The sequence below is a fragment of the Scophthalmus maximus genome, chromosome 4 (genome assembly GCF_022379125.1).
Source record: "Scophthalmus maximus strain ysfricsl-2021 chromosome 4, ASM2237912v1, whole genome shotgun sequence".
Lineage (NCBI taxonomy): Eukaryota > Metazoa > Chordata > Actinopteri > Pleuronectiformes > Scophthalmidae > Scophthalmus > Scophthalmus maximus.
The window spans coordinates 29,038,179-29,093,177 of NC_061518.1; the positions used below are offsets into that span (position 1 = coordinate 29,038,179).

Genomic DNA, 54,999 nt, shown 5'->3' on the forward strand with positions numbered 1-54,999 from the left:
ATCCTACAGATGTGACATAACAGTGTTGTCAACATAAAAATTATGATTTACTGATGTACAGTATGTATAGAATATTTAATTGTTATCAAAGCGTACGGGCACCGTAGAATCATGTTCTGTTCTAATGCTTCACTTGGGACAGATGGGACCATTAAGTTATTCACAAACCATATGTGGACCTGTGGTCAGTGCTGAAGGGATGAATCAGTTCAGTTCTGCCTCATGTTGAGCTTCCACTGGTCCAGTTTGTCTGGATCATCTGGAGGAAAACTACACAGACAAACCTCGTCACATGCGATCACAAGTCTGTTTCTGCATCCTAAATATCTATCGTGTCAGTTTTAGTAAAACAAATGAATCAAACTTCTTGTGTTCTTCTGTTTCATTTTAAGTTACCGTATGGGTGCAATGAAAAAACTCCATCACAACCCAGAACACAGCGCATCCTCTACGTTAATGGTATCTTCTGATACAAGTCTGATATGTGACATGAACACTACATTACAAACACCTTAATATACCTTGACAGTTGCATTAATGTTCCGTTAACATTGCATTGCTTGTATTAAACGTGGTGGACCATATTTACCATTCACACGCAGACGCCTGTTAACCGGCTCATGTCGGCGTCATGTCGTGTTGGTTCCGCTCGCCTCGTCAGCAGAGACGGAGTCTCGCTCCAGGCTAACCCCAGGCTAGCTGGCTGAGAAGCGCTTTAGCGAGCTTAGCTAAAGAGCAGCTACCGAGCACAGACACCAACACCCGCTAATGACTGCAAACACAGAACAACACCATCATTTAACTTACCGAAACAACAGGAGCGCAAGCTTCCTGGACTTCTCTGTTGGGATGACTGACCGCAGAGCAGGCGGATTATTCATCCGGTAGTAGCTGGAAATGTTCTCCGCAAGGCTCCGACACCACGGTCAAGAAGTCCCGTTCAATGACCAATGATTTGCTCAGGTGACAGCAAGCGCTGCCAGCGGCTAGATACCACCGAGCGACGAGCAAACAGCGGCGTCACCTGTCAATCAAGTTTCCACGCCCCTAATTATGCAGAATTTCAAACCTTAATATAATATTTAAAAATTCACCCATTCACATAAATGGGTGTATCTGTGGAGCCTGCTGGCCCACAAACTGTGAGAAAACACCACCCTGTGGTGTGTTTGTGAGCTGGCTAAACCCTACAGCCTGACTCTGAGCGACCGGTAAAGATTTCTCTCCCACTGTGATGTAACAGTTGGACTCTTTTGATGTAACACCGCCTGCAATCTGAGAATCTTGACTTCTCTGGTGAAGGGGCGTGGCATTTTGAAACAACTTGACTGGGCCAGCTGGCCAATCAGACCAGACTGGGGTATATCGGGAGGCGGGGCTAAACAAAATCGATGTGTTTTAGACAGAGGGTGAAAAGAGGAGCTGCAAGAATGGGGAGTATGAGAACACTGATGCCTTTTCTGAACATTAGAGCATGTGAACCTTTTCAAGTGGTCACCCAAAATGAAAAGTATGAACCTGAATATGAGCATAATATGTCACCTTTAAATCACAGCTGTGGTGGCAGGAGACATGAAAGAAACAAGGTTACTGGGGAAGGTCACCAGCACTCAGGGTGGGGATCAAACAATCCAGTGATTCCATGATACCAAACCGTAGGCCTCCCACTGTTGTGTGATCAAGTATTATACTAGCATTATTATACACATTAGAATCAGTCTTTTGTTCCTTAGTGATACGAGGCAGCAGTAACAAGCAGATTTTATCATCTTTTTGAGACTTTGAGAATATTGTTCACATGTAGAGCACATAGTTCACAAGTCCACAGATGAGTCCCCGTCCTCTCACTGCTCATATGCCCATCGAGCTATGACCAGATGGTAAATTCTAATCTCATTCACTCATTTATTGACTATATCTTAATCCATCGGTCTCAGATGTACTTGCCTTTCTCATAATTATAAAATAACATGCTGCATCTTGATTCAATTCTTCATTGTGCTTAATGTTTATTTCACTTGCAAAAACCCATTTTATCGCGTGGACGTTGTATGCAGAAATCCCCTGATGCAGGAGCAAACGGAATGTCCACCGGAGTTTACGTCCGTGCATGGCGTGTCACGTTAAATATTGCTGACACAATGAATTGTGGGCGTTTATATCTCCTTACTCTCACAGAGGTAGGTCCAGGGTGAGGTTGAATTGTAAAATTGTCTTAGGAAGTTTCCTGAATCATGAAGTATTTGATCAGCACCATGATAAGAGCTGTTCAGATTATCTAAATGCATAGGGAAGTAGCTTCAATGCTTCCTTTCCTATCTCCTTTAGCATAGGGTACACTGGAGGACAATTCGACCGCACCCCGAACAGCTCTTATCATGGCTGCTGATGAAATACTTCCAGGTCACGTCAAGATTTAGGAAACTTCCTAAGACAATTGGACTATTCGACCTCACTCCTACACAGCAGCAGACGGGTGGTTTTGATACAGTATCAGGCTTGTATATCCTACACTCTACCTCAGAACCTGAACGCACCGTCAGATGTCAGCAGCTGAGAGGATGACGTCAGCTCCTCTACCTGTCGCCTCGGCGCTCACCTGTAAATATGCGGAAGTGGGCAGCGTGTTGGCTGAGCGGAGTGTGCGACAGGGAAACGGGACAGTCGTCGGAAGGGAACAGCGGAGGTGTGATGGAGCCCCGGCGTCGTTCATGACCCGGACACTGCCGCACGAAGGAGCTCGTATCTCAGCGGGCTTGGACAGAGTTCCCCCCCCCGAGCGAACCGAGGGACAACCTGCGACATGTTCTGCAGGAGCTCCGAGGTAAACATCTCTCATCATTCCGTCGACATCACGTGGAGTCCTTTCTAAGAACAGCTTCGATGGTTTCGGTTTGGTCCCTTGTTTTAGTACACACGTGCTTGATGTTTCTTACATGTTTCATGGGGAGATGACCAGTGGAGGTGTGGCTCTGTAAAATCAGGGTGTACCTGAAAACTTTCAACCAGTGATGTCCCCTTCGAGGGTTTTTTTGAAGAAACTTTAATTTATCAGGGGTGGATCTAGAAAAATATTCATGAGGGCAGGAGACTGTGAGGGGGGCCCCGTGGCAAAGTGTTTGTATGCGGATTGGATCGCTGTCATATCAATCAATATTTACTAGGAAAGGACCCAAATTAAGATATATATCCAATTTGAATCCATTTGACAGGACAGTATTCAGCGTGAAGGGACAGCGATTGAGGGAGGACATGCAGGGCCGTGGTCGGAGTCGAACCCAGGGTGACTGTGTTACGACCGGCCTAGGGGTAACCTGAGCGCAACATAAGAGTTTACTCTCTTTCCCCCCCAAATTCCAATGTCGACAGAATTTGCAGTCCAAACAAAAGATGCTTATGTCCAAAACTGGTATTTCGTCTTCAGGGTGAGCAGGGCCAAAACAACAAACAGAAGGTCTTTTTAATGGAACTAAATTACCTTTAAAAAGATATCACAAAAGAAAATACAGGATTCTTACCTGCCGACCTAACTTTCTCTTCCAACAAAGGCCTCCTGTTATGGACCATGGGCATAGAATCCCTGAGACAAACAAACAAACCTACATTTAGCTGTCGCCTATATGAAAATCAAAACAGCTTTCATTCAAAAAAACCTATAAAGAAGTTTGTACCAGCTCTCAGCTCTCTGTTATTTTGACAGCCCTAATATATATATATATTATATAAGGGGCTGCTCTCCACTGCTGGAGACATCTTCTTACTAATCTTACTAATAATGGAAGAAATCTGTGTGTCAGTCAGTCAGAATCCTTAATCTGATAAGTCTCACACTTGACATGTGGCTCCAGGAAAGCGCAGTGCTGAATTTTGACAATACATTTTGAATAAAATTAAACTCTGTTACATATATATATATATATGTTCATTTTGGAATTTCAACCTCAGCTGCTATAATGAGTCTAAAATACATTGTACACAAAATACTGTCACTGTCTCCCATCTATTCACACTCACAAATGTCCCATTGACTCCCATTAAAGAAACATATTCATTAGAATTAGGGCTGGTTTTATTGATCTTAATTTCAAACATCCAATATCGATTCATAAAATGCTTCATCTTTTAATGTATGCCAATTCCTGTATCATTTGCTTTAGTCTCGCGTGACAGCACAGCAAGATTTGTCCACATGAGAGACGGGTAAACCAAAACATGGCAGAAACTGCTCCACTGAAACACCTTCAGGCCTGGAGGCAGATAATGTTGATAATGTTACATATGTGGTAATAATATAACGCATGGCGCTGCTCTGCCGCTAGTGATTTTTTTTTTGCAATTAGTCGCTTTCATCTAGCCCTCCGCCTCACCCCTCCCCCTCAGTGCCAGAGGGAATGAGACACCGCGATCCCCACACGTGAACGCGCAAAACTGAGGGGTAGGGCCAAGGGGTGAAATGGGATTGAGCTGAAGTCAATCAAATGTCCCAACAAAGATAACTATGCAAACTTGCACGGGCAACTCCCCCAGGAGGATTCAAATTACTTTATTTCACTCCCTGTATTTGAGGCATTTAGGTGATCAGTTAACTGTAGCTACAAAAGTGCGCTGCTTTACACTCTCTCCCTCTAACCTGCATGAGTTTCTGTAGTAAGTCCACTATACCAGATTGTCAACAAGTAACAAGTAGGTGAAACCTGTTGATCCCTGGGAACAGTTGAGGTCACACCCACAGTAAAGGTTCACTGCAGTATACCAGTACTGTAGATACACTATATTTTCCTGCTCTTCCAGAATAGACTCTTATCTTATCTTACTCGTCTATCTTCAATCGGAACGTCAACAGTGTAAGAACGTTAAGACCTTTAGACCAGTAAGCAGCGGTTGGGAGCAGGGGAGAAGAAGAGAACCAAAGAGTTAAAGATCTGCGCTTGTTGGGCAGGTCTGGGCCTGCAGACTGTCGAGTGTCTGTTAGAGATGAAAACAAAGACTCTGACAGAAAGCTCCTGTCCATAAATACATTTGGGAGTTTGGAAAATGTGTGTTTAGATGAATCACAAAATGTGAACAACAATTTAAATGATCATTTAAGATTTTACAATTAGATTTCTAAGTAAAATTGTCAGTATGTTTATGTTGTTGTCTGGACCTTTTAGTAATCTTTTAAAATCAGTCCCTTCTCCTCAAATAATGGCATTTTCTCATGTGACCTAACTTTTGTGAATGGAGTACAATGTCCTCATAGCAGTCTCTCAGTCTTTTCCTGCAGGTATCGGACCACAGTGTTACTTCTCTGACAACACGCTCATACTGTTTAAAATGTAGTTGTTTACCTGCTGCCTAAATTCAGGACAGTAGCAATGTTTCTAGTGAAATGTGAAGTGAATTTTAAGCAAACTTAGCAAAGAAAAAAATGCAAATTACATGCTTTCAATCAACTGGTTTGGGGCCAATATACTAGACCAGTTTGGTCAGAAGATGGCTCTGTAGGCTACGTACGCATACCGTAACATGTTCATAACTGGTAGATATGAGCATTTATGGAGTGAACTGAAGATGTGAATCTGATCGCTGACTCTGTCAACCAGCCTTAATCACAATGTACATGCAAATAACACAAAACAACTTCTCTTTAAAGTATAACAGCATTTATTAACTTTAGCAATATCAATGTACAATCAATGTGTGTGTGTGTGTGTGTGTGTGTGTGTGCGTGTGCGTGTGTGCTGTTTTTCTATTAATTAACTCAGAAACAACAGCAAACATGATCATTGATCAACACACATGATACTTAACATCCTAAACATAACCAAAAACTAAAACTAATAATCGATTCTCTTACCATCAACACTGTGGATGACCAAACACACTTCTTTGTTACAAGTTCAGGAAAGACTTCTTCATCCACCTCTTTTCCCTGCTCATCTGTGATTTTCAGTATTGTCTCCACTGGTATGAGAAACTTCTGCTACACAACATAACATTATTCTTATACATTTTCTTTTCATGGCTACATTACTTACCTGCATTGATAAAGCCGAAGAAGCTCGCTTCTTCAAGCTTAACATATTTATTGGTTCCTCCTCTTTTTACTTTAACCAACATCATGACCACGGAAAAAAAAACATCATATAAGAAAACGGTTAGACGGTAATGTTGGAAAGGAGTCTAATGCATCTGTAATGAATGTTTGATTTACTCGATTACAGGTTAACAAAGAATACTTTAGACCGTGTAAAATCAAGTAAAATTTCTGTCGATACCCTGTTCCCCCACACATCTGTCCTCCAAGCCGTAACGACGCGACCGCGTTGAAAAATGAAACGTAACGTGAATGTTATGAGCCAAAGCATACAATGGAGGAGTCAGCAAAGTTTATTTGGCAGGTTCAACAAGTACAGAGCGGGCGTTAGCCGAACTTTTGCAACTTACAGTAAGTCGTCTCGTCCGGTTCGTAAAAAGAAAAGAAAAAGTGTTGTTGGGTTCGTCGTCGCACAAAATAATATACAAACGTAACATTGTGACACTGACGAAAAGCACCATAGGGCCTAATGTAGACAGCAAAATTATAGTTTAAGCAGCACAACGAAAGTCTTTCCTCTCAGACGAGGGAGTCCAGCTGCCAGACCAGGAAGTCTGTCACATATCTGAACAATATTCTCCGACCTTATTTCAGCATCATAATGTCACGGACATGCTCCGACCAGAAAGTCTTTACCCTTAGATTTTTTTCCAACGTGAGTTTTCTGTACAAGTTAAAACAGCCACTGATGATTTGTGTCTTTGTTTAACATGTGGAATCTGATTAAAACCATATGCCTCACCTATCTACTATATTCATATAATGAAATTTCAGTTGTGGCCACGTTATTTTTGTGCCCGTGGGATTGAAACCTAAAGTAATAGTAATTAAATATCACAGCACGTTTTTCAGATGTGAGCAACAAGAATCGAAAACCGGCCTCCTGCGCAGCGGACAGTGAGTGTTAGGGTTACTAATCATTATACCAGCATCTTAGACAACAAGGTAAAGGAGAAAATATCAGATGGTTTTAAATCATTTGATTAATTTATTCAGACTTACATGTCGACTCGAGCCGTTCCGTCTCCCACACCACCTGTCTCTCCTCACCAGCTGCAGCTGTGATGCTCCTCTTTCTAAGAACGTTGTCACCGATGTGCAGATGAGTTGCCCAGGAGAAGTGCAACTTCACTCTCATGTCTCAGAGTCAAACTGATGCAACATCTTCTTGTTGGCAACTCAAATTCAAAGCTATTGTAGCAGTAACAGTGAAGGGAGTCGGTGATGTGCTTTTTGCATCAGCATTTATCTAAACTAACCTCAGCAAGCATTAGCTAACAGGTCATAGATCATGTGAATCTTTAATTATGTACAGTTCTCTTATTATTTGACTTTTCATTAACGTGTTTCAGATATCTCTATTATATGACCACACAGGCAGTATGATACAATAAAATGCTTCTCCTGAGCAGTATGTATGGTTGTAACCAGTATGTATGGTTGTAACCTAACCTTGTTGTGTGTTAAAGGAAGGCTTTGAGCTATGGGACAGACAAAAAGACGGAACTGAGCATTTGCTTCCTCCAACGGTAAGAATCCACTGATTGTCTCTTTTCCCCTGTTTTCATACATTACCAAGATAATTAAAGACAGATAGTCAGCGACAGATACAGAGACTGAAGACATGAACAGACTGTATAGACACGGAAGTCAATCCTAGAAATAATTCTAGGATTGAATTAAAAATTATATGAAGTAAAAAATAAAAATATAATTAAATATAAATTTACAAAAACATTTTGTATAGCACTTCTTACACTTTGAGTGGTTTTATCGACCAAGTGCTTTACAGTACAAGCCTCATTCACCTGTTCACACGCACATTCACGGAACCACGGGCCTTCTACCTGTGAGCCACAGTCTTCATGGCTCCATCCACGACAACCTACAGACAGACTATTAAAAAACTGAAGATAAAGTGCAGACAAACAGTGGAGAAATGAGTTGATTGTGAATAGTGGACAGGTTGTAAATAGAGTGAAGATAAACTGATAATAAGATGTGGACATCTTCTTAACAGACTGACCACCTGTCCTCATCCAGAAAAAATGACTGCTGTTAATTTAGTTTCCTGAGATGTCAACATGTATGATTGTCAATATATATAATGTATATGAGCTCAGTATTTCCTGTTCTACATCCTGTCCTGTCTTTCCATGGGTCTGCCAGGTTTTCCGTCTTCTGTAACCCGTAACAACAGGCACTGATTTGAGCTTTTCTACTTTAGATAAACCTTAAAAACCCAAGTGTGAAACATGGACCTACACCTGAGTACTCCTCAATGTGTTGGTTTCATGTGATTTGAACGGGAGTAGTAACAATAGACACGGTTTTGGTCCTGACCTGTAAATGGACTGAAGACAGTTTTTTTGCTGTGTATGTGAAGGGATTAAAGTTCTCCGTCACTTTGACGGAATTCCGTCATTTAGGGGTTTCCCTTCCATCGTAACATCGCCGTTTAAGTGTTCTGCAGGAGTCTCTAAACCAAACGGACAGTGAGACTCTGATGAGCTCTGGGTTGAGCTATGGAGTGAGTAGATACCGTATTGACTCTGTCTTCTGATGTTTTCACTGCAGAAATCTTCCGGTGAGAAAATCTGTTAAACAGACAAAAACTACATCCGTCACAGATGATGAGCTCAACAAAACTGAAGTGTTACAAAATGTCTCACAGAAAATAATGATGAAAGTGAGAGGAACCGAGTTGCCACAATAACTCTGTCAGCTGACCAAAAGTGAAGGATTACATTTCGTGAACTCCATTGGGCCTCATTGGGTCTCCTGCAAGAACACTTTTATATTCTTATCTTAAATTTCTTCTACAATTGTTCATACCATCAGTTCTTACGACCGAGCCACGTCAGATTCAACAAACACTTCTATCTTCAGAAAAGTTTGTTCGTTACCTGTGTAAACATGACGAATGCCACCTCAGCTTATTGAGGGAGCGTGCATGAGGATAGCGAATTAGCATAATGAATGCCCCAATAATACTGTATAAGGCCTCGCTTCCTGCCCCATTTCAGGGAGTGTTCTGTCATGAAAACGGCACTAAAGAGTTAAGAGAAGAGGTTTACGAGATTGGACATTGAAGGCCTGCCTTTAGAGATGCAGAAATTAAAGTATATTTTATCAAGTACAGCAGGAGTTAAGTGACGGACTACGCAGAGCTGTTAACACTTTCACCTGAGTCACTGACACATGCCAAGTGCCAACTGAGATGTTGTTATAAATCACTCGTATGCACTATTTAGCCACAAATCTGTTCATACAAACGGTTCTTGCATGAGGCCCGATGTGTCCGGTTCTTACTCTTATGTATCATTCATATTTGTACAAAATCTCAGTTCATAATGGTGAACACTGAGAATAGAGATGAGAAAGGGTTCCAGAAGGAGCTGTAAGGACCTAGTGTGGGTCATAGTGTGTCCCAATGAGGTTTGTCGCAGAAAGTGGAAGGAATTGAATGAGCAAACTTTCGCGCAAGCACAGCAACGCGAAAATTTGCATCGCCTCTGGTGTGAATGCACCATTGTGGTCTGAAATGCTCCGCATAACTGTACAGGTGACCACAGGCAGCTAGGGTTGACTGAGATTCAGACCTGTCTCAGTTCTGTTCAAAAACATTGTGTTTTAGCTGGACAGATCTGTCAGGTTACTTCCGTTGAGCTGCTAAACAATGTAAATCTCAAAGGACAAGATTGTGTAGTCCAGACAGAAGTGAACATCTTCACTCGCAGTGTTTTGTGTTTGAACAGGCTACCCGAAGGACATTTGATTATGTACTAGTGGCCCACAAGGTGGACGATGACACCAACCAGAAAGCTCAAAGACAACGGGCCTTCATCCAGCAGCTTGAGAAGAAGAACATCATTGTTATTGTGAGTCTCTTCAAAATACTGTGACTTGACAGACTATGTAATGTAGTGGATGACTGCAATAATCAAATATAACCCCCCCCCCCCCCCTCTCTCTCTCTCTCTCTCTCTCTGTTTGTCTGTGGGCATTAGAGGATTGTCCATGATGACAAAGTGTTTTTTGGCTTGCGTGCTCCAAAAAAGATGTTTGAAGACTACCAGTATCTGCTTAAAGTCTCTGACTCTTGTAACTGGTGTGGAGATGTAAGGGGAGCTGTCACCCAGGCTACCAGGTAACAACCATCATGTATTTAAGTCTGACAATTTGGGCTTTTCTTATGGATATTAAAACTTAGTTTGTCAGTGGTATTCAGCACCACAGAAGCCCAACCCTAGACTATGTGATTGTAAGGGGAGCAAAGTAATACATAAAAAAGAATTAGGTGTATATACAGACATCAAGGCTTTTCACTTGAACCTTTTATTGTTTCTACAGGATCAGAATTGTCCATTTCGTTCTTCATCAGACCTTTATCAACACAGGGGGTGAGTGTGATAGAATCTGTGGATGTATTAACCATCAGCGAAAATGTGAAAACAGATTTGACGCATGTTGTCATGTGTTGAAGATTGGAAATGTTGTTTTTCTTCTCTCAGAGAACTTGAAGGAACTACTGATGAAAAATGTTTTTGAAACCATATTCTGCCTCCACGAGGTGAGTAAACATGCCCCCACCTGACTCCTTTATTGATCATCTGCTGGTATAGAGTTGAAAGTGCTGCTCAGTGTTCCACTACCAAATTTCAACTAAACATGAAACCAACTATAGAAGTTGCCCTCATCCTGTACCAAAGATGCTCGTATACATTAAATAATGATATAATCAACAGCAGAACATATGACATGATGATTCCATAATGTCACCTGCTAAATCTGACACAGAAGCTACTTCATCCAAATAACAAAAGTCCTGATTTAAGTTTAAATTGGTCCATAAACATTTCTCTCTGCCAATGAGTGTAAGAGCCATCAAAGTGAACACAGGAAAGGTTTAGACACACTGGGAAAAACATATGCGCCCAGATGTTGTGATGTTGATGTGAAACATCAGTGATTGTCAATGTTGTGTACAGTGTGTATGTTGATTTTCCTTTCCATTATTTTCAGAGAAAGGCGCAAAAAAAGCTGAAGTTGAAGTGGGCTCAATGGTCGAGTCTGTTTACAGGACAACCAGTTCAAGAAATCAAGTCAGTGAATCCATTAAACATAAAACTTCCTGTATTGACAGGGTGGGGGATGCAGTTGTCTTGACTTTGATGGGTCAGCCACAACGTCAGTGGGGAGACAAATGTATTTGGAAGTTTGGAAGAGTGGAATTGCACAGCCTTCCTCCCACCCTGAGGATACCATCCTTGTCAGGGTTAGGGATAATTTGTCATGCTAATGACTATAAAAGCTAATTAATATCATAGCTTCATTTGAATTCAAGAAAGATTATTTTGTTCCCAACAGAATCCTCGTCAGTGATATTTTTACTGTCTTATTTTATCACTGTAACGCAGAAAAACATGGGGAAACTGTGTGGTGATGAATGGAAATATAAGTAAGTAAATAAATAAGACTAAATACTTTTATTCGAAAAATTATCCACACACTGTTCAAAATTTCCTATTATTATTAATGAACAATTGAGTCTGATTGACATCACACATTAACTACTTTTCTGGAGGAGAATACTTAAAGACTGCGTGTGTTGTCTAGTAGTCTATTAGAAACAGTGTGACTGGCTGATTTCCCTTCAGCTCCTCAGAACCAGAGCTAAGGAGAGGACAACAGCTGGATCTGAGGACAGAGGCTGATGTGTGTTGATGTGTTTGTTTGTCTGTGTTTTCACCTGCAGATGCTACTTTGGAGAGAAGGTGGCTCTCTACTACCTTTGGCTAGGCTGGTACACAAAGCTGCTGGTTCCAGCTGCTGCTCTGGGTGTTGTAGTATTTCTGTATGGACTCGCCTTTTTCAACACCAGTCCTCTCATGTGAGTCAGCTACATAGAAATCCTCATATCTTGCAAAGGGTCCTTTAGCATTGAGATAACTGTATATATTGTAATTATTACAATAATATGACTGACCTTTTATGTCTATAAAACCTTTAATCTTTGTATCTGTTTGTGTCCTCAGTAAGGAAGTGTGTAACTCCAGCATCATCATGTGCCCGCGCTGTGATAACAGATGTACAGTGTGGCAGCTGTCAGACACCTGCGCCTATGCGAAGGTGAACTTTTCTTCTCTCTGACCCTCGAGTCTGGTCAGCTGATTGAAGAGAACAGCAGCTGTATACAGTCTACTGTGTCGATTTTATTCTCTTTAAACACATGTAGATGTTTTTAGGGTGGAGACTGTTATCATGCATGAGAAATTTGGTGAAGATATGACCACATGGAGTGGGTTAATGGCGGTCCACAACCATGGCGTGTGACATGATAAAAATATTTTGATAACTTTTCATCATAAATGTCTTTAGATGACAGCGACCAAATATGGAATCGCTGTGATTAATCCTCTATGAGGAGTTAGTATGATGTTTGAAAATGTCCAAAAATGCTGCAAATTCAAAATGGCTGACTTCCTGTTGGGTGGAGCTATTGGCTCCCAGGGGCTTTTAGATTAGATTAGATTCAACTTTATTATCATTGCACAGAGTACAGGTACTTAGACAAAGAAATGCTGTTTAGCATCTGACCAGAGGTGCAAAAAGGCAGTAAAGTGCAAAGTATGTGCGTATGTACAGGAATATATAAATTAATAAAATAGGTTTAGCAGCAGATAGAAGTAGGTAGTGCAAATAGATCAGTATAAATTAAGTGCAGTTGACATTATATGTGATGGAAACAATGAATACACTATGAACGAGAGGTATATATAGATATAAGATGAATACGCTATAAGGGATAAATGCAGTGCTAAACAGGTCAGTGCAGATGTTCAGATATTCAGTGGCTGGAGGGCAGATGTTCAAATGTTCAGTGGTTGGAGGGCAAATGTTCAGTGGCTGGAGGGGGTGTGTGTGCCAGTCCAGGTGGACGGGGAAGTACAGTCACTGGAGGGGGAATGTGGGGGGTGTCACCAAGATGCAGAGTTCAGCAGTTTGTAGGTCCTGACATGATACATGTGCCTACCAAATTTCGTTCATCTACATCAAATTTAAAGCTGGGGGCCTTGACTTTGACAAATTGTAGAGGGCACTATGAAGCCATTTTGACACAGTTAGAGTAAAGAGCCATTTCAGATATCAGCATTTGCCACCCTTGTCTGCCAAGTGTCGTGAGACTCAAACCAAGTCCCTCAAACACATATTCGTATTTCATGGCAAAAACTGCGTCACCATGGCAACAGTGTTTAATACATGGTCAAAGGTTTCACAGTATAACATCATCAACATCCCACAACTTAGCTGAACAAATTTTAGGTGGATCTGGTGAACCTGAAAGGCAGAGCCCATAAAAGTGCCAACATTTTCACCAACTTGGAAATGTCTCTGGACAGATTTCTTATCAAATTTCTTTTTTACTTTTTTACTGAGATACCAAAAGAGCGCTGCATTTGGTCTTGCAGGCTCTCCTTAAAAGAGCTCACATAGTCCAACACCACTAGCACTGGGTGGTGCTTGTGGTTTTGGACAGGTAACCTTCCCTGAACAACCGCAGAGGACCATGCACGCCAGCTGTGCAGGGCTGACTGAAGGAGAATGAGTGGTAAACCCTCATCCCACTCTTTTCCAACTTTCAAATCATGGAATTGATAGGTGCTGGATTTTTGGTGCGTAATGAACAGCGAAGCAACAACTTAAGCAAGGACTTTTGAGAAGGAAATTGGAACCTTGAGTGTGTGCAACAGGATTGCCTAGGGATAGTGGATGGCTACTTTCCTAGATGTTGTTTTATTTCCTTGCCATCATCTCATGAGCTTGACACATCCAGTCTCCAGTATTTCAACAAAGTTCCATTGTGTTTATATTTACACAGGTCAGTCATCTGTTTGACAATGAGGGCACTGTGGCTTTTGCTATGTTCATGGCAATCTGGGGTGAGTCATCTGCTCCAATTTGATTTGTTCTGATGTCATATATGATCTGTTGTCATGTCCAATCTAATGAGAACTGCACATTACAATATGATCTATTATTCCTCTTTAGCTGGCTGTCTGTGTGTTTTCAGCTACTCTGTTCCTGGAGCTGTGGAAGAGACATAGAGCCAGACATGTTTCTCAGTGGAAAGTCCATGACTGGTGTGAAGACGAGGTACCGTACTGCTGTTTGTTGTATCTGAGTATGAATACTGTGCATCTGTAGTGTTACCTGGGATCTAGTATGCTTCATCTTACAATATAATGACAGACTGTAACTGTGTTACATGAGGGCATCAAACTGCCTGTTCGGTTAAGTATGAATCGTGTCAAATGGCCAAAAAGAATACTTTAATACCCTATAACCAGTTGGTTATAGGGTATTAAAGTATTCTTTTTGGCCAGTTGGTTATAGGGTATGGCTCCCGGAAGTCTTTTTGTATGTCTAGACATGATACATCTGCCTCCAAAATTTCGTATATCTTGGATAATTGGAATTCTGGGACTGACACTGGGGGCAGTGTCGAGCCGTTTTGGCCCGCCCATTCGTGAACACGATAAAAGATGGAAATTTCCACTAGGCTGAATTTTGTGGAACTCCATAACAAAACTTTTGTATGAATGAAAGATTTGTTGTTATCTGAGGCCATGAGAGGGTCGCGGGTAACCTTCAGTAGTGCTGTTTCTGTACTATGATGTTTTCTAAACCCTCACTGAAAGTCTTCAAGCAGACTATTCCTGTGTAAATAGTCATATAACTGGTTAGCAACAGTTTTTTCAAGGATTTTAGAGACAAAGGGGAGGTTTGATATGGGTCTATAGTTAGCTAAGATATCTGGGTCTAGAGTCAGTTTTTTGAGCAGAGGTTTAACTACTGCCACCTTAAAGGCCTTTGGTACACAGCCTGTTAATATAGATAAATTGATCTGATCTAATATGGAACTATTATTTAAAGGTAATACATCCTTAAATAGCCTTGATGGAATAGGATCTAAAAGACAGGCTTGGATGAAGTGACAAGCGAAGTCAGCTCAGCCAGATCTATAGGGGAGAAGCATTCTAAATATAAATTAGGTGATACTGTTGGTTCAGAGGCTATTGTGTAGGACAGTGTGTCTGTGCTTTTAGAGGGACGAAGTTGATGAGTTTTTTCTCTGATGGTAATAATCTTATTAGTAAAGAAGCTCAAGAAATCATTGCTACTTAGAGTTGGAGGAATAGACTGTTCAGTAGAGCTTTTACTGTCTTTCAGCCTGGCTACAGTGCTGAAGAGGAACCTTGGGTTGTTTTTATTTTCCTCTATTAGTGAAGAATAATATGTGGTTCTGGCATTTCAAAGGGCTTTTTTAAACAATTTTCCAGTCCAGGTGCGAATCATCTAGATAAGTGGAACGCCACTTCCTTTCTAACCTATGTGACGTCTGTTTTAAAGCACGTGTTTGTGCATTAAACCATGGAGCTATCCTCCTCTGTTTGACTGTCTTCTTTTTCAGAGGGGCGACAGTGTCGAGTGTGGTATTCAATCAGGCTGCTGCACTATCAACAAGATCGTCAATTTGTGTGGGAGTCAAGTTTTGATAACTATCCTGCAATGTATCTACACATGGCAGTGGAGTAAATAACGATGGGGATTTCTGATAGACACTTGCTGTAATAGAACATTTCTTCACATTCAGTGTAGTCAATAATTGAGAATTCAAATGTGAGATTTGCAATTTTTATGCCAAATGTCAGAATGAGGTCGAGGGTGTGATTAAAACAGTGAGTGGGTTTGTTTACATGTTGAATAAAACCAATTGAGTCTGCCACTTGATTGTTATTTAAAACTACATTTTCAACTGAAATTGAAGGGGGTTGGTTAGAAAGAGGGAGGTAGCGGGGGGTTCTTACAAGCGGTACCTATGCCTACTGTCCTTAATTAGTCTCACAAACATTGCACTTTTTTTTTTCATTCATTAGTCAAATGTATGTGTTGGTTCGGTATTAGATCCACTCCACCATCACTACAGCGCAGATTCTCGCTCCAAATGATGTCACCAAGATGGAAGCACCTGTATCTAGGATAATTTTCTACTTTATATCTTTCTATATATTTTTCTCTGTATTTTATATATAGTCAGTGGTTGAATCTTGTTTGTGTGTGTTGACAGGATGAACTTATTCTGGAGATAGTCAACGATCCAAACTGTGCACCCAAACAGTTCCGACACTCTTACCTGCGCAGCACTGTGGTCCTCATCCTGGTAACACTTATGGTAAGACACACACACACACACACACACACACACACACACACACACACACACACACACACACACACACACACACACACACACACACACACACACACACACACACACACACACACACACACACACACACACACACACACACACACACACACACACACACACACACACACACACACACACACACACACACACACACACACACACACACTGTCGTCACAGCCGTCAGAGGCTATTTGGAATTATGGGTCTTGCCCAAGGACATTTTGTGGACTGGGGAACGTTGGGATTGAACCGACGGCCTTCTGGTTAGTGGACGACCCTCTCTACATCCTGAGCCACAGCTGCCCATTACGTGGCACACATGCTAGTGACCACTACTAGGATAATTAGAATTACTTTATGTGGCATAATGCCTAAGTGCAAAAAAAACATGTAGCAACATTAAAGAAATGGTTAGGCTGCGTCTGTAATACACTGTATTATCTAGTATTAGTGTATTGCTGCAATCAACTCTCCATCAAACATCAGCAGGGGTCCTGGTCCTGGTCGTGAAATCCCTCTGCACACATGGAACTTTACAGGATGCTTGAATCAAGGTTTTCTTTTTATGGCGGCAAAGCCCTTTCTCCTATAGCACTGAAGTGCAACCCGCTCTAATGCCAATGTGTATTTTCCAGGTTACAATCATATTCAATTCTTGCTTTATTTGCTTGTTTGTGTTTTTACTAGGCAACTATGCGTTGCATACATTTGATATACAGAAATAGAAAAACTACAAAAGAGTATAATAAATCACATCTAGGAACACATTTATAAATAGTTTACTTATTTAAATCCTAACAGTGTCAGTAAACCTTGTCAGACTTACTCTGTAAAAGCACACACATACACTAAAACAAAGTACCTATATGATTAATTTACAGCCGGAAGAAGAGGCAGCATTTCAGTGTGTGTTTGTTTGTGTTCCAGCTGATGCTGATCATTGGGCTTGCTCACGTTTTGGTGGTGTTTCGTGTGGTGGCCGCGCCGTTGTTGTCTGAGGGCAGGTTGGAGTTTTTCAGGGACCACGCCAACACTGTGGCCATGATGCTGGGAGCCGTGCTGCACTATGTCACCATTCAGATCATGACTCGAGTAAGTTTTCCCCAGCAATATTCAAGCATGAGAAATGGAATAAAAGACGTTTTTCCCCTTTTCAACAAGCACGCAACTCACTGGTTATGGATGAACTATGGTTCCACAGCGAGAACATGTTAAATCAACCTAATTAGTTAGCAAGATCTCAATGTGATTGGCTGTACACATGGTAGATTTAGGTAGGGATTGTTTCTTCGGTCAATAGCTATAGCTAATGCTGACAGACGGGATAATAACTTGGATGTATAGTATGCTAAAAGTTATTGGTGTTACTTACAGCAGGACTTGGAATGTAACTGGGAACTGTACTGTAACTAAACTTTGAACTTTCCAACAATCGCCATAATATGCAAACAACCTCCAACTTGTTGGAGTTGTTTACTGAGCAACTGTAGCTTTTGTTGTGTTATAAACCATGTGTTTTTTAGTTCATTCTCATTAGCTGGACCTCACAGACAAAAAAAGACCTTCCAGTTTTCAACTCAGACCACTGAGGAAAATGAGAAGAAGCACAATGTTTTGTATTACATATTGTATGTGATACCTGCCCTTTCGAAAAGGTCTACCTAGCAACGATGTAATCAAAATGCAATATTTTGTGTCTTTCTGTGTGTCTTTCCCTCTGTACCACCTGTAGGTGAACCGATGGGTTTCCCTCAAGCTTTGTGACATAGGTGAGATTCAAGTTAGATTATTTATTCAGTGTATACAATACAGTGCAGTGCAAAATATAGAAATATATTGTAATATATTTTACCATGTGCTTCCTGTGTGTGTGTGTGTGTGTGTGTGTGTGTGTGTGTGTGTGTGTGTGTGTGTGTGTGTGTGTGTGTGTGTGTGTGTGTGTGTGTGTGTGTGTGTGTGTGTGTGTGTGTGTGTGTGTGTGTGTGTGTGTGTGTGTGTGTGTGTGTGTGTGTGTGTGTGTGTGTGTGTGTGTGTGTGTGTGTGTGTGTGTGTTTAGAGAAGACAAACTCATTTGCTGCCACAGAGAGGAGCTTTACAGTTAAGATGTTCACCTTCCAGTTCTTCACACTCTTCTCATCGCTCTTCTATGTGGCCTTCTTCCTGGGCAGGTACTCAGTCTGTAACTGTCTTTGTTCGGGGGAGGTTTAAATATTCCTCTGGTAACTTTTTCTAGAATAGTCACCTACATTAAATCACGAAACACTGTTAAAATGTGCTGATATTAACTCCACATCATAGTGAACTGAGGTCGATGAGTTAATAACGTGAGTTGATTAAACAATGATTTTTAGCTTGGTAACTTTGCAGTAAATTTTTCAAACCAAGTCTACTCTAATGGCGATCAAACCACAAAACAGCAGCAGATATGGAGATGCACAATGACCAGGACACTCACTTTTCGTGTTGGGTGATTGAGGTGACACACTGTGCAGGGAAGTGAATGATGTTTTTCATATTAAAGGCATTAGTAACTGGAATCGAACCCGGTAGAGCATATACATCCACCACCTCTTAATAGTCCCTTTAAATTCAATCAAGCCACACCAAATGTCACACACTCATAAATATCAGTCCCCACAAGTATACCTTTATTTTCCCATGCGTTATTCCCTGCGAAATCAATGAAAATGTCAAAGATAAATCTTTAAATGTTAAAGAAAGAAAGAAATCATGGGTCCACTCCTTTGTCTGGATCTGTGGCAAATATTTATTGGATTCTTACTTGGCCCAAGGCTCATCCTTGCTCCAAGTTTCGTAAAATTCTGTTTGGTAGTTTTTGCTTAGTCCTGCCAAAAACGAAAACATACTTCGTGGAGGTTATAATGTTTTTCCAGTGCAAAACCATACAGGACAAAGATAATTAATGTTGTGTCACAAAACGTGTATTGCTTTAGAATCACTTACTGCCCCTTTAAGAATGGAAGCATTAAAAGTGACTATGCAGCATGCATCTTCTAAATTTGTATTTTACCTTGAATGCGGTAACTTCAACTTCTTAACGCTTCTTAAATGTTTATTGTGAAAGAGCATTCCTTGTTTTTAACAGATCTTCTCACACACTCTCACCTTCCTGCCGGGATGGACTGGGACCAAAAGAATTGTCTTCATTCATTTTACTAGTGTTGTTCAGGGGGCTATTGTGCACCCCCCCACCCACCCCCTCATTTTTGGTGTCCCTGGGGGTGGGTTCTTCCTCAGAAGATGCAGGTTGGACTGTAAATGTAGTGTTAAGAAATGGCTTTTGAGAACCAACTATGTCATCACTGATACTATTTTACCATGACTATACTCGTACTAATGTACCTGTATCAGCTGCTAATTAATTTTGTCTGCTCATAATAGATAACTGTAGGGGTTAGGCTGGGTCTATGAGCAGTTAGGCTCTGAACAGTCCGCTCTTCTCCATGTGAGACTCAGGGGTGAGGTCGAATTGTCACATTGTATCAGGAAGTTTCCTTCTTCCTTCGTTTTCCGAAGTCTTGAAGTGACCTGGAAGTATTTGATCAGCAGCCATGGTAAGAGCTGTTCAGATTCTCTAAATGCATAGGTAAGGATCATAGGGTACACTGGACCTTCCTTGTGAGAGTAAGGAGATATAGACGCCCCACAATTCAGCGATATTTAACGTGACGCTCCATAAACGGACGTAAACGATTCAATCGGAAGTAGAAGAAGAAGAAGAGTATGAATATGTCCCAGAAGAGACGCACGTCATCATGTTAGTAACTGTTGAATATTAATCATTTACACACGGCAGTAAAACACTGAAACATGCTGATGAAGCCGCTGAGGTTTTTGTAGTTCATATTTGGAAATTTGTAGTTTCACCACAACAGACGCATCAATAACATCCACCGTCGCATGATGACGTAGTTTAGTGTCAGTAGAGTCGGATTCTCTGAGCACCGCTGTCGACTTTTCCTGAGTCCTATCAGTCCTGCTTTACACCTTTCCTTGACCTCCTGACGTTTTCCACTGAGGTCAAGGAATAGTAGGTAGGAAGACAATTCGACCTCACCCCACTTGTGTCCCTCCTCGGTGTCCATGGTTCCAAAAACAATCCTCTTGATCTTTGTCTAAAAAAAACATGTCTTTTGCTCACGCCGTCAAGGTTGGCGGTTGCTCCCCCTCCTTCCTCCTCTCGGTTTGTCTGTCCGTGGTGCAGTCTCGATCAGGGGGGGATGAGCCACACCTCAGCTCCCATCAACCTGGGTGCCGCTCACCTGCAGGTGATAGGGGAGAGAATCTCCAGCAGTGACCTTCCCGAGTGGCCTGCGATGTGGGAAGGGCCTCTGACCATGGCTCCTAGCAGAGTGAAAATATCTGTGGTGTCAGCTTGATACTGAACAGACTGAAAACAAACGATTTAAAAATATATAATGGAGTCAAAATGACTGAAATCAGGCTATTGTAAACTGCAAGCAGATCCCAACTCTTTTTGGCAGTAATGACTGAAAATACCATGGTCTTGACAGAAAAGCCCCTGGTGCTCATGTTAATGTGGTGATTGCAACTTTTTATCTATATAATCTAATAGCACAAATAGCAAAGATTTTATGTATATTAAGATATCTATAGTGGATCAACCCATACAAAAAAAGTAGTTTCTGCACACAGTTTTTTAAATAGGCCACAAAAACACATTTTCTCATTTTTAGATAGGTGAGATCAGATTGAGGATATCAGTAGCTGAGATGGGTGCATCTCAATATTCTTTATGCTGTAAACTAGAGGAGCTGGCTCAATTTTCTTTACCAGTGTACGACCCACTCTTAGGTTCAGAGATTTCAATTTAAGATTATTAATATGAAATTGTTCTAATTATTCTCTCAGGATAAATGGCCATCCGGGAAATTATGTGCGCATCGCTCGCTGGAGACTGGAGGAGGTGAGGAGGACATCAGTGTCATGATCAGATGTTCAAGCAGCACGAATGTATCTTCACATGTCTGTGTTATAATACTCACCCTCAGATGTGTTCTGTGTGTCTTGTAGTGCCATCCCAGTGGTTGTTTGACAGATCTGTTCATCCAGATGGCCGTGATCATGCTGCTCAAACAGACCGTCAACAACATCTTTGAGTTCACAGTGCCGTGAGTGTGCTGTGTTTTCCTTCACGTTTTGTCTTTGTAACGGCAGCAAATCTTGCCGGCATTAAATCTTGATGGGTAAATCTTTTTTTTACAACAGCTATCCCACTGTCCCTGGGTAAACTGAGACGCTTCATAGTACAAGTTATCAGAATGGCTGGTGTTAGGTTGAGTTCAGTCAGATAACAGAAACATAACCAGGCTATGTTGTACATGCACAAGTACAGACCCCAGGAAGAGTCAATCTAGACCTCGTTGGATTGATCTCACTTTTCCACAGCTGGCTGAAGAGCTGTCTGAGCAGGAACACGGCAAAGAAGCTGGAGAGGAAGTGCGGTTACTGTTACAGGAAGGCTTGCCGTGATGAAAAGAGACATGTCGAACCGTGTGACACCTGCAAACTTCGGGACTGGCTGCGGAACTATCACCTTGCCAACACAGACGCCTTTAGCCTGTTCAATGAGTTCCTGGAGATGGGTAGGTCCACAGTCGCTGCCCTGACAATCACAGCTACATATCCACTTTACTTGTGTGTTGCAGAGTAAGGATGAGCAATGTAAATGAAGAAGTTGTTAGGATGAGAGAATTTTGAAAAGCATAAATGACAGTCAGTTAGTTGTACTTTTTGGGTAGTATCTTCATAGTTGAATGCACTTATGTAAAGCGTCAGCTAAATGAATACAATGTACTGTAATGATGTGCTCATAGACAATGTGATTATAGAACAGGTATATGAACACGAATTTGGTGTATGGTGAATTTAAAGCCTACGAACGGGGACATTGTTGTGGTGATTTTTAAAAAAAAAAAATTACGCTTCTTAAAACGTTAAGAAATTAATTGATTATTGATTGTTATTGTATAGAATAGGGGTAGGACCGGATGTTGCATGTTGCTTCACCTAACCCATTTCGGACAGATAATGTTTATTTGTGAAAGGCAGTGATGTACACCGGAGCCATCTTGTATTTTTGTTTGATTCTTTATGTATATAGTAACATATATTTATTATTTTCATCTTCATAATGTTAAAAATACAGAATTTCAATTCAAAATTTAATTCAGTGGTATTGTTAGCAGGTGAAAAGTGAGAAGCAGGGAGCAACAGGCATCCCATAAGACTACCACGGGCATTTGTGCTGTGTTAAGACTTCATTCGACCCAGAATCATCATCTTGTCTTCTATTCATCTTTTCACCTCAAACCCAAATGTCTCTGCATTACAGTGGTCCAGTTCAGTTTCACCACCATATTTGTGGCTGCATTCCCCCTGGCCCCCCTGCTGGCTCTGATCAACAACATCTTTGAGATCCGACTGGATGCCATCAAGATGGTTCGCCTTGAACGCCGGCTGGTTCCCAGGAAGACCAACAATATCGGTGAGCAATGCCAACGTCTGTTTGTATGAGTGACAGTCTTGTTTCTAGAGTAGACTGATGCAATATTTTATGTCACTGAAGCATTTTGATTATACATAAGAACATTGGCTGTCAAAAGTCAACTGTGAAACCAAATTCATTGAAGAATGGTGAATGGGCTTTTCTAGTCTGTTGTTCATTCAATGTAAGTGTCATTCAGCTATTCACACACATTCATTCACATATACAGTAGCAGTAACCCCTTGCTTAAACTTAGATATAATGATATCTATGTAATCAGATATTTTCTGGTGTTCTCTGTGAATGTCTGTTCTCAAATGATCTTGTTTTCTTCACGGCGTTGAGTTTGGAGATAATATAGATTGCATCTTACATTATAGGTCCAGTTTATATGTTATTCAGCTCAAGAACTAACAAATAAAAACATGTTGAACTATTGCTTTTAGTAGTGCCAGCATGTCTTAATTTGTAATACAAAGAACTCCTGAACCATGTCACCATCTCCGTTTGACTGTGAGTAGTCCCCCAACCTCTGTGAATATACAGTTATTTTTGTACATATGTGTACAATATGTTGATATGTGTTTTTACTCCTTTTCCATTGCTTGAATGAAGTATGTTGGTTAGATTGACAGCTCCATCAGTCATCCTTGGTTGTTTGCTCCCCCCCTCCTCCCTCAGATTCATGACACATTATTAATAATCGAAACAACTGTGTGTTTGTATGTGTAATAGTGACTTCTCTCTGCAGGTGTGTGGACAAACGTGTTGGAGGCGATCGGTGTGCTGGCGGTGATAGCTAATGGCCTGGTCATTGGAGTGTCATCCGACTTCATTCCACGCCTCGTCTATCGTTACCACTATGGTCCATGTGCTAATGGAAGCACTCACACACAGTCAGTCGCTCTTCAGCTGGTACAAACACCTGATCACACATCAGCAGAGGGATTTCTGTGTTGTGACTCATGTGTTTTGTTGTCTTGCTACAGCTGCATGGAGGGCTACATTAAAGACACTTTGTCTACGGCGTTTATCAGTCACTCTGCAGTCCGGGGGGATTTTCTTGATATTCAGATGATGACAGACAATGGCTTCAATGTGACACAGTGCAGGTGTGATGACCTGACTCTTATTCTGCTCCAACTTAACATACAGAACAGTCAAACAAAGATTTGATAACATGGACCAATCTTTTATCATGTGTGCAGCTATAGAGACTACAGGAGCGATGAGGACTACAATTTGACTTCTAAGTTCTGGTTGGTCCTGGCTGTGCGTTTCGCCTTCGTGATCCTCTTTGAGGTTTGTACTCCAGATCTGTGTGAGATATTATTGTTCCTCTGAATTGATGAGGCCAGTGAAATATTTCTCTTTTGTTTGTTTCAGCAGCACGTGGTGGTGTTGTGTAAGTTTATAGCAGCCTGGTTCGTCCCTAACATCCCCATTCAGGTGAAGAACGATCGTCTGCATGACAAACTGGCACGGCTAAAGGAGGAGCTGCGGTAAGTGAGAAGCACCACAAAATCAAAATGAAGCTAAAGCTGCGGAAACACAGTCATGGTGTAGACACTGTAACAACATCTACTCCAGCTTTTTGCAGTAACCAAACGTTTATAGCTTCATAGAGAATGGACAGTGGACAGAGACGGAATATGGCGATGGAATGTAGACCTACACCATCTTATTGTACTGCATATTGTTCATGTCTTTTTGTTTTATTTCAGTGAGTTGAAACGCAGCAGATCAACGGACGTCTGAACCTTTCACAGATGACTTCAGATCTGCACCCAATGACAAGTCCAAAGTCCTCATGTAAAGATAAATTCATTGTTTATGTTTATTTTCTGTTGGACCATGAGACTGGACTTGTGGTGATGTAACGTTGTAATAATTGTATGTGTCATGATATTGTATGTATTGTATATATAATTGGGGATTGAACCTTTTTTGTTGACATGTGACCAACCATTTCCTCATATATGTTCACACACCAGTTGAGACCCTTGTGATGTTGTCTACATTTGAATGTAATGTTTAATTTTATTGTAACATGACATGGCATTCGAGTAAATCAATTTGCTGAACCTAATTTTGATTTTTAATCTAGCCATTGAATTCAAGAAAGATTATTTTATTCCAGACAGAATTCCTGACAGTTTTCATGATTTAACTGTCTTATTCTGTCATTGCAGTTAGGAATAACTTTGTGGCAATAAATGGAAATGAAACCTAAATACTATGTCTTTTATTAAACATCCTTTATAAAAATTGTACGATTCTATACATATTACATGCCTATTTAACATACAAACATACCAGTTCATTACTTATGGTAATGAGCCTATAAACTGGCTTTAGGACCACCAGTGATCAGCATATAGAGAAAATTTGAGTTAAATTATGATATTCAGTCTGCCTCTCATATTCAATTGTCACGACACTCAAAAATTATAAGAACCTCCACAGATGGTTATTTAATATCATAAGACTGTAAAATATGACAACATAAATATTAACCCTCCCGCTTGCCACGCGTGTAATTTTCAGAGGCCCTCTGGGTCTCTCGGACCCCCGGACACCCCCCGGAGCCTCCGGGCTTCTCTGACCCCAACCCACGAGTCGGACAAACCGCCCCGGAGCCTCGGGGTCCGGGCTTCTCTGACCCCAACCCACGAGTCGGACAAACCGCCCCGGAGCCTCGGGGTCGGGGCTTCTCTGACCCCACGAGTCGGACAAACCGCCCCGGAGCCCCGGGGTCGGGTCGGGGCTTCTCTGCCCCCCCAGAGAGAGAGAGACACACACACACACACACACACACACACACACACACACACACAACACACAGAGAAAGAAAGAAAGAAAGAAAGAAACAGCGGCGACCCCTGGACACGGGTGATAGAGGGTGCCCCAACTCCAAAAAAAATTCACAAAAGGGACACAGGCGGGCGCTCTCGCGATCAAGGCCTTCGCCTGATCTCTGCCTTGGGCCTATGCGCGCAGCCCGGTGGCGATTTAAAAACACCCCCCCCTGGTGGACCGAGTATGCAAAAGGGTAGCACAAGGGTTAATTTGTCACAAACCATCGTTTTCTCAGCTAAATTAATCAGTTTGGACACAGTATCATTGGATTTTACCAAATTTGTCCTAAAACATCATTTTCTCAGCTAAATATGTCAGTTTTGACTCAGTATCATTGAATTTGACTTAATTTATCACAAACCATCATTTTCTGGACTACATGAGTCAGTTTGGACACAGTATCATTGAATTTGACTTGATTTGTCCCAAACCATCGTTTTCTCAGCTAAAAACGTCAGTGTTGACACAGTATCATTGTATCTGACTTAACCCTCGTGTTGTCCTGGGGTCAGAATGACCCCAAATGAAATGTGTTTTTTATTCATCAAATGGCCTGGAAATAATGGGGGTTGTTCCATACTATGCTCTTAATAATAATAAAGTATTTTAATTGAATTATGGGTGTTTTATTGAATTTAATAACTTCGGTTGTCCTCTGGGGTCAAAAAGACCCCACAGCACAAAGTGGTACAATGGGGCAAATTGTCACACCATACTGCTTTCCAACAGATGACCCCCCCCCCCTCACGACACACGCACACACACACACGCACACACACACACACACACACACACACGCACACACACCTCTTTGATATGTGGGGTCAAGCAATGGTCAAGAAAACTAAAAACAAAAAACAAAAACAGGACTCAGATGTTGGGGCATTTCGCATTTTAGTCAGACAGGCAGCACAATGAAGAGGCAGAAAAGCTATACTGCACAGGAGGCTCTTGAGCTTATTTTGAACCATGATGTGGAGAACAATGAACAGGAGGACAATGCTGAACATAATGAGGAGGAAGAATCACCTGATTAGGAGGATTCAGGGTCAGAAGAGGAGGAAAATAATGATGAGGTGATTGATCCAAAATACAGACCACATGCTACTTCTTACTCTGAAGAAGCCCCCAAATTGCCTGCTGCAGAAATGGAAGAAGGGTATGAAGTGGAGGAAAATGATGAACATGATGTCGAGGAAGAATCTGAAGCTGAAATGGAAGAAGTGTCAGAAGTGGAGGACTGCACTGATTATGATGAAGAGGAAGAATCAACTGATGAGGAAGAATCTGAGGAAGAGGACCCGGCTGAGAGTGAAGAATATTCCCATTCAAAGGATGAAAATTTATCTGGTCTTCCATCGCTCCCAGTGACAGACGACGCATGTTGACAGCAGAGAGAGCAGAGAGAGAAACAAGCCACCATGGTCCAACCACATATGCAAGGTCTCGTATTGATGACATAAAGTCCACTTTTGACATCTTTCTGCCCAAGCCTATTGAGGACGCGGTGCTGAACATGACGAACAAGGAGGGGTGACGTGTGTGTGGCAACAAGTGGAGAAAGTTGGATCGAATGGCGTGTACCGATCCAGTAAAGAAGCGACAGCTAGTTTATGGCATGCTGAGTCTGGTAGGGCAATTTTTCGTGCTACCATGACACTGAAAATGTTTCATAAAACCTCAAGAGTGATTCGATTTGATGATAAAGACACAAGAGAAGATCGCCGTGCACGAGACAAACTTGCTCCCATTCGAGACGTGTGGGACAAGTGGGTGTCTCTCCTGCCATTGTTGTACAATCCAGGCACTGATGTGACTGTGGATGAGCGCCTGGTGCCCTTCAGAGGTCGCTGTCCATTCAAACAGTACATCCCGAGTAAACCAGGGAAATATGGGATAAATATATGGGCAGCATGCGATGCCAGGTCCAGCTATGCATGGAATATGCAGGTATACACTGGCAAACCTGCTGGTGTGCAGTCAGAAAAAAATCAGGGCATGCGAGTTGTCCTAAACATGACAGAATGTCTCCAGGGAAAAACGATCACGTGACAACTTCTTTACTTCACATGCCCTTGGCCTGGAGCTGCTGAAAAGAAAGCTATACATGGTGGGAACAGTACAGAGGAATAGGCCTGAGCTTCCCGCTGCACTGGTGTCAAAAACGGACAGGACACGGTTCTCATCGAAGTTTGCCTTCACCGAGACCCATGCTCTGGTGTCCTACCACCCATACTCTGCATCGGGATGCAGCTGTAAGCCACAGGGATGACAAAAGGCCAAAAATCATCGAAGATTACAGTCACAACAAAGGGGGTGTCGATAACCTTGACAAGGTATTGTACATTTATTATTCATACTATTTATAATATTATATATGGGAGGATAATGCATTGAATTTGTGTGTAGGAAAATAAACTGATATTTCTGAATATTTTGGGGTTTCTTTCAGGTTACCAGTGTGTACACGTGCAAAAGAATGACAGCCCATTGGCCCCTCGTTGTCTTCTACAACATTCTCGATGTGTCTGCATAGAACTCCTTTGTCCTTTTTCTGAGATCAAGCCAGACTGGAATCAGGGGAAGTACAACAGGAGGAGGCTGTTCATAGAGGAGCTTGGGCGACAACTGGTGATACCTCACATCAAGCGACGCAAGGTCAGCATTGAGCTACATTTCTGTTGCTCTTCCTTCTGTAGTGACCTCACCATTTAATCTATTTGTATTTGCACTGTGATTTGTTATAATAAAGTTTGACTTGACGTGACAGGTTCTTCCCCGCACTCCAGCCGCTGCCAGATTGGTTATAGAGAACCTGAAGTTCTGCTCTACCTCTGCAGCAGCGCCCCCTCGCCCAGCTGCCCCACATGGCCCATCCCCGAAAAGAAGGAGGTGCCAACTCTGCCCTCGCCAGAGGGATATCAAATCATCAAAAATGTGCCAAAAATGCAATGCATACATTTGCAAAGATCACGCCATCACTACCTGCCTCACATGCAACTGAGAGCACATTCAGACTGTTTTTGCTCTGAAAAGTTGGTTTTGAAAAGTTATTTGTTTTGGAAATGAATGTTGACATTTTATGTCAAGTAATGTGTAGGAATAAAGTTGACTAAAAAGTTGAAACAGAGGTGGGTGATAATTATACTTTATAACCAGACGGGGTCTTTTTTGACCCGAGAGGACAACAGGTGTGATTATTTGCTGCCATTAAAAAAATTGAAGTGGTTTTAAAACAGCATCCTAACTCAACTTTGACATACACCGGCCTTTGATGATCTATTAACTTACGTGACTCTGTTTGTAAACTTTAGTCAGAATAATTAATTATTTAATTTATTTTTACTCAAAAACAAGGTAAAAGTTCATGTAAATGAGGTCTTATTTGCCCTAAATTCCAAATGGAATAAGGAAATTGTGTTGACGTGTTTAAATGAAGTTGGAATTATAAGCGCAACACAGGATTGGGTGATGTTTCCACTTTATATTCTTTAAATAACAGTCACACCAGACGGGGTCAATTTTGAACCCAGAGGACAACAGGTGTGATTATGTTCTGTCATTAAAGAATTTCAAATGATTCAAAAACAGCATCCTCACTAAACTTTGACATATACCACTCTGTGTTAAGTCCAATAGTCAAAATCCAATAAAGTCAAAATAATTAATTGTTTATTTTTTTTAAACTCAAAAACAGGGTATACTTTTATGTAAACAAGGTATATTGGCCCTAAATTCCAAAAAAGAAGGGCAAAATTTGTGGTAATGGGTTGGACTGAAGTAAGACTAAAGGTGTAACACAGAATTGATTTACGATAGAATTTATACGATATGCATAAATAACAGTCAAACCAAACGGGGTCATTTTTGACCCCAGAGGACAAAGGGTGATGGCTATCGGGAGGACATTACGAGGGTTAATTTGTCACAAACCATCGCTTTCTCAGCTAAATTAGTCAGCTTTGACACAGTATCATTGAATTTGACTTGATTTGTCCCGATTCATCGCGAAACATCGTTTTGACACAGTATGATTGAATTTAAGTTAATTTGTCACAAACCATCGTTTTCTGAGCTAAAAAGCTTAGTTTTGACACAGTATCATTGAATTTGACTTGATTTGTCCCGATTTGTCCCAAACCATCGTTTTCTCAGCTAAATAAGTCAGCTTTGACACAGTATCATTTGAATTTGACTTGATTTGTCCCGAAACATCGTTTTGACACAGTATCATTGAATTTAAGTTAATTTGTCACAAACCATCGTTTTCCGAGCTAAAATCCTTAGTTTTGACACAGTATCATTGAATCTGACTTCATTTGTCACAAACCATAATTTTCTCAGCTAAAAACATCGTTTTGACACAGTATCTTTGAATTTGACTTGATTTGTGCTGATTTCTCCAAAAACATCGTTTTGACACAGTATCATTGGATTTTACCAAATTTGTCCTAAAACATCGTTTTCTCAGCTAAATGTCAGTTTTGACTCAGTATCATTGAATTTGACTTAATTTTTCAAAAAAACATTTTCTGGGCTACATAAGTCAGTTTGGACACAGTATCATTGGATTTTACCAAATTTGTCCTAAAACATCGTTTTCTCAGCTAAATATGTAGGTTTTGACTCAGTATCATTGAATTCGACCTCATTCGTCACAAACCATCGTTTTCTCAGCTAAAAACGTAAGTTTGGTCACAGTATCATTGAATCTGAATTAATTTGTAACAAACCATTGTTTTCTCAGCTAAATAAATCAGTTTGAAAACACTATCATTGAATTTGACTTACTTTGTCACAAACCCATTGTTTTCTGGTCTGAATTAGTCAGTCTGGACACAGTATCATTGAGTTTGACTTAATTTTTCACAAACCCATTGTTTTCTGGGCTAAATCAGTCAGTTTGGACACAGGATCATTGAATTTGACTTAATTTTTCACAAACTTAGCGTTTTCTGGGCTAAATAAGTCATTTTTGACACAGTATCATTGAATTTTACTTGATTTGTCCCGATTTGTCCCGAAACATCGTTTTGACACAGTATCATTGAATTTAAGTTAATTTGTCAGAAACCATCGTTTTCTCAGCTAAAAACGTCACTTTTGACACAGTATCATTGAATTTAAGTTAATTTGTCACAAACCATCGCTTTCTCTGCTAAATATGTCATTTTTGACTCAGTATCATTGAATTTAAGTTAATTTGTCACAAACCATCTGCAAATGACTCATGTAGCTGAGAAAACGATGGTTTGTGACAAATTAAGTCAGATTCAATGATACTGTGTCAAAACTAAGGTTTTTAGCTCAGAAAACGATGGTTTGTGACAAATTAACTTAAATTCAATGATACTGAGTCAAAAATGACATATTTAGCAGAGAAAGCGATGGTTTGTGACAAATTAGGTGATACTGTGTCAAAACAATGTTTTTGGAGAAATCGACACAAATCAAGTCAAATTCAATGATACTGTGTCAAAACGATGTTTTTAGCTGAGAAAACGATTGTTTTTGACAAATTAAGTCAAATTCAATGATATTGGGTCAAAACAGACGATTTAGCCCAGAAAACGATGGTTTGTGACAAATTAACTTAAATTCATTGATACTGGGTCAAAACGATGTTTCGGGACAAATCGGGACAAATCAAGTCAAATTCAATGATCCTATGTCCAAACTGACTAATTCAGACCAGAAAACAATGGGTTTGTGACAAAGTAAGTCAAATTCAATGATACTGAGTCAAAACTTACATATTTAGCTAAGAAAACGATGTTTTAGGACAAATTTGGTAAAATCCAATGATACTGTGTCCAAACTGACTTATGTAGCCCAGAAAATGTTTTTTTGAAAAATCAAGTCAAATACAATGATACTGAGTCAAAACTGACATTTAGCTGAGAAAACGATGTTTTAGGACAAATTTGGTAAAATCCAATGATACTGTGTCAAAACGATGTTTTTGGAGAAATTGGCACAAATCAAATCAAAATTCAAAGATACTGTGTCAAAACTATGTTTTTAGCTGAGAAAATTATGGTTTGTGACAAATGAAGTCAGATTCAATGATACTGTGTCAAAACGATGTTTCTGGACAAATCAAGTCAAATTCAATGATACTGTGTCAAAGCTGACTTATTTAGCTGAGAAAGAGATGGTTTGTGACAAATTAAGTCAGATACAATGATACTGTGTCAACACTGACGTTTTTAGCTGAGAAAACGATGGTTTGGGACAAATCGGGACAAATCAAGTCAAATTCGATGATACTATGTCAAAACTAAGGTTTTTAGCTCAGAAAACGATGGTTTGTGACAAATTAACTTAAATTCAATGATAGTGTGTCAAAACGATGTTTCGCGGTGAATCGGGACAAATCAAGTCAAATTCAATGATACTGTGTCAAAGCTGACTAATTTAGCTGAGAAAGCGATGGTTTGGGACAAATTAACCCTCGTAATGTCCTCCCGATAGCCATACGCCCTTTGTCCTCTGGGGTCAAAAATGACCCCGTCTGGTTTGACTGTTATTTAAAGCATATCGTATAAATTCTATCGTAAATCAATTCTGTGTTACACCTTTAGTCTTACTTCAGTCCAACCCATTACCACAAATTTTGCCCTTCTTTTTTGGAATTTAGGGCCAATATACCTTGTTTACATAAAAGTATACCCTGTTTTTGAGTTTTAAAAAAATAAACAATGAATTATTTTGACTTTATTTGATTTTGACTATTGGACTTAACACAGAGTGGTATATGTCAAAGTTTAGTGAGGATGCTGTTTTTGAATCATTTGAAATTCTTTAATGACAGAACATAATCACACCTGTTGCTGTCAAAATTGACCCCGTCTGGTGTTACTGTTATTCAAAGAATATAAAGTGGAAACATCACCCAATCCTGTGTTGCGCTTATAATTTTTTTAATAACAGTTTTGACACAGTATCATAGTTTTGAACCTATTGTGTCAAAACCAGCGTTTTCTCATTGAAATACGTCAGTTCTGAACATACTGTGTCAAAACCAGCGTTTTCTCATTGAAATACGACAGTTTTGACACATTATCATAGTTTTGAACCTATTTTATCAAAACCAGCGTTTTCTCATTGAAATACGTCAGTTTTGACACAGTATCACAGTTTTGAACCTATTGTGTCAAAACCAGCATTTTCTCATTGAAATACGTCAGTTTTGACACAGCATCATAGTTTAGAACTTATGTCAAAAACAGCGTTTTGTCATTTTGTTACTTCAGTTTTGACACAGTATCTTAGTTTTGACCCTATTGTGTCAAAACCAGCGTTTTCTCATTGAAATACGTCAGTTCTGAACTTACTGTGTCAAAACCAGCGTTTTCTCATTGAAATACGTCAGTTTTGACACAGTATCATAGTTTTGAACCTATTGTGTCAAAACCAGCGTTTTCTCATTGAAATACGTCAGTTCTGAACTTACTGTGTCAAAACCAGCGTTTTCTCATTGAAATACGTCAGTTTTGACACAGTATCATAGTTTTGAACTTAATATGTGAAAACCAGAGTTCTCTCAATGAAATACGACAGTTTTGACACAGCATCATAGTTTTGAACCTATTGTGTCAAAACCAGCGTTTTCTCATTGAAATTCGACAGTTTTGAACCTATGTGTCAAAACCAGCGTTTTCTCATTGAGATACGTCAGTTCTGAACTTACTGTGTCAAAACCAGCGTTTTCTCATTGAAATACGACAATTTTGACACATTATCATAGTTTTGAACCTATTTTAACAAAACCAGCGTTTTCTCATTGAAAAACGTCAGTTCTGAACTTACTGTATAAAACCCAGCGTTTTTCTCATTGAAATACGACAGTTTTGACACAGTATCATAGTTTTGAACCTATTGTATCAAAACCAGCGTTTTCTCATTGAAATACGTCAGTTTTGACACAGTATCATAGTTTTGAACTTATGTCAAAACCAGCGTTTTGTCATTTTGTTACTTCAGTTTTGACACAGTATAATAGTATTCAACCTATTGTATCAAAACCAGTGTTTTCTCATTGAAATACGTCAGTTTTGACACAGTATCATAGTTTTGAACTTAATAAGTCAAAACCAGAGTTCTCTCAATGAAATATGACAGTTTTGACACAGTATCATAGTTTTGAACCTATTGTGTCAAAACCAGCATTTTCTCATTGAAATACGACAGTTTTGAACCTATGTGTCAAAACCAGCGTTTTCTCATTGAAATACGTCAGTTTTGACACAGTATCATAGTTTTGAACTTATGTCAAAACCAGCGTTTTGTCATTTTGTTACTTCAGTTTTGACACAGTATCATAGTTTTGAACCTATCGTGTCAAAACCAGCGTTTTCTCATTGAAATACGTCAGTTCTGAACTTACTGTGTCAAAACCAGCGTTTTCTCATTGAAATACGACAGTTTTGACACATTATCATAGTTTTGAACTATTTTATCAAAACCAGCGTTTTCTCATTGAAATACGTCAGTTTTGACACAGTATCATAGTTTTGAACCTATTTTATCAAAACCAGCGTTTTCTCATTGAAATACGTCAGTTTTGACACATTATCACAGTTTGGAACCTATTGTGTCAAAACCAGCGTTTTCTCATTGAAATACGTCAGTTCTGAACTTACTGTGTCAAAACCAGCGTTTTCTCATTGAAATACGTCAGTTTTGACACAGTATCATAGTTTAGAACTTAATATGTCAAAACCAGAGTTCTCTCAATGAAATACGACAGTTTTGAACCTATTGTGTCAAAACCAGCTTTTTTTTCATTGAAATACAACAGTTTTGACACAGTATCATAATGTTGAACGTATTGTGTCAAAACCAGCATTTTCTCATTGACATACGTCAGTTTTGACACAGTATCATAGTTTTGAACCTATGTCAAAACCAGCGTTTTGTCATTTTGTTACTTCAGTTTTGACACAGTATCATAGTTTTGAACCTATTGTATGAAAACAGCGTTTTCTCATTGAAATACGTCAGTTTTGACACAGTATCATAGTTTTGAACTTAATATGTCAAAACCAGAGTTCTCTCAATGAAATACGACAGTTTTGACACAGTATCATAGTTTTGAACCTATTGTGTCAAAACCAGCATTTTCTGATTGAAATACGACAGTTTTGAACTTATGTGTCAAAACCAGCGTTTTCTCATTGAAATACGTCAGTTTTGACACAGTATCATAGTTTTGAACCTATTTTGTCAAAACCAGCGTTTTCTCATTGAAATACGTCAGTTCTGAACTTATTGTGTCCAAACCAGTGTTTTCTCATTGAAATACGACAGTTTTGACACATTATCATAGTTTTGAACCTATTTTATCAAAACCAGCGTTTTCTCATTGAAATAAGTCAGTTTTGACACAGTATCACAGTTTTGAACATATTGTGTCAAAACCAGCGTTTTCTCATTGAAATACGTCAGTTTTGACACAGCATCATAGTTTAGAACTTATGTCAAAACCAGCGTTTTGTCATTTTGTTACTTCAGTTTTGACACAGTATCATAGTTTTGACCCTATTGTGTCAAAACCAGCGTTTTCTCATTGAAATACGTCAGTTCTGAACTTACTGTGTCAAAACCAGCGTTTTCTCATTGAAATACGTCAGTTTTGATACAGTATCATAGTTTTGAACCTATTGTGTCAAAACCAGCGTTTTCTCATTGAAATACGTCAGTTCTGAACTTACTGTGTCAAAACCAGCGTTTTCTCATTGAAATACGTCAGTTTTGACACAGTATCATAGTTTTGAACTTCATGTGTGAAAACCAGAGTTTTCTCAATGAAATACGACAGTTTTGACACAGCATCATAGTTTTGACCCTATTGTGTCAAAACCAGCGTTTTCTCATTGAAATACGTCAGTTCTGAACTTCCTGTGTCAAAACCAGCGTTTTCTCATTGAAATACGTCAGTTTTGATACAGTATCATAGTTTTGAACCTATTGTGTCAAAACCAGCGTTTTCTCATTGAAATACGTCAGTTCTGAACTTACTGTGTCAAAACCAGCGTTTTCTCATTGAAATAGGTCAGTTTTGACACAGTATCGTAGTTTTGAACTTCATGTGTGAAAACCAGAGTTTTCTCAATGAAATACGACAGTTTTGACACAGCATCATAGTTTTGAACCTATTGTGTCAAAACCAGCGTTTTCTCATTGAAATACAACAGTTTTGAACCTATGTGTCAAAACCAGCGTTTTCTCATTGAAATACGACAGTTTTGACACATTATCATAGTTTTGAACCTATTTCATCAAAAACAGGGTTTTCTCATTGAAAAACCTCAGTTCTGAACCTACTGTGTAAAACCCAGCGTTTTCTCATTGAAATGCGACAGTTTTGACACAGTATCATAGTTTTGAACCTATTGTATCAAAACCAGCGTTTTCTCATTGAAATACGTCAGTTTTGACACAGTATCATAGTTTGTAACTTATGTCAAAACCAGCGTTTTGTCATTTTGTTACTTCAGTTTTGACACAGTATCATAGTTTTGAACCTATTGTGTCAAAACCAGCGTTTCCTCATTGAAATACGACAATTTTGACACAGTATCATAGTTTTGAACCTATTTTGTCAAAACCAGCGTTTTTTCATTGAAATACGTCAGTTCTGAACTTACTGTGTCAAAACCAGCGTTTTCTCATTGAAATACGTCAGTTTTGACACAGTATCATAGTTTTGAACTTAATATGTCAAAACCAGAGTTCTCTCAATGAAATACGACAGTTTTGAACCTATTGTGTCAAAATCAGCATTTTGTCATTGAAATACTTCAGTTTTGACACAGTATCATAGTTTTGAACCTATATCAAAACCAGCGTTTTGTCATTTTGTTACTTCAGTTTTGACACAGTATCATAGTTTTGAGCTTAATATGTCAAAACCAGCGTTTCCTCATTGAAATACGACAATTTTGACACAGTATCATAGTTTTGAACCTATTTTGTCAAAACCAGCGTTTTTTCATTGAAATACGTCAGTTCTGAACTTACTGTGTCAAAACCAGCGTTTTCTCATTGAAATACGTCAGTTTTGACACAGTATCATAGTTTTGAACTTAATATGTCAAAACCAGAGTTCTCTCAATGAAATACGACAGTTTTGAACCTATTGTGTCAAAACCAGTTTTTTTTCATTGAAATACAACAGTTTTGACACAGTATCATAATGTTGAACGTATTGTGTCAAAAACAGCGTTTTCTCATTGAAATACGTCAGTTCTGAACTTACTGTGTAAAAACCAGCGTTTTCTCATTGAAATACGACAGTTTTGAAACAGTATCATAGTTTTGAACTTATTTCAAAACCAGCGTTTTGTCATTTTGTTACTTCAGTTTTGACACAGTATCATAGTTTTGAACCTATCGTGTCAAAACCAGCGTTTTCTCATTGAAATACGTCAGTTCTGAACTTACTGTGTCAAAACCAGCGTTTTCTCATTGAAATACGACAGTTTTGACACATTATCATAGTTTTGAACTATTTTATCAAAACCAGCGTTTTCTCATTGAAATACGTCAGTTTTGACACAGTATCATAGTTTTGAACCTATTTTATCAAAACCAGCGTTTTCTCATTGAAATACGTCAGTTTTGACACATTATCACAGTTTGGAACCTATTGTGTCAAAACCAGCGTTTTCTCATTGAAATACGTCAGTTCTGAACTTACTGTGTCAAAACCAGCGTTTTGTCATTGAAATACGTCAGTTTTGACACAGTATCATAGTTTTGAACTTAATATGTCAAAACCAGAGTTCTCTCAATGAAATACGACAGTTTTGAACCTATTGTGTCAAAACCAGCTTTTTTTTCATTGAAATACAACAGTTTTGACACAGTATCACAGTTTTGAACCTATTGTGTCAAAACCAGCGTTTTCTCATTGAAATACGTCAGTTTTGACACAGCATCATAGTTTAGAACTTATGTCAAAAACAGCGTTTTGTCATTTTGTTACTTCAGTTTTGACACAGTATCATAGTTTTGAACTTAATATGTGAAAACCAGAGTTCTCTCAATGAAATACGACAGTTTTGACACAGCATCATAGTTTTGAACCTATTGTGTCAAAACCAGCGTTTTCTCATTGAAATACGACAGTTTTGAACCTATGTGTCAAAACCAGCGTTTTCTCATTGAGTTACGTCAGTTCTGAACTTACTGTGTCAAAACCAGCGTTTTCTCATTGAAATACGACAGTTTTGACACATTATCATAGTTTTGAACCTATTTTATAAAAACCAGTGTTTTCTCATTGAAAAACGTCAGTTCTGAACTTACTGTATAAAACCCAGCGTTTTTCTCATTGAAATACGACAGTTTTGACACAGTATCATAGTTTTGAACCTATTGTATCAAAACCAGCGTTTTCTCATTGAAATACGTCAGTTTTGACACAGTATCATAGTTTTGAACTTATGTCAAAACCAGCGTTTTGTCATTTTGTTACTTCAGTTTTGACACAGTATAATAGTATTCAACCTATTGTATCAAAACCAGTGTTTTCTCATTGAAATACGTCAGTTTTGACACAGTATCATATTTTTGAACTTAAAAAGTCAAAACCAGAGTTCTCTCAATGAAATATGACAGTTTTGACACAGTATCATAGTTTTGAACCTATTGTGTCAAAACCAGCATTTTCTCATTGAAATACGACAGTTTTGAACCTATGTGTCAAAACCAGCGTTTTCTCATTGAAATACGTCAGTTCTGAACTTACTGTATAAAACCCAGCGTTTTTCTCATTGAAATACGACAGTTTTGACACAGTATCATAGTTTTGAACTTATGTCAAAACCAGCGTTTTGTCATTTTGTTACTTCAGTTTTGACACATTATCATAGTTTTGAACCTATCGTGTCAAAACCAGCGTTTTCTCATTGAAATACGTCAGTTCTGAACTTACTGTGTCAAAACCAGCGTTTTCTCATTGAAATACGACAGTTTTGACACATTATCATAGTTTTGAACCTATTTTATCAAAACCAGCGTTTTCTCATTGAAATACATCAGTTTTGACACATTATCATAGTTTTGAACCTATTTTATAAAAACCAGTGTTTTCTCATTGAAAAACGTCAGTTCTGAACTTACTGTATAAAACCCAGCGTTTTTCTCATTGAAATACGACAGTTTTGACACAGTATCATAGTTTTGAACCTATTGTATCAAAACCAGCGTTTTCTCATTGAAATACGTCAGTTTTGACACAGTATCATAGTTTTGAACTTATGTCAAAACCAGCGTTTTGTCATTTTGTTACTTCAGTTTTGACACAGTATAATAGTATTCAACCTATTGTATCAAAACCAGTGTTTTCTCATTGAAATACGTCAGTTTTGACACAGTATCATATTTTTGAACTTAAAAAGTCAAAACCAGAGTTCTCTCAATGAAATATGACAGTTTTGACACAGTATCATAGTTTTGAACCTATTGTGTCAAAACCAGCATTTTCTCATTGAAATACGACAGTTTTGAACCTATGTGTCAAAACCAGCGTTTTCTCATTGAAATACGTCAGTTTTGACACAGTATCATAGTTTTGAACTTATGTCAAAACCAGCGTTTTGTCATTTTGTTACTTCAGTTTTGACACATTATCATAGTTTTGAACCTATCGTGTCAAAACCAGCGTTTTCTCATTGAAATACGTCAGTTCTGAACTTACTGTGTCAAAACCAGCGTTTTCTCATTGAAATACGACAGTTTTGACACATTATCATAGTTTTGAACCTATTTTATCAAAACCAGCGTTTTCTCATTGAAATACGTCAGTTTTGACAAAGTATCATAGTTTTGAACCTATTTTATCAAAACCAGCGTTTTCTCATTGACATACGTCAGTTTTGACACATTATCACAGTTTGGAACCTATTGTGTCAAAACCAGCGTTTTCTCATTGAAATACGACAGTTTTGACACAGTATCATAGTTTTGAACCTATTGTATCAAAACCAGCGTTTTCTCATTGAAATACGTCAGTTTTGACACAGTATCATAGTTTTGAACTTATGTCAAAACCAGCGTTTTGTCATTTTGTTACTTCAGTTTTGACACAGTATAATAGTATTCAACCTATTGTATCAAAACCAGTGTTTTCTCATTGAAATACGTCAGTTTTGACACAGTATCATATTTTTGAACTTAAAAAGTCAAAACCAGAGTTCTCTCAATGAAATATGACAGTTTTGACACAGTATCATAGTTTTGAACCTATTGTGTCAAAACCAGCATTTTCTCATTGAAATACGACAGTTTTGAACCTATGTGTCAAAACCAGCGTTTTCTCATTGAAATACGTCAGTTTTGACACAGTATCATAGTTTTGAACTTATGTCAAAACCAGCGTTTTGTCATTTTGTTACTTCAGTTTTGACACATTATCATAGTTTTGAACCTATCGTGTCAAAACCAGCGTTTTCTCATTGAAATACGTCAGTTCTGAACTTACTGTGTCAAAACCAGCGTTTTCTCATTGAAATACGACAGTTTTGACACATTATCATAGTTTTGAACCTATTTTATCAAAACCAGCGTTTTCTCATTGAAATACGTCAGTTTTGACACAGTATCATAGTTTTGAACCTATTTTATCAAAACCAGCGTTTTCTCATTGAAATACGTCAGTTTTGACACATTATCACAGTTTGGAACCTATTGTGTCAAAACCAGCGTTTTCTCATTGAAATACGTCAGTTCTGAACTTACTGTGTCAAAACCAGCGTTTTCTCATTGAAATACGTCAGTTTTGACACAGTATCATAGTTTTGAACTTAATATGTCAAAACCAGAGTTCTCTCAATGAAATACGACAGTTTTGAACCTATTGTGTCAAAACCAGCTTTTTTTTCATTGAAATACGTCAGTTTTGACACAGTATCATATTTTTGAACTTAAAAAGTCAAAACCAGAGTTCTCTCAATGAAATATGACAGTTTTGACACAGTATCATAGTTTTGAACCTATTGTGTCAAAACCAGCATTTTCTCATTGAAATACGACAGTTTTGAACCTATGTGTCAAAACCAGCGTTTTCTCATTGAAATACGTCAGTTTTGACACAGTATCATAGTTTTGAACTTATGTCAAAACCAGCGTTTTGTCATTTTGTTACTTCAGTTTTGACACAGTATCATAGTTTTGAACCTATTGTGTCAAAACCAGCGTTTTCTCATTGAAATACGTCAGTTCTGAACTTACTGTGTCAAAACCAGCGTTTTCTCATTGAAATACGACAGTTTTGACACATTATCATAGTTTTGAACCTATTTTATCAAAACCAGCGTTTTCTCATTGAAATACGTCAGTTTTGACAAAGTATCATAGTTTTGAACCTATTTTATCAAAACCAGCGTTTTCTCATTGAAATACGTCAGTTTTGACACATTATCACAGTTTGGAACCTATTGTGTCAAAACCAGCGTTTTCTCATTGAAATACGTCAGTTCTGAACTTACTGTGTCAAAACCAGCGTTTTCTCATTGAAATACGTCAGTTTTGACACAGTATCATAGTTTTGAACTTAATATGTCAAAACCAGAGTTCTCTCAATGAAATACGACAGTTTTGAACCTATTGTGTCAAAACCAGCTTTTTTTTCATTGAAATACAACAGTTTTGACACAGTATCATAATGTTGAACGTATTGTGTCAAAACCAGCGTTTTGTCATTTTGTTACTTCAGTTTTGACACAGTATCATAGTTTTGAACCTATTGTATGAAAACAGCGTTTTCTCATTGAAATACGTCAGTTTTGACACAGTATCATAGTTTTGAACTTAATATGTCAAAACCAGAGTTCTCTCAATGAAATACGACAGTTTTGACACAGTATCATAGTTTTGAACCTATTGTGTCAAAACCAGCATTTTCTGATTGAAATACGACAGTTTTGAACCTATTGTGTCAAAACCAGCGTTTTCTCATTGAAATACGTCAGTTTTGACACAGTATCATAGTTTTGAACCTATTGTGTCAAAACCAGCGTTTTCTCATTGAAATACGTCAGTTTTGAACTTATTGTGTCAAAACCAGCGTTTTCTCATTGAAATACGACAGTTTTGACACAGTATCATAGTTTTGAACCTATTGTATCAAAACCAGCGTTTTCTCATTGAAATACGTCAGTTTTGACACAGTATCATAGTTTTGAACTATTGTGTCAAAACCAGCGTTTTCTCATTGAAATACGACAGTTTTGACACAGTATCATAGTTTTGAACCTATTGTGTCAAAACCAGCGTTTTCTCATTGAAATACGTCAGTTTTGACACAGTATCATAGTTTTGAACTTATGTCAAAACCAGCGTTTTGTCATTTTGTTACTTCAGTTTTGACACAGTATCATAGTTTTGAACCTATTGTGTCAAAACCAGCGTTTTCTCATTGAAATACGTCAGTTTTTAACTTATTGTGTCAAAACCAGCGTTTTCTCATTGAAATACGTCAGTTTTGACACAGTATCATAGTTTTGAACCTATTGTGTCAAAACCAGCGTTTTCTCATTGAAATACGTCAGTTTTGAACTTATTGTGTCAAAACCAGCGTTTTCTCATTGAAATACGTCAGTTTTGACACAGTATCATAGTTTTGAACCTATTGTGTCAAAACCAGCGTTTTCTCATTGAAATACGACAGTTTTGACACAGTATCATAGTTTTGAACCTATTGTGTCAAAACCAGCGTTTTCTCATTGAAATACGACAGTTTTGAACCTATTGTGTCAAAACCAGCGTTTTCTCATTGAAATACGTCAGTTTTGAACTTATTGTGTCAAAACCAGCGTTTTCTCATTGAAATACGACAGTTTTGACACAGTATCATAGTTTTGAACCTATTGTGTCAAAACCATCGTTTTTTCATTGAAATACGCAAGTTTTTAACTTATTGTGTCAAAACCAGCGTTTTCTCATTGAAATACGACAGTTTTGACACAGTATCATAGTTTTGAACCTATTGTATCAAAACCAGCGTTTTCTCATTGAAATACGTCAGTTTTGACACTCTATTGTGTCAAAACCAGCGTTTTGTCATTGAAATACGTCAGTTTTGACACAGTATCATAGTTTTGAACCTATTGTATCAAAACCAGCGTTTTCTCATTGAAATACTTACAGTTTTGACACAGTATCATAGTTTTGAACCTATTGTGTCAAAACCAGCGTTTTCTCATTGAAATACGACAGTTTTGACACAGTATCATAGTTTTGAACCTATTGTGTCAAAACCAGCGTTTTCTCATTGAAATACGTCAGTTTTGAACTTATTGTGTCAAAACCAGCGTTTTCTCATTGAAATACGTCAGTTTTGACACAGTATCATAGTTTTGAACTTATGTCAAAACCAGCGTTTTCTCATTGAAATACGACAGTTTTGAACGTATTGTGTCAAAACCAGCGTTTTCTCATTGAAATACAACAGTTTTGACACAGTATCATAGTTTTGAACCTATTGTGTCAAAACCAGCGTTTTCTCATTGAAATACGTCAGTTTTGAACTTATTGTGTCAAAACCAGCGTTTTCTCATTGAAATACGACAGTTTTGACACAGTATCATAGTTTTGAACCTATTGTGTCAAAACCAGCGTTTTCTCATTGAAATACGTCAGTTTTGACACAGTATCATAGTTTTGAACCTATTGTGTCAAAACCAGCGTTTTCTCATTGAAATACGTCAGTTTTGAACTTATTGTGTCAAAACCAGCGTTTTCTCATTGAAATACGACAGTTTTGACACAGTATCATAGTTTTGAACCTATTGTGTCAAAACCAGCGTTTTCTCATTGAAATACGTCAGTTTTGACACAGTATCATAGTTTTGAACCTATTGTGTCAAAACCAGCGTTTTCTCATTGAAATACGTCAGTTTTGAACTTATTGTGTCAAAACCAGCGTTTTCTCATTGAAATACGACAGTTTTGACACAGTATCATAGTTTTGAACCTATTGTGTCAAAACCAGCGTTTTCTCATTGAAATACGTCAGTTTTGAACTTATTGTGTCAAAACCAGCGTTTTCTCATTGAAATACGACAGTTTTGACACAGTATCATAGTTTTGAACCTATTGTATCAAAACCAGCGTTTTCTCATTGAAATACGTCAGTTTTGACACAGTATCATAGTTTTGAACCTATTGTGTCAAAACCAGCGTTTTCTCATTGAAATACGACAGTTTTGACACAGTATCATAGTTTTGAACCTATTGTGTCAAAACCAGCGTTTTCTCATTGAAATACGTCAGTTTTGACACAGTATCATAGTTTTGAACTTATGTCAAAACCAGCGTTTTGTCATTTTTTTACTTCAGTTTTGACACAGTATCATAGTTTTGAACCTATTGTGTCAAAACCAGCGTTTTCTCATTGAAATACGTCAGTTCTGAACTTACTGTGTCAAAACCAGCGTTTTCTCATTGAAATACGTCAGTTTTGACACAGTATCATAGTTTTGAACCTATTGTGTCAAAACCAGCGTTTTCTCATTGAAATACGCAGTTTTGAACTTACTTGTGTCAAAACCAGCGTTTTCTCATTGAAATACGTCAGTTTTGACACAGTATCATAGTTTTGAACCTATTGTGTCAAAACCAGCGTTTTCTCATTGAAATACGACAGTTTTGACACAGTATCATAGTTTTGAACCTATTGTGTCAAAACCAGCGTTTTCTCAATGAAATACAGACAGTTTTGAACCTATGTGTCAAAACCAGCGTTTTCTCATTGAATACGTCAGTTTGAACTTATTGTGTCAAAACCAGCGTTTTCTCATTGAAATACGACAGTTTTGACACAGTATCATAGTTTTGAACCTATTGTGTCAAAACCAGCGTTTTCTCATTGAAATACGTCAGTTTTGAACTTATTGTGTCAAAACCAGCGTTTTCTCATTGAAATACGACAGTTTTGACACAGTATCATAGTTTTGAACCTATTGTATCAAAACCAGCGTTTTCTCATTGAAATACGTCAGTTTTGACACAGTATCATAGTTTTGAACTATGTCAAAACCAGCGTTTTGTCATTTGAATACTTCAGTTTTGACACAGTATCATAGTTTTGAACCTATTGTGTCAAAACCAGCGTTTTCTCATTGAAATACGACAGTTTTGACACAGTATCATAGTTTTGAACCTATTGTGTCAAAACCAGCGTTTTCTCATTGAAATACGTCAGTTTTGAACTTATTGTGTCAAAACCAGCGTTTTCTCATTGAAATACGTCAGTTTTGACACAGTATCATAGTTTTGAACCTATTGTATCAAAACCAGCGTTTTGTCATTGAAATACGTCAGTTTTGACACAGTATCATAGTTTTGAACCTATTGTGTCAAAACCAGCGTTTTCTCATTGAAATACGACAGTTTTGACACAGTATCATAGTTTTGAACCTATTGTGTCAAAACCAGCGTTTTTTCATTGAAATACGTCAGTTTTGACACAGTATACTATTGTGTCAAAACCAGCGTTTTCTCATTGAAATACGTCAGTTTTGACACAGTATCATAGTTTTGAACCTATTGTGTCAAAACCAGCGTTTTCTCATTGAAATACGTCAGTTTTGACACAGTATCATAGTTGACTATGTCAAAACCAGCGTTTTCTCATTGAAATACGACAGTTTTGACACAGTATCATAGTTTTGAACCTATTGTGTCAAAACCAGCGTTTTCTCATTGAAATACGTCAGTTCTGAACTTACTGTGTCAAAACCAGCGTTTTCTCATTGAAATACGACAGTTTTGACACAGTATCATAGTTTTGAACCTATTGTGTCAAAACCAGCGTTTTCTCATTGAAATACGTCAGTTTTGACACAGTATCATAGTTTTGAACCTATTGTGTCAAAACCATCGTTTTTTCATTGAAATACGCAAGTTTTTAACTTATTGTGTCAAAACCAGCGTTTTCTCATTGAAATACGACAGTTTTGACACAGTATCATAGTTTTGAACCTATTGTGTCAAAACCAGCGTTTTCTCATTGAAATACGTCAGTTTTGACACAGTATCATAGTTTTGAACCTATTGTGTCAAAACCAGCGTTTTCTCATTGAAATACGTCAGTTTTGTAGTCATTGTGTCAAAACCAGCGTTTTCTCATTGAAATACGACATTTTTGACACAGTATCATAGTTTTGAACCTATTGTGTCAAAACCAGCGTTTTCTCATTGAAATACGTCAGTTTTGAACTTACTTGTGTCAAAACCAGCGTTTTCTCATTGAAATACGACAGTTTTGACACAGTATCATAGTTTTGAACCTATTGTGTCAAAACCAGCGTTTTCTCATTGAAATACGTCAGTTTTGACACAGTATCATAGTTTTGAACCTATTGTGTCAAAACCAGCGTTTTCTCATTGAAATACGTCAGTTTTGACACAGTATCATAGTTTTGAACCTATTGTGTCAAAACCAGCGTTTTCTCATTGAAATACGTCAGTTTTGAACTTATTGTGTCAAAACCAGCGTTTTCTCATTGAAATACGACAGTTTTGACACAGTATCATAGTTTTGAACCTATTGTGTCAAAACCAGAGTTCTCTCAATGAAATACGACAGTTTTGAACCTATTGTGTCAAAACCAGCGTTTTCTCATTGAAATACGACAGTTTTGACACAGTATCATAGTTTTGAACCTATTGTGTCAAAACCAGCGTTTTGTCATTTTGTTACTTCAGTTTTGACACAGTATCATAGTTTTGAACCTATTGTGTCAAAACCAGCGTTTTCTCATTGAAATACGTCAGTTTTGACACAGTATCATAGTTTTGAACCTATTGTGTCAAAACCAGCGTTTTCTCATTGAAATACGACAGTTTTGACACAGTATCATAGTTTTGAACCTATTGTGTCAAAACCAGCGTTTTCTCATTGAAATACGACAGTTTTGAACCTATTGTGTCAAAACCAGCGTTTTCTCATTGAAATACGTCAGTTTTGACACAGTATCATAGTTTTGAACCTATTGTGTCAAAACCAGCGTTTTTTCATTGAAATACGTCAGTTCTGAACTTAATATGTGAAAACCAGCGTTTTCTCATTGAAATACGACAGTTTTGACACAGTATCATAGTTTTGAACCTATTGTATCAAAACCAGCGTTTTCTCATTGAAATACGTCAGTTTTGACACAGTATCATAGTTTTGAACCTATTGTGTCAAAACCAGCGTTTTCTCATTGAAATACGACAGTTTTGACACAGTATCATAGTTTTGAACCTATTGTGTCAAAACCAGCGTTTTCTCATTGAAATACGTCAGTTTTGACACAGTATCATAGTTTTGAACTTAATATGTCAAAACCAGCGTTTTCTCATTTGAATACTTCAGTTTTGACACAGTATCATAGTTTTGAACCTATTGTGTCAAAACCAGCGTTTTCTCATTGAAATACGTCAGTTTTGAACTTACTGTGTCAAAACCAGCGTTTTCTCATTGAAATACGTCAGTTTTGACACAGTATCATAGTTTTGAACCTATTGTGTCAAAACCAGCGTTTTCTCATTGAAATACGTCAGTTTTGACACTCTATTGTGTCAAAACCAGCGTTTTCTCATTGAAATACGTCAGTTTTGACACAGTATCATAGTTTTGAACCTATTGTGTCAAAACCAGCGTTTTCTCATTGAAATACGACAGTTTTGACACAGTATCATAGTTTTGAACCTATTGTGTCAAAACCAGCGTTTTCTCATTGAAATACGACAGTTTTGAACCTATGTGTCAAAACCAGCGTTTTCTCATTGAAATACGACAGTTTTGAACTTATTGTGTCAAAACCAGCGTTTTCTCATTGAAATACGACAGTTTTGACACAGTATCATAGTTTTGAACCTATTGTGTCAAAACCAGCGTTTTCTCATTGAAATACGTCAGTTCTGAACTTACTGTGTCAAAACCAGCGTTTTCTCATTGAAATACGACAGTTTTGACACAGTATCATAGTTTTGAACCTATTGTGTCAAAACCAGCGTTTTCTCATTGAAATACGTCAGTTTTGACACAGTATCATAGTTTTGAACTTATGTCAAAACAAGCGTTTTTTCATTGAAATACGTCAGTTTTGGCACAGTATCATAGTTTTGAACCTATTGTGTCAAAACCAGCGTTTTCTCATTGAAATACAACAGTTTTGACACAGTATCATAGTTTTGAACCTATTGTGTCAAAACCAGCGTTTTCTAATTGAAATACGTCAGTTTTGAACTTATTGTGTCAAAACCAGCGTTTCCTCATTGAAATACGTCAGTTTTGACACAGTATCATAGTTTTGAACCTATTGTGTCAAAACCAGCGTTTTCTCATTGAAATACGACAGTTTTGAACTCTATTGTGTCAAAACCAGCGTTTTCTCATTGAAATACGACAGTTTTGACACAGTATCATAGTTTTGAACCTATGTCAAAACCAGCGTTTTCTCATTGATTACTTCAGTTTTGACACAGTATCATAGTTTTGAACCTATTGTGTCAAAACCAGCGTTTTCTCATTGAAATACGTCAGTTTTGACACAGTATCATAGTTTTGAACCTATTGTGTCAAAACCAGCGTTTTTTCATTGAAATACGTCAGTTTTGAACTTATTGTGTCAAAACCAGCGTTTTCTCATTGAAATACGACAGTTTTGACACAGTATCATAGTTTTGAACCTATTGTGTCAAAACCAGCGTTTTCTCATTGAAATACGCAGTTTTGAACTATTGTGTCAAAACCAGCGTTTTCTCATTGAAATACACAGTTTTGACACAGTATCATAGTTTTGAACCTATTGTGTCAAAACCAGCGTTTTCTCATTGAAATACGTCAGTTTTGAACAGTATCTATTGTGTCAAAACCAGCGTTTTCTCATTGAAATACGACAGTTTTGACACAGTATCATAGTTTTGAACCTATTGTGTCAAAACCAGCGTTTTCTCATTGAAATACGTCAGTTTTGACACAGTATCATAGTTTTGAACCTATTGTGTCAAAACCAGCGTTTTCTCATTGAAATACGTCAGTTTTGAACTTATTGTGTCAAAACCAGCGTTTCCTCATTGAAATACGACAGTTTTGACACAGTATCATAGTTTTGAACCTATTGTTCAAAACCAGCGTTTTCTCATTGAAATACGTCAGTTTTGACACAGTATCATAGTTTTGAACCTATTGTGTCAAAACCAGCGTTTTCTCATTGAAATACGTCAGTTTTGAACTTATTGTGTCAAAACCAGCGTTTTCTCATTGAAATACGACAGTTTTGACACAGTATCATAGTTTTGAACTTATGTCAAAACCAGCGTTTTCTCATTGAATTACGTCAGTTTTGACACAGTATCATAGTTTTGAACCTATTGTGTCAAAACCAGCGTTTTCTCATTGAAATACGTCAGTTTTGACACAGTATCATAGTTTTGAACCTATTGTGTCAAAACCAGCGTTTTCTCATTGAAATACGACAGTTTTGACACAGTATCATAGTTTTGAACCTATTGTGTCAAAACCAGCGTTTTCTCATTGATACAGTTTGACGACAGTTTTGAACCTATTGTGTCAAAACCAGCGTTTTCTCATTGAAATACGACAGTTTTGACACAGTATCATAGTTTTGTGTCAAAACCAGCGTTTTCTCATTGAAATACGTCAGTTTTGACACAGTATCATAGTTTTGAACCTATTGTGTCAAAACCAGCGTTTTCTCATTGAAATACGACAGTTTTGACACAGTATCATAGTTTTGAACCTATTGTGTCAAAACCAGCGTTTTCTCATTGAAATACGTCAGTTTTGACACAGTATCATAGTTTTGAACCTATTGTGTCAAAACCAGCGTTTTCTCATTGAAATACGACAGTTTTGACACAGTATCATAGTTTTGAACCTATTGTGTCAAAACCAGCGTTTTCTCATTGAAATACGTCAGTTTTGAACAGTATACTATTGTGTCAAAACCAGCGTTTTCTCATTGAAATACGTCAGTTTTGACACAGTATCATAGTTTTGAACCTATTGTGTCAAAACCAGCGTTTTCTCATTGAAATACGACAGTTTTGAACCTATTGTGTCAAAACCAGCGTTTTCTCATTGAAATACGACAGTTTTGACACAGTATCATAGTTTTGAACCTATTGTGTCAAAACCAGCGTTTTCTCATTGAAATACGTCAGTTTTGAACTCTATTGTGTCAAAACCAGCGTTTTCTCATTGAAATACGACAGTTTTGACACAGTATCATAGTTTTGAACCTATTGTGTCAAAACCAGCGTTTTCTCATTGAAATACGACAGTTTTGACACAGTATCATAGTTTTGAACCTATTGTGTCAAAACCAGCGTTTTCTCATTGAAATACGACAGTTTTGACACAGTATCATAGTTTTGAACCTATTGTGTCAAAACCAGCGTTTTCTCATTGAAATACGTCAGTTTTGAACTTATTGTGTCAAAACCAGCGTTTTCTCATTGAAATACGACAGTTTTGACACAGTATCATAGTTTTGAACCTATGTGTCAAAACCAGCGTTTTCTCATTTGATTACTTCAGTTTTGACACAGTATCATAGTTTTGAACCTATTGTGTCAAAACCAGCGTTTTCTCATTGAAATACGTCAGTTTTGACACAGTATCATAGTTTTGAACCTATTGTGTCAAAACCAGCGTTTTCTCATTGAAATACGACAGTTTTGACACAGTATCATAGTTTTGAACCTATTGTGTCAAAACCAGCGTTTTCTCATTGAAATACGACAGTTTTGAACCTATTGTGTCAAAACCAGCGTTTTCTCATTGAAATACGTCAGTTTTGACACAGTATCATAGTTTTGAACCTATGTGTCAAAACCAGCGTTTTCTCATTGATACTCAGTTTTGACACAGTATCATAGTTTTGAACCTATTGTGTCAAAACCAGCGTTTTCTCATTGAAATACGACAGTTTTGACACAGTATCATAGTTTTGTGTCAAAACCAGCGTTTTCTCATTGAAATACGTCAGTTTTGACACAGTATCATAGTTTTGAACCTATTGTGTCAAAACCAGCGTTTTCTCATTGAAATACGTCAGTTTTGACACAGTATCATAGTTTTGAACCTATTGTGTCAAAACCAGCGTTTTCTCATTGAAATACGACAGTTTTGAACCTATTGTGTCAAAACCAGCGTTTTCTCATTGAAATACGTCAGTTTTGACACAGTATCATAGTTTTGAACTTATGTCAAAACCAGCGTTTTCTCATTGAAATACGTCAGTTTTGACACAGTATCATAGTTTTGAACCTATTGTGTCAAAACCAGCGTTTTCTCATTGAAATACGACAGTTTTGACACAGTATCATAGTTTTGAACCTATTGTGTCAAAACCAGCGTTTTCTCATTGAAATACGTACAGTTTTGAACCTATTGTGTCAAAACCAGCGTTTTCTCATTGAAATACGTCAGTTTTGACACAGTATCATAGTTTTGAACCTATTGTCAAAACCAGCGTTTTCTCATTGAATTACGTCAGTTTTGACACAGTATCATAGTTTTGAACCTATTGTATAAAAACCAGCGTTTTCTCATTGAAATACGTTCTGAACTTAATATGTGAAAACCAGCGTTTCCTCATTGAAATACGACAATTTTGACACAGTATCATAGTTTTGAACCTATTGTGTCAAAACCAGCGTTTTCTCATTGAAATACGACAGTTTTGACACAGTATCTTAGTTTTGAACTTATGTCAAAACCAGCGTTTTCTCATTGAAATACGTCAGTTTTGACACAGTATCATAGTTTTGAACCTATTGTGTCAAAACCAGCGTTTTCTCATTGATTACTTCAGTTTTGACACAGTATCATAGTTTTGAACCTATTGTGTCAAAACCAGCGTTTTCTCATTGAAATACGTCAGTTTTGACACAGTATCATAGTTTTGAACCTATTGTGTCAAAACCAGCGTTTTTTCATTGAAATACGTCAGTTTTGAACTTATTGTGTCAAAACCAGCGTTTTCTCATTGAAATACGTCAGTTTTGACACAGTATCATAGTTTTGAACCTATTGTGTCAAAACCAGCGTTTTCTCATTGAAATACGTCAGTTTTGACACAGTATCATAGTTTTGAACCTATTGTGTCAAAACCAGCGTTTTCTCATTGAAATACGACAGTTTTGAACCTATTGTGTCAAAACCAGCGTTTTCTCATTGAAATACGTCAGTTTTGAACCTATTGTGTCAAAACCAGCGTTTTCTCATTGAAATACGACAGTTTTGACACAGTATCATAGTTTTGAACCTATTGTGTCAAAACCAGCGTTTCCTCATTGAAATACGTCAGTTTTGACACAGTATCATAGTTTTGAACCTATTGTGTCAAAACCAGCGTTTTTTCATTGAAATACGTCAGTTTTTAACTTATTGTGTCAAAACCAGCGTTTTCTCATTGAAATACAACAGTTTTGACACAGTATCTTAGTTTTGAACCTATTGTGTCAAAACCAGCGTTTTCTCATTGAAATACATCAGTTTTGACACAGTATCATAGTTTTGAACCTATTGTGTCAAAACCAGCGTTTTCTCATTGAAATACGACAGTTTTGACACAGTATCATAGTTTTGAACCTATTGTGTCAAAACCAGCGTTTTCTCATTGAAATACGTCAGTTTTGAACATATTGTGTCAAAACCAGCGTTTTCTCATTGAAATACGACAGTTTTGAACCTATTGTGTCAAAACCAGCGTTTTCTCATTGAAATACGACAGTTTTGACACAGTATCATAGTTTTGAACCTATTGTGTCAAAACCAGCGTTTTCTCATTGAAATACGTCAGTTCTGAACTTACTGTGTCAAAACCAGCGTTTTGTCATTTTGTTACTTCAGTTTTGACACAGTATCATAGTTTTAAACCTATTGTATCAAAACCAGCGTTTTCTCATTGAAATACGTCAGTTTTGACACAGTATCATAGTTTTGAACTTATGTCAAAACCAGCGTTTTTCATTGAAATACGTCAGTTTTTAACTTATTGTGTCAAAACCAGCGTTTTCTCATTGAAATACGTCAGTTTTGAACCTATTGTGTCAAAACCAGCGTTTTCTCATTGAAATACGTCAGTTTTGACACAGTATCATAGTTTTGAACCTATTGTGTCAAAACCAGCGTTTTCTCATTGAAATACGTCAGTTTTGACACAGTATCATAGTTTTGAACCTATTGTGTCAAAACCAGCGTTTTCTCATTGAAATACGACAGTTTTGAACCTATTGTGTCAAAACCAGTGTTTTCTAATTGAAATACGTCAGTTTTGAACCTATTGTGTCAAAACCAGCGTTTTCTCATTGAAATACGACAGTTTTGACACAGTATCATAGTTTTGAACCTATTGTGTCAAAACCAGCGTTTTCTCATTGAAATACGTCAGTTTTGACACAGTATCATAGTTTTGAACCTATTGTGTCAAAACCAGCGTTTTCTCATTGAAATACGACAGTTTTGAACCTATTGTGTCAAAACCAGCGTTTTCTCATTGAAATACGTCAGTTTTGACACAGTATCATAGTTTTGAACTTATGTCAAAACCAGCGTTTTCTCATTGAAATACGTCAGTTTTGACACAGTATCATAGTTTTGAACCTATTGTGTCAAAACCAGCGTTTTCTCATTGAAATACGTCAGTTTTGAACTTATTGTGTCAAAACCAGCGTTTTCTCATTGAAATACGACAGTTTTGACACAGTATCATAGTTTTGAACCTATTGTGTCAAAACCAGCGTTTTCTCATTGAAATACGTCAGTTTTGACACAGTATCATAGTTTTGAACTTAATATGTCAAAACCAGCGTTTTCTCATTGAAATACGTCAGTTTTGACACAGTATCATAGTTTTGAACTTATGTCAAAACCAGCGTTTTGTCATTTTGTTACTTCAGTTTTGACACAGTATCATAGTTTTGAACCTATTGTGTCAAAACCAGCGTTTTCTCATTGAAATACGTCAGTTTTGACACAGTATCATAGTTTTGAACCTATTGTCAAAACCAGCGTTTTTTCATTGAAATACGTCAGTTTTTAACTTATTGTGTCAAAACCAGCGTTTTCTCATTGAAATACATCAGTTTTGACACAGTATCATAGTTTTGAACCTATTGTGTCAAAACCAGCGTTTTCTCATTGAAATACGTCAGTTTTGACACAGTATCATAGTTTTGAACCTATTGTGTCAAAACCAGCGTTTTCTCATTGAAATACGTCAGTTTTGACACAGTATCATAGTTTTGAACCTATTGTGTCAAAACCAGCGTTTTCTCATTGAAATACGTCAGTTTTGACACAGTATCATAGTTTTGAACCTATTGTGTCAAAACCAGCGTTTTTTCATTGAAATACGTCAGTTTTGAACTTATTGTGTCAAAACCAGCGTTTTCTCATTGAAATACATCAGTTTTGACACAGTATCATAGTTTTGAACCTATTGTGTCAAAACCAGCGTTTTCTCATTGAAATACGTCAGTTTTGACACAGTATCATAGTTTTGAACTTAATATGTCAAAACCAGCGTTTTCTCATTGAAATACGTCAGTTTTGACACAGTATCATAGTTTTGAACTATTGTGTCAAAACCAGCGTTTTCTCATTGAAATACGTCAGTTTTGACACAGTATCATAGTTTTGAACCTATTGTGTCAAAACCAGCGTTTTCTCATTGAAATACGTCAGTTTTGAACCTATTGTGTCAAAACCAGCGTTTTCTCATTGAAATACGACAGTTTTGACACAGTATCATAGTTTTGAACCTATTGTGTCAAAACCAGCGTTTCCTCATTGAAATACGTCAGTTTTGACACAGTATCATAGTTTTGAACCTATTGTGTCAAAACCATCGTTTTTTCATTGAAATACGCAAGTTTTTAACTTATTGTGTCAAAACCAGCGTTTTCTCATTGAAATACACAGTTTTGACACAGTATCATAGTTTTGAACCTATTGTGTCAAAACCAGCGTTTTCTCATTGAAATACAACAGTTTTGACACAGTATCATAGTTTTGAACCTATTGTGTCAAAACCAGCGTTTTCTCATTGAAATACGACAGTTTTGACACAGTATCATAGTTTTGAACTATTGTGTCAAAACCAGCGTTTCCTCATTGAAATACGTCAGTTTTGAACATATTGTGTCAAAGCCAGTGTGTTTTAATTGAAATACGTCAGTTTTGAACCTATTGTGTCAAAACCAGCGTTTCCTCATTGAAATACG

General features: G+C 38.0%; 1 protein-coding gene across 2 annotated transcripts; it reads left to right on the forward strand.

The window, feature by feature from the left end:
* The first annotated feature begins 2,593 nt into the window (after window positions 1-2,593).
* On the forward strand, window positions 2,594-25,118 carry LOC118302695 (anoctamin-9). 2 transcript variants are annotated; one of them, XM_035629051.2, is made up of 24 exons: window positions 2,594-2,824; window positions 7,549-7,608; window positions 9,838-9,960; window positions 10,090-10,229; window positions 10,433-10,482; window positions 10,594-10,652; window positions 11,105-11,184; window positions 11,838-11,972; window positions 12,118-12,211; window positions 13,962-14,022; window positions 14,154-14,236; window positions 16,212-16,316; window positions 17,283-17,447; window positions 18,088-18,124; window positions 18,412-18,523; window positions 21,249-21,303; window positions 21,411-21,508; window positions 21,786-21,982; window positions 22,732-22,884; window positions 23,636-23,780; window positions 23,874-23,996; window positions 24,093-24,186; window positions 24,271-24,386; window positions 24,609-25,118. In XM_035629051.2, the coding sequence occupies exons 1-24, from the start codon at window positions 2,804-2,806 to the stop codon at window positions 24,640-24,642; spliced, it is 2,340 nt and encodes a 779-aa protein (XP_035484944.1). In that variant the 5' UTR covers window positions 2,594-2,803; the 3' UTR covers window positions 24,643-25,118. The 2 variants fall into 2 exon arrangements, with proteins under 2 accessions (XP_035484944.1, XP_035484945.1); XM_035629052.2 differs by having other exon boundaries at window positions 2,596-2,824; window positions 24,274-24,386.
* Window positions 25,119-54,999: the final 29,881 nt, after the last annotated feature.

Excerpts from the sequence above, each read along its gene's own strand:
- LOC118302695 (XM_035629051.2), top strand. The coding sequence starts at position 2,804 with ATGTTCTGCAGGAGCTCCGAG. Across the intron at positions 14,023-14,153 it reads TATGTTCATGGCAATCTGGG|CTACTCTGTTCCTGGAGCTG; the intron begins GTGAGTCATCTG and ends GTGTGTTTTCAG. Across the intron at positions 16,317-17,282 it reads TCATCCTGGTAACACTTATG|CTGATGCTGATCATTGGGCT; the intron begins GTAAGACACACA and ends TTTGTGTTCCAG.